This window comes from Musa acuminata, chromosome BXJ1-3 (assembly GCF_036884655.1).
Source record: "Musa acuminata AAA Group cultivar baxijiao chromosome BXJ1-3, Cavendish_Baxijiao_AAA, whole genome shotgun sequence".
NCBI classification, from domain to species: Eukaryota; Viridiplantae; Streptophyta; class Magnoliopsida; order Zingiberales; family Musaceae; genus Musa; species Musa acuminata.
In genome coordinates, this window is record NC_088329.1 from 42,032,184 (window position 1) to 42,093,131 (window position 60,948).

Genomic DNA, 60,948 nt, shown 5'->3' on the forward strand with positions numbered 1-60,948 from the left:
AGCCACCGTCGGACGAGATGTAGGACTTGGAGATGACGAGGTCGAGGTCGGTGAGGAGCTGAACCATCTCCAGAAGGATCCCGTGCCTGTTGGCGCTATCCACCTGCGACGCAAAGCAGCCATCGTCATCGTCGTTGTCAGCCAGAGAAAGCAAGCAAACAAATTGTAGCCGCTCCTTTCCGTTTGGGGCCGGCTCACGCGGCCCCCAATCTTGCCCTGCGGCTTCGCACCGCCCACCGCAACAACGGCGGTTCTGGCGTCAAAATGGTTTTTGGTTGGATCACCACTACAATCTCATGTTATTGCACTCATTTTTCTCTCTTATCTACTCGACATCGATGGCAGGAAAGTGAGAGAAGGGCGATGCAGGGACCTTGACGAGCGTGCAATCCTCACATGTCTCGTTGTCGATGCAAACGCTGCGACGATCACAAATTTAGTCGAAAAACAGAAATTTTGCTGAAGAATTACAACCAGACAAGACGAGGAGGAGGAAGAGGAGAAGAAGAAGGGAACAATACCGGGGGTTGATCCTCTCGACGAGGGAATCGTAGTCCGGGTCGAAATACGGCTCGCTTCCTCTGCCTTCCATGGCTCGCGATGAAGTGGCTTCACAACCACCCCGCACTAACCAGATTACCTATCCATAAAAGAGACGAAGATTGAGGAAGGAAAAGACGGCGAGAAGTGAGTCGGCGAATCGTACCTTCCCTTCTTCGCCGGGCGGATCGAGGCGCCAGAGTTTGGGAAAACAGAGGAGGAAACAGAACAGGGACGAAAACCGACGAGGAGACCAACTCAGAACAAGCTCTTACTTCCCTCGAAGAATTCCACTCGAAAGCTTTTATGTATATTCTATCAACACATGTAGATCGATGGAAAGAGTAGGCGGTGGAGCGAAAGAGGAGGAGGAGGAGGAAAGGGAGATGAAGAGAGAGAGGGAGGAGGGAGACAGGAAGAGATGAGGAGGGAAAGCTAAGAAAGGAGCGGACTCTGGCGGCATCCGCCCACGTCTGCAGGCCTCAAGCGTCACGTGTCGAACCGGCGCGGCGAGTGGATCCCGCGGCTCGCGCGATCGCGGCTGCTCGCTGGCGACACCCTCGGACACGTGCTATTTGACGAGGCAAGTCCACCACGCCACCGTGCGAACAGCGCTCGGCGTCGATCGTGGCAAACCTTCAACCGCCTGGCTGTCGAATCAACACGATCAACGGACGGTACCAGTTGGGTACACTATTCGTGAGTGTACGAGAACAGGCGTTTCTGCTCGGGAATGAAAAGAACAACAAATGGCAATCCCCAAAACACTCTCTTTGGTGGGCCTCACGTTTCGGGCCAGCCATAAAATCCCACGTAGGATGACATGATAGTTGGTCGATAATGGAATTGACCGGAGTATAATTTTGGAAATATTAGATCGGATCGACGCGGAGACTTCGATTCGATTTTGACTCATACGCAAAACACTCTATTAATATTTCTATTGTGTTTTAAATATTACTAAACTATATTTTATATAGATGGGAAGAATTAATAATTAATATAAAAGAAAATTTGATTGACAAACATGAGAACTCCTGTGTTGTCCATATACTCTCCTCCTGTCCCAGAGAGAGAGAGAGAGAGAGAGAGAGAGAGATAGAGGCCCACCCAGCACAAGGTGGCTGTCGGCCCAGTATTAGTGTAAGGGTGGACACGGTTCGGGTCAAATTCAGACTGAATCATACCGTTCGATTTTGGTCTCTAAATTGAATCAAACTCTCGACCAATCTAAGGTAGTCTTAGGTCGGTTCAAGGTGAAATCTGACTTCTCGATAGGTTTTTGCACCGAGGCTTGTATCGGAAGGAGTTTCCCGATCTAACATATATGACGCTTGAGTTAGTTTGGAGATTATATGGAATATAAGAAGTTTTTGGAAAAAAGGTTTGACCCTGACGTCAAAGGTTAACTTTTATACTTGACTGACATAAATAATCTTTTGTAACAATCTCAATATCTCTCCCTCAACGTTTTGCCCACGAGGGTGACAAACGGGGGACATAAATTAGAACAATCTTCGTTAGATTGTTATCCATGGAGATCGACAAGATTAGCCAAAATGACCTCCCGTTGACTGTTGTTCACGGGAGCCGATAAACCATAACCACCCTCACGTTATTGCCTAGAAGAGAATGATTGGATCCTTTTCTTTCTTATTAGCGCCTCTGGGATGATTAGTTGACCGACGAAGGTTGATTGTTAAATATTTTTTTTATCAAAAGTCGATTTGGTTTCAGTGCTCCGTTGCAGCTCCACTGAAATTGATGCTCATGCATAATTCCCATGGAGATGTGGAAGATTTGTGCTGCCAAGGCATTTCAAAGAGTTGCAGAGAGACACGAGAATGGATGGATCATGGTGAGTCAGACTGAGATATCTGAATAACCTTCTCAACAAGCATGTTAGGTTACTGTAAAGTTGGTTCTTGGGTGGAGAAGGCAACACCAGCTTGTGCTTCCGCTGCAAAGACAACGACAGGCATGCCTTCTTCCAAAGCAAGCATAGACAAAATGGACCGCTGCCGTGCGTGCTCGACAAAGATTCGGCTGCAAGCATTGGCACGGCGACTTAGTTTGGTGGCCCAGCCATGGGTGGCATCAACTATTAGCTGCTGCTCCACTATCTCCTCTCCGTTCGCAGATGGACCGAACTATATGGATGCACAGCCATTACCATGCAAGTGGAGCCTTTTCGGCAGTGGGTGTGACTGATTGACCGACGGCTGGAGTCCACGGCTCTGCATCCTTCATCATGGGAGCAGAGGATAAAGATAGACGAAAGAGGAAAGGGAGGAAAAGAAGAGAGAAATCCTCCCATCTGCATGGCCATACTGCATTGTGGCTAGAAGGATCTGCACTTGGTGAAAAGCCAACCATTCTATAAAGTTGAGTTGACTATTATCACAATTATAAGCTGTAATGAAGTGAAATCAACCAATCAGTCAATGTTGGAGATGTGAACTGCCATGGCCATTGAGCTGGAATGGTATTTAATTCATCTTTTTTAGACCTAGTGGAGGTTAAGCACTCAGTTCTTTGTCCAACATTTCTCCTACATTTATCATCCTAGAGAACCTCCATCAGTCAATACATTTTTTTAAGCAACGAATCTTTGTTTGACTCGAAAATATAGATGTCATTTAATAGGCTCTTCTTGGTGGATGTTTCGTCAACCTGCAGCCCAAGGGGAACCTGCACAGTGATCCATGTCTCTGATTAAGACTTGGTTAGATTATTGCTTTTAGTAGCACGAAGTTTCATTGTTGACCTAAACCCATTGTGTTCTGAGCCATGTTTGAATTCCCTTGAGATCTGATGTAGCTCCAAATTAATGAGTTGACTCTTAGATCAGCGAGCCAAAGAGACGAAGAACATCATTTGAAGGTCATCCATCCCATCAAATATCATCGATTTGAAGAAGAAGAAGAAGATTGTGAACAGAGATCATGCAGGATAAATTCCACGCATTTTATTCCAAAACATTCATCAGTTCCTTCTCATATACATGTAACCAAACACCCAAGGAGTCCCAAGAGGACAAGACAAGGCCACAGAGGTAGGATTCAGCATAAGATCCTTGCAACAATGGTAGTGCAAGAGCTAACAAGTAATCCATGGATAGCAGGGCTGTTCCTGCTCTTATCAGTGCTTCTTCCCTTGGGTGTAGATGTAGTCTGTGTGAGCCGCAAGCGTCCTCCTCATCAGGCACTCCTCCTTGCCAACCCCTCCACACTCCTCATCCATTTTCTCGAAACTGTCCTCTTCTACACCCTGTCGTCAAACGCACTGTATCAGATACAAGAATGAACCAAAGAAGACATGATTTCTGCAGCATACCTCCGTTTGGGTACTTGTTGGATCTACTGGCGCATGCCGAGCTGCTTCGCCGAGGGAGACGAAGAGGAGAAGAGCTATCACAAAGAAGGTGGTTGACCTAGACATGGCAGCTATCCTGTGGAGCTTGGAGAGAGAGAGAGTAACAGAGGATGGTTTGGTGGCCAAAGATGTAATGAGGTGGGATGAAGGAAGGGGGAGTGGAGAGGCTTTAAGTAGAGGCTCAAAGATGAATATGATGCATACTTTCCATGTTTGGGACCTCCTTTTTTTTAATGTTGGATCAAAACAGGAGCAAAGTCTTCCTCGTGATTATAGTGTGGATAGTCGAAGGGGGTTTGCCGACTTCGAGTTGCGAATTCATTTACATCTCCTCTCTCTCTCTCTCTTGGTGTGAACGAGGTTGGTGAACGCCACGCTTTTCTCTCAGTTAGTGGTTCTTCTCTTTGGAAGATTGGAGATTCCAAAGCTAATGATTTGAACATACTCCCCTTTCCGACGGAAGAATGGAGACACTGACAATGATCTCACCCCACGCTTTTCATTCTGACATGGACCAGTTGCTGATCTCTGTTCATATGGACATCTTCCTATGGATATGTCACTCCCACGCAAGGCTGACTCACTCAGAATCTCCTTTTCCAATTCAGATTCAGACACAAGTGATTCAAGAATCAAGACTTTGTTGCCAATTTTGGTCTGTCGTTCTCTCTTTCTTCTCGGGTGATTGAATGGAGTTCGACGACCAGCCACGATTGATGAGCGTTGGGAAAAGGCTCCGTTGCAGTTCCGAGGCTTTGTTGCAGAGACGGCAAGGGAGCTCTCATTAATGGAAGGCCAAACTGCTTTTTTTGGGAGGGGCGGTTGTGGTGGTGGCGACGGAAACCTGCAACCAATCTCTGACAGCCGAGCTTTGTCCATGCAAGATGACGACGCCGACGCTGAGAAAGGGGTGGTGCTGATCCACTCGACGTGGACTTCATCGCAACACGAAGATACACGGCTGTTCCGTTGTCCGCGTCAGGTCCCACCATATTATTTGTATATCATATTAGTTAATTAAATCATTAAATCCCAAACATATGCTTTTAACATTAATATAATTTATTATAGGCTTATCATGATTTGATATATGAAATCCAATTGCTTATCGAACGGTCAATGTCAACTTTTGATAAAAAAAATCTCTAATCATATCACATCAAAAGAATATCTAAAGGTGTAATCGCTCGTTAAATCGATGATTATAAGAAATGATATTAATAAAAATAATATTCTTCTTAAGCATGTTTTCGTTCGATATTTATTAACATAGTTTAACATAACCTTTTATAATAAGTAAGATATAAGCATCTTTGGCTTTCAAATAGTATCAAGAGTCGAATTAATAATCAAATATTGATTACAACCATAAATACATTTTGTGCTAATTAGGATTGAGTAACAAAAAATTTAAAGTTTCCCAGTTTGATAAAAAAAAATATAATAAATACATATTTTTAATAAATAAAATTTTATAGAAAAGAAATCTGAAATTACGTTAGATAGTGATATAAATCAAATTTCCCTCTCATAAAGGAACATGTTGAAAAGGTGTCAAGATAAGATGTGAAGAAGATCTTTTTGCTTTATATGGAAGACTTGTCAAACATCAATTTACACGTTGAATACGTAAATATTATTTTATATAAAAATATAAAAGAAGGAAATGGAAAGAAATAGAGAACCTTATACATGAATTGGTCAACTTTGTGAACCATACATATCCAAACATGACTCTGATTTCTTTTAATCTCTCTAAGCTATTCCTAACATTCCATATTTCATCTCTTCTCAACTAAAATACTATATTTTATTATATAATTTATCTAAAAAAAATAGTGATGAAGTTTTATCAAATGACATCCTCATATTTGATTTTTATCGAGGGATACTCCTTTTTTAATACTATGATCAAAATATTTTTTTATAAAATAATAATAAAAATATATAACTAATACCCGTTGACCCTGATTGATTGTAGGTTATTTGGGTTAAATCAATTAATTTGATATAAATCTGATTAGACCAATTTAATAAAAGTCTAAATATTTAATTTATTCATGTTAAGTCTTGAATTATCTTTTTTTTTTCTTCAAATTATCTCGATACCTTCGTTTCGAAATTATCCTCACGTCCTCCACCTTGTCTCCTCCTCTTATATCATCACCTGTTGCTTTACTTATTCCACGTCCATTACACTCATATTACATTGGCTCTAGATTCAATAAAGTTTGACTCGATTTGTTACGATCCAATTTGACTCAATTCGAAGTAATTTGACCCGAATCATTTAGATAAGATCGAAACGAAATGAATATGTGACTTGAAATAATCAAGATATTATTAGAGTTTTATAAAAAAAATTCTTCGATAAAAATCAAATATAGAGACATCTAAATATCTAATACTATTTTTTTCTTGATAAATTATTATTATTATTAATATTATTATTCCTGGATAATGAAATGATCATTTGACTGAAATGATCAGCTCGATCAGCAGAAACACCGATGTATACTTTTCACTCTCCCTCGTCTCCACTAAGCTTCCAACAATCCAAAAGACTCGTTCGGTGGATTTCCACATGCCCGAACACATCCCTCCGACCTCCACCACCTTTTGACCACCCAAAAACTCAGCCTTGCTTGTCTTTTGAGGAGGCAGGAGAGATAGACTCAGGCTAAATCAGCTCAATCTTGTCCGCTGTCCAATCCTTCTGATCATCAACACATGCTTTTGTCCATTTACATTCCTAAACCTATGGGATTACATAATGTCAACAGTTGCTGCAGTCCAAATCCTCCAGCAGCATCTCTCTGAGACAAGAATACAGCATGATTGGGCTTTTATTGCAGTAATCCACCCAACTTTTGGCCAGCAGATCGAGTACACTGGCGATTCACCTGGTGATGTGATGTGACATGGTGGCTGCTGAAAAGCCAAAAGAGCATGAGATGTCTCCGGGCTCCCTCACCGAGAAACAAGCAACCCACAAACTGCCTCTGGATTCTCCTGCATCCCCCTCCATTGCGTGCTCCTGCTCCTCCTCCTACTCTTCCAATTAATTGCAGTGTTTCGACTGACTTCCAGGCGAGGGGAATCTGCACGAGGACATGTAGTTCTTCCACCTCCCTCCCTCCTCTCCGTTTTGAACTCCCTCCCTCCCTCCCTCCCACCTTTCTTCTCCGACCCATATGGCCTACCTGTCTCAGGTCCGCCGACGGCGCCTTTTCGAGCTGCTACAAGAGCAGCAGGAGCCGTTCCTGCTGGATGTCTATCTCCTAGAGCGAGGCTACTCGGACAGGCTTCTCGCGTCCCAGTTTACGTGCCCTGCTTGCTGGCCTGGCAATCCATGCAGGAGGAGGACACAGAAGCAGACCGGCCGGCGTTTCAGGACCAGGAGAGAAGGAACGGTGAAGAACATGCTCAGCAAGCTGTTCTCTAGGAGGGCCACGAAGAACGCCTTGCACTGGATCGATACTGCTGCTGTGCCTCATGTCCGCCGTGAGTCTCCCATCTCTTCCTCCTCTTCTGTTCCAGTTTCTCGTGTGCGGTACCAAATCATGTCGCTGCTGCTTCTCTTGGTTCAGACACGGAAAAGAACAAAGGTTTCGCTCTGACAACAAAAGTGTTAGACATCTTCAACGAGCTTCTGAAGGTAGCTTACACTCCTGCCTTCTATCAGCTGGTTGGATCGAAGAGGCAGTTCGATCGATCGGATGTGCATCTTTTGCACCGTGAGAAGGAAGCAGACGAAGAATCCCCTGAGACAACCGGAAAGTTCGTCATCCCTCGAAGGAAGAAGAATAAGACGAGGTTTACAAGATTAAGACAGTTGATAGGCTCAGAGATGTCGAGCTCGGGGAGGGAATGGGGTGTGTTCCAGCCTCAGGCTTCCGACATTGGAGCAGAGATAGAAGCTACCATTTTCGAAGACATCAAACAAGAAGTAATCCTGGAGATGATGGGCTCTCATTGCACCTCTGTGAGGAGATCTTAATCATTGTAGCAATCTGGTTTATTGAGTTCAGTAGTTCCAAAACCTTCTTCTTCTTCTTCTTCCTCGTCTGTGTTTTCACAGGAGTGCCCGCAACGAAAGCTCTGACACTGATTCAGAGGAAGGGATCACAATATTCTCTGAATACTTACCAGTTCAGATTTCTCCGGTCATGTGTGCAAGACTCGGTGTTCACAATACAAATTTCCAGTTAGCATGTTGCTGATTTTTTTTTTCATTTATATATTTTTATATATCATGTATGTGTATATATATATATATATATATACACATACATGATATATATATATATATATACACACATACATGATATATATATATATATATATATATATATATATATATATATATATATATATATATATATATATATATATATATATATATATATATATAAACTGGTGTTAATGTGTGTCAAATATAGGGTAAATTTTTGAAAGAAAAAATCTCACATTTTGAATATTTTATTTTCCTAATAGCATCCCCTTAGAATACCATTTGACTTAAAAGCCAACCATTATTGAATCGATCAAATTATAATATTTTTACACCGTCTTATAGTGTTTACAACAATATCAAAAAAATATTATACGCTGCAACAATATAAAAAATATTATGGTTTGCATTATGTTATAGTATTTTAAGCACTACTAGAAAGACACTATAACGTAAAATACTATGTTATCATATTTTTATACCATGTTATAGTTTTTTTTATATTATTAGAAATATTATAACGTAGTGTAAAAATACTAGAACCGGATTGATACACCATATGAATTGGTCCATATAAAAAGAAAAAAAAGATCATTAAGGCATTCGAGATATTAGATAAAAAAAAATCGACATCGATAGAAATATATATATATATATATATATATATATATATATATATAGTGGCAAATAAAAATACAGTTTAGATGTGATGGAAGCTTCGTACCTCTCTATATTTACCGTTGATAAAAATAAGTCTTTTCCAGTACTATTGCTCAAAAGAAACCACTCATCGTTGTACTTAAAACTTTATACACTATGTATTGGGTGGTGATGTGATGTGATTGATGTTCAAACAAAGTTGCATTAAGATATGAAATATACTTTTCGTATAGGTTGGCTGATGGCTGCTATTTCCCATAGATAGGTCGTCCATAGCAGTACTCTTTTGGTGCATTATTGCTGGAAAGAAAACAAGAAACATGTTGTTTCGATGCTTCAGCATCGTACGATGGACATTATACAGTACGAAAACAAGAAACATGTTGTTCATACGTTTATCTACATCACAAACCACATAAATTAGTTCTGTGATTATCTTATCACCTTTAAGACGAGAATGAAATAGGTTGACCAAGGTGAAGATATGATTCATCGCCATGGATGTTGTCGATTCTACTTCACTCGTTAGACAGCAAAGAAGGCTTCGTCCTTCGTCTTCTCTGTGGCTACTGCTGCTCGGAGAGCTACTTGCAGGGGGATTCGAACGTGCATGGGGGAATGGGCACGTGGAAGCCATGCATCGTACGAGTCTTCGGTCTCTCTCTCTCTCTCTCACTCTCTATCTGAGACGGGAGTGATTGTTGCATATCAAAAACCATATATATATATATATATATATATATATATATATATATATATATATATATATATATATATATAATTTACCTTAGTGAAAATATAAATCATATTGGTTTCCCACTAAATCATTTTGATAATTTTATAATTTTAGATTAAGTCATATGGTACTTTTAGAATTTAAAAAATTATGTTAGCATCCCACAAATACTGAAATGCTAATTCTACCATGAGATATTATTAACATTTGAGTGTTTTTAATATGACATCCGAGCGTGATTTGAAAAAAAAAATTTAAACATCAATTTATATTTGAAATATGCATTGTAAATTTTAAATGTATTCTCAAATATACCCTTATTTAGTTATAGATAACAAATGAGAAGAAGAGCTTTGATCTAATAATATGTTAAAGTAGATTTTGATTATTCGATCAAGAAGATGATTTAAATTTAATTATGATTTTTTTTAGAACGTCACTAATCAAGGTAGGTGGTGTCGCTTACTTAGTTTTATAATAATGCGATGCAAGCATTATCAACAATGCTCCTCTCATGTTTAAGTTAGCAAAAGATTCGTTTATTGAATATCAAATATTTAGAATGACTAATTAGTGAAAAAAATAATTTGGAATGATCTCTGTGTAATAGGTGAGGATTCTCCTTACGACACAACATATCTCGAATTTTATATAGTGTGATAAAATATCATAGGATATTAAATTATGGTCGAAAGACTCAAAGGCATAATTATAAATCTGCGACTTATTCAATTATCAAATGTACATGCTCGTTTCATATTCTATCTATTAAGGGTCAATATCCTTCTGTTGTGAGTTGAAATAGCTGAGTTAGCATCCTCATATTGCTGAAATATTAGTCATGCTATATCAACTACATGTCAGGTATCAATCTACCCATATTACAATCCAAGCGTCATCTCCCAATCGCGATTCTCCCTTGATGGGTTACTGTTGTTTTGTTGTCGGTTCCTGCATAAAGGTCAAGGTCAGGAGGAAGATTTTTCGACTCGATCCCTCCGAAGTTAAGTCAGTGTTGTGGAGTTAGGGGGAGTTGAGTCTCCTTTCATGATCAAGGAGGGTTAGTTTTTATATCTACGAGGATGAATTAGTCGTACATGGTCAATTAACTGCGGTCGACTTCTCGGACGACCGACTTAAGCTTTTGTACACACATCGACCGACTTGTACCGACCGACGTCGCCCCGAACTTTTCGGAATGACTATATCATGATAATATCGTTCATACGAAGAGGGTAACGAGCGGTTGCCAGTCACGTGCGTGTTACACGTCATATCATACTTAAAGTTCCATATTAACATCGTCACCTCTGCTTGCCTAGGTCACATGGGTGATGCCAAAACGTGCCATATCACTATCTGACACATTTGGAGGAAACATCTCTGCATTTCGCCACTGCTCGAATTCCTCCATGCGTTAAGTGTCTGTATACGCTGCTGCCATTAATTTCTCATTTTGCTTGTTTTTTCTATGCATCTTTCTGTACAGATTTCATGTTTATGTAATGAATCAAGTAAATCTGTGATGATTCAGGCATCGGTGGACTGCTAGATATGAATCTCCCATCTTTGGGACAACAGCTGCAGACGAGATGGTCAGGTCAAACAATGAAAGGAAGGCAAGGTCTGCATGGTAAATTGCTGTCACCCTCTTCCTGATAACAACCCGAGTCGATGTTAGGACGCCACGGTGATGAGGATAATAATAGCGACAAGACTCGGGCTGACGTCAGCTGCCCCAGATGACGCCTCACACCTCGATTGACCCGACAGCACCTGGTCAAATGGATTGGAATACCGATCGGGGCGCATTAACGACCTGCTCAGGCTCAGTCGTTCACGCCACGCCAACACCAGTGTCAGACGCTACCAGGAATACGAGCTTGCCCCCTGCAAGCGGGCACATCAGGAAACAATAAGCTTCCCTATAAATACCCTCATGAGAGAGGATGAAGGGAGGGGGAAAGGGAGACAACTTAGCTAAACAAACCCCCTACGACTACTCCACTGACTTGATCGTCGGAGGGGTCGGGTTAAGCTCCCGACCCGACCTTTGTGCAGGTATGAGGGCGGAGGCCACCCCTAAACACCCAGGCGAGGAGCCCCTTCCCGGAGGAAACGGCGACCTCGTCCCAATCGGACCATCGTAATCGGCCACCTCAATAGTCTTGGGAAACGTTCCAGGAAAATCCCCATCATCTAGATCCGAACCAAATCACGTCGACCCCGAGGCCACGGCTTAAAGTTGTTTACACCAACAGATGAGGAGTGGTTGCGGATGATGCATCCAGTGGACTGACTGTCGTCCTCGTATTGCAAAGCATTTTGATGTGGATATTTCGATGGTCATGCATCTGATTGGTCGCAGGAGTTGTGGCCATGCATGGCTGCCGCTTCAGAGAGATCATCTACAGAAGCACATCCGAGTCCTCTTTCTTCCACCGAAGACTGCGGCGCCATGGCCAAAACTGGGTCGTGTTCCAAGTGGCGGCGACGAGGGTGAGGGTGGTGGGGGACGCGAGAGGAGATCAGTGGGGGTGGGGAGATGCGCCGTCTGGGCGCCCTTCTCGGAGTGGGGCGCTGCTGTGTGCTGCGTCGGGTCTTTGGATGTCGACCCAATCTTGATGGTAGATCCACGGTCGGCGATCGAGAACAGGCCACGGTGAAGCGTAGCGAGATCATCTTCAGTCCTCCGCCATGGACCAGAATCCGGGTCTGGATCAGGTCAACGGAGATGATGATAACTTAAAACACGGAGCAGAGACGAGCGAGTAGGACCAAAGATCGCATTTTTATTCCCCCCCCAATCCGTCCAATGGGGCCGCCGCCGTCGCCGCTGTGGTGGGTGGAGCTCCTCCTTGCGCTACAGCTAGTCCTCCTCCTTCCGCCGCCGGCGGTGGCGGAATCCGGCGACGAGGCGTGCCTGTCGAACCTGCGGCGGGGCCTGACGGACCCCAACGGCAGCCTCCGGAACTGGACGAGATCCAACTTCGCCGCCCCCTGCAACGGCTTCACCTCCTACCTCCAGGGCGTCACCTGCAACAACGGGCGCGCGCGTCTACAAGCTGTCCCTCACAGGCCTCGCCCTCGGCGGCGCCATCTCCCCCTTCGTCGCCAACTGCACCAACCTCCAGTCCCTCGACCTCTCCTCCAACCAGCTAGAAGGCCCCATCCCGCCGGAGCTCTCCGCCCTCCTCAACCTCGCCGTCCTCAACCTCTCCTCCAACCACCTCACCGGGTCCATCCCCCCGCAGCTCGCGCTCTGCGCCTACCTCAACGTCATCGACCTCCACGCCAACCTCCTTTCCGGCCCCATCCCCGACCAGCTCGGCCTCTTCGCCCGACTCTCCACCTTCGACGTCTCCTACAACCGCCTCTCCGGCCCCATCCCCGTGCTGCTTGGCAACCGGTCGGGGCCAGCGGTGGGTCTGCCGCGGTTCAACGCAAGCTCCTTCGTCGGCAACCGGGATCTGTACGGCTACCCCCTGCCGCCAATAAGGCCAAGGGGACTATCAGTGCTCGCCATTATCGGGATTGGGCTCGGGAGCGGCCTTCTCAGCCTGGTCCTCAGCTTCACCGCCGTCTGCATCTGGCTTCGCGTCACGGAGCAGGCAGCCATGACGCCCGGCGAGGAGGGAAAGATCTCCCACCTCATGCCCGACTACTGATCCGTTCCACCATGAACGCGACATCAAAATCCCGTCTTTGGCGCACCCTCTGATTCTTCCAAGAGTAAAGTTTGCTCCTTTTTGTTCTTTTATTGTTCATGTCTTCTCATTCTTCCCTTCATCGTCTTCTTCTTTTTCTTTTGCTTTCTCCACGAAAAGAAATGATCTTTTTTAAATCTGTTGTATACCGAAGTTGGCGACGAAACTAATCAATCAGTAAATTGTGTTCTAATCCAAGAAATCATTCCATTTCCTTGAGGTAAGAGTAATCTATTCGAGTCTAAAGAGCTAAAACAATGTGATGGATGGGGAGGAGTACATTCGTACAAGGAGTCCGTCGAAATGTCGGAAGCTGCAGCGAACGTTCGCTGTGCTGATCCATGATTTCTTTTGATTTGTTTGAACAAAGCTCCATGTTTTGTAGAGTAAAGATACAATTGTTATAGATAGACTTGACCACGACTTCAAAATCGATGGTTGGAGCTCAAGAGGACATGCAGACGCAGAGGCAGAGGCAGAGGCAGAGGCAGTGGCCAGTTTATCCTTTTCCTGTGTAGAGGCTGCAGGATCACGGAGATCACCACCTCAAGTAGGCACTGCCATGAGATCAGAGGCAGGAGAGACAGAGAGAGAGATGAGTGGGGTACAGAATCAGGTCTTGTCCTGTGGCCTACTATCCTCTGTTCCAAGGGAACCAATGCCACCTTGGATTTGCCACAGTTGTACATAGGGATGAGGTAAAATATTAATGATGAAACAATATTCATAAAGGCAATTGAAATAGCTGAAATATTATTTCTTTGTGACTTAGTTTGTATAATTGTTTTTATTTTATTATTATTATTATTTTGGGTTTTTAAGGAATCCAAGCATCTGTAATGCAGCTTCCATACCCACACTCTGATGTACATATAGTCACAGTTGGATTTGCCACAGTTGTACATATAGTTTGTATATATATATATATATATATATATATATATATATATATATATATATACCCACCTTGGATTTGCCACAGTTGTACATATAGTTTGTATATATATATATATTCTCCTTTACCAAGTCAGATTTATTGGTGCAAGTACGACCATGCTGTTGGGCATTCCCTCTTATCAGTAATTTTCCCTTAGCTATTCGAATAAAAAATCAAATCAAAATTAAATTGATCAAAATTAAAATCTCATTTAATTTTGATTTTAAATCAGCTGAAAATATAAAATTAAATGGATCTTTTGCCAGTGGATCGAAGGCTGAGCCCACCTTTGACTTGGTAGATTCATTGGCAAGCCACTCAGCCGTCCATTCCACACTCACTTTTCATCTCAGCCGTCCGCCTGTCTGTACTAAAGCTTATGGGCCTTTCCCATGCAAATTAATGCTTTCACTCGATCTGCTTTCGTGTCACGATCAACCCACGTCGCGGCCCATACCGACACGTGTGTGGTATTTGTCCGTCCACGCGAACGATACAATTGAACGGTTGGGATTCGAAAGCGGGTGGAACGCACGATCGATTTGGGAGAATAAAATGATTGAACCGGTACGAATTGGAGGGGATCCTCTCCCTCTTATGTGGGGCGCCCTAAGCGTACACGTTATTCTCCATAGGAGAAGCCACGTGGACAATTCTCTCGGTCTACCGCCTTTTGCTCTTGTGATATTTTGCAAGGTGTGGCGATCCGCTCCAAATTCCATAACACCACTCAAACACGATCATGATAATGATTTGATTTGGTGGGAATCTGCAGCACCGACCGCCACAAGTGTGAAGCCCTACCCCGGGCACAGATCTTGAAGCACTCCAACGTGGAGATTCGTGCGGCGTGTTGTAACGTGCAAGTAATCAGATAGTCTTGTTCGTTGCCCGACACGCCCCCTTTATGGTCACGGCTCCACCAGGAAACAGCTGGTTCCATTGGACTGGCAGATTTGGCTTCGGATTGAAGCCAAGTTGGACCATAAGTTGAACTTTGACCATTCTTCCACGTTAATTGCTTGTAAAATGCAACATTTTCTACATATATACACAGTCCCGCTGTTTCTATTTATTGATGACAGCGAGGTATGGTCGGAGAACAGGATAGAACGAGAGGGTAAAAGAGGGAGACGAGAGAAGGTTTCCTCTTGGGGAGAAGACAATGGCGGATCAATACCTGTTGGGAGCCGTCGTCGCTTCGATCCTAGGGTTCCTCCTCCTGCACGTAGGGTTCCATGGCTGGAAGGGGAGGGCGCGTCGTACTGCTGGAAAGTGTGGTTCCGGCCCGGTGGTCCCCGGAGACGGGGGAACCGAAGTTATCATCGTGGGTGCCGGCGTTGCCGGCTCTGCCCTCGCTTACGCGCTGGGGAAGGTTAGATCTTCTGTTTCTTTTGTATTTTCCTCTTTTCCTAATTTTTCTCATCGGAGTTGTGGATTCCCATATTCCCATTTGTGCATGTGCGTTGCGGATGACGGATCAAGAAAGGAAAAGACTTGGTTTCTGCGACGTGTACCCCGTTTGTTGCGATTCTTGCGTCTGTGGAGCTTCTCTTTTACCCGCCTGCTAGTTTGTTCCTTCCCTGTTCTTCAATTTATTTCCCTTGGTGAAATGGTTAATGGAATCCATGGATCTAAATTTGAGTAAAGTAAATACTCAAAGAACATGAATCCTCAACTCGCCTTTAGACTGGGTACTTACATGGTTGGAATATGTGGAATATGTTCCACCGCTAGCAAGCATGCACTGATAGGGTGAATGGAGTTCTTGCAGCCACCAATACGGTGCAGGGTTAAAATAATATGAATGGCCTTTTAGCCTTTAATTCCGCAAAGCCTCTCCATTTTTGGATTTCTGCATTTCTGATGATTGATTCATTATATATATTGCTCATTCTATATGTTATCTATGCTTTATAGTACTCATTAAAATTAAAAAAAGAGTTAAAACAACTTAGGTTCATTAAAATGGATTCCTACTGACAATTAAGTTACTAGAAGTAGGACAATCACCTATTGATTGATAAGGAAAAGGTGTATTTTCTTTTGGAATTTCTAGTGGCAGAAGAATTTTAGTACGATCCTTTGGTGAATGTAATTTTCTAGTGAAAAAAAAACCCCCCATAATGAAAACACAAATTCCAAGGATTACCACAGCTTTCTCGAAAGTGTTATTTTAGCTAAGGAGCCAAATCTTCAGATGATTTTTTACTCAATACTAACAAGTAACAACAAAAGCCACACATATGCATCCATATTTTGATAAGAAAAATAGAGCTTAGAATAATGCATTATATGGAAGATGAAGGTGCAAAAGTGTACTATTGATGATTATGAAATTACTGTCATAGTCTGACAGCATTATAATGTTTTGAGATTCCAATCTTTTTTGCATGCATCTATTACCATTTGTTGCATTTGTTTGTTATTTGACGCATCTTAGATCAATCATTCTAATTTCTCTCTGAGGGTCTGAATTGTATGCATCTTAGTTCTATTAGTCAAGACTGTGCTACAGATAGATTGAAGTTTACAAAGTGGTTTCATATTTTCTGAACAAACTAATGTGTAGGATGGTAGACGTGTCCATGTCATCGAGAGGGATTTGTCTGAGCCTGACAGAATTGTTGGTGAACTTTTGCAACCAGGAGGCTACCTAAAATTGTTAGAGCTAGGCCTTGAGGGTAAGTCGTCAAACCGATCATTCTGGATATATTTGAATGATTTGCTGCATCCAAACTTTCATGATCTCTGTTTGATTGAAAACTTCCAAATCTTGTATTATAATGTTAGTTTCATTTTTGCCGTCAAGGAGAATTTGATTTGTCTCGCATCTAGATGTTTGTTCTGAGTGCAACATATTTTCTAATATTTGTGTTCCCTCCTGTGTCCTCTAGACTGTGTCGACGAAATTGATGCTCAGCGAGTCCTTGGTTATGCTCTTTTTAAAGATGATAAAAGTACCAAACTCTCATACCCTTTGGAGAAATTCCATTCAGACATTGCTGGGAGGAGCTTCCATAATGGGCGTTTCATCCAAAGGATGAGAGAGAAGGCAGCGTCCTTGCCTAAGTAATCGCTCATCCATTTTAAAACTTTTTACCATTTGTTTTAGTTATAAGTCCGTGTTCAAAACAATAACATATTGCATTCATATGAAATGTGGGTATAACTTTTTTGTTGATTGGTGTTATGCTTTGTATATGGAAGGTAAATTTTTAATTATAAGTTTATGGGCTAATTAGCCTATCAACTTTGTTTGACCTAAATCAGTGGTCAAGATAGTTAAATTGAAGTTGATAGTCTGACACTCTTCAGGCCCTTATAAGCCAATCATAGTTTTTGCCCACTTTTGACGTGGGATTAATCGGGATGTTACACTATTCAAAGCACCTAGGATAGGGTAGTAAATGAAGGTTAGGATTCACGGCTTTATTGTTGTTGTTGAATTCGTATTAACTTACAAAAGAATATTGAAAATGACTTCTATCTAATTTTTGAACTGGGAAACCTCAGCCATGCTTCTTATAGAAAAAGAGAATTGGGAAAGAAATGATAATTCAGTGTGATTCCTTATCCAGTAAAGATTTTCATTGCATGTTTAATATTGACAATTAAATATCCTTACTTATTCAGTTCTTCACAATGAGCTGATTTAATGGAGTAAAAAAATGTTCTTTCACGATATGGATGTAATAAAGTATCATCAGTATGCAATTCAACACGTTAAAATTTCAGTTTCATACATTAAACTTCTCATATGTTTTTGGATTCTTTACTGCCATGCTAAAGTTACATCAAACCTTTCTTCCAGTGTTCGGTTGGAACAGGGAACCGTGACATCCTTGATTGAAGAAAATGGAACAGTCAAGGGGGTAGTCTACAAGACCAAATCTGGTGAAGAATTCAAAGCTCTTTCACCTCTTACAATTGTATGTGATGGCTGCTTTTCGAATCTGAGGCGCACACTCTGCTCTCCTAAGGTAAAAAAGAACTATTTTTAATAACTGAATGTTTATTTTGACATTTTTGTTCAAAGTTTAGTAAAATGGTCATACTTATTTTCCGTTTCAAGCCCTGCTCTTGCTCTTCTCTCAAGCATCTTATTTGACATTTGTGACACTTAGAGAAGGCACATTTGTCCTCCATTGAGTGCTGCATGACATACATAATCCCTTTGATAAATTTCTTCCCTACAGGTGGATGTACCTTCTTGTTTTGTTGGTTTGGTTCTAGAGAACTGCCAACTTCCTTTTCCGGATCATGGGCATGTTATCTTAGCAAATCCTTCACCAATATTGTTTTACCCAATTAGTAGCACTGAGATTCGCTGTTTGGTTGATGTACCTGGACAGAAGGTACCTTCTATTGCTAATGGTGAAATGGCAAATTATCTGAAGACGATGGTGGCACCTCAGGTACATTTGAGTTAGTAATGCAAATTGCCATAATTTCTTGTTACATTATTGGAATTTCCTTTTGCGAAGTTATTCCTGTGACCATCAGATAATGTATAGCTCTCCCTCTTGCAGCATATAAGATATGTTTACATATTATGAGTCGTTTCAGGTTCCAACCGAACTGCATGATTCTTTTGTAGCGGCCATTGACAAGGGAAGCATTAGAACTATGCCAAACAGAAGCATGCCAGCTGCTCCTCATCCAACAGCTGGTGCCCTCTTGATGGGCGATGCATTTAATATGCGCCATCCTCTGACCGGAGGAGGAATGACAGTGGCCTTGTCTGATATAGTCGTGCTACGTAATCTTCTTAAGCCTCTACATGATCTTCATGATGCTGCCGCTCTCTGCAAATACCTGGAATCCTTCTACACTTTGCGGAAAGTAAAACCGTATTCTCCTTGCATACTCAAATTTTTATGCTATGTCATGGACTTCCATGTTTCATTCCGAATCTTTCGAATTTTCTGTTCACCGTGGGTGTAAATGCTTTTTCTTTTCTTTTCAGCCGGTTGCTTCTACAATAAACACTCTGGCAGGCGCCTTGTACAAGGTATTCAGTGCATCACCCGATCAAGCTAGGAATGAAATGCGACAAGCCTGTTTCGATTATCTGAGCCTTGGAGGTGTTTTCTCAAGTGGGCCAATTGCTTTACTCTCTGGTCTTAATCCCCGCCCCCTGAGTTTGGTTGCGCACTTCTTTGCCGTTGCTATCTATGGAGTTGGCCGTCTATTGTTGCCCTTTCCTTCGCTGGAGAGATTGTGGATTGGAGCTAGACTGATTTCTGTAAGTAATGATTCTGTGGCGCCTTTCACATCAGGAGTTTCCAGTTTGTCGTAGATTCTTTTTATAAGATGTGGATATCCATTTTTTTCTTGGCAGGGTGCAGCAGGTATCATTTTCCCGATTATTAAAGCAGAAGGCGTCCGGCAAATGTTCTTCCCTGCTACTGTCCCTGCATATTATAGAGCTCCTCCTGTTAATTGAAACAGTGGAAAATGTTTGTGCCCATATACGGAGTCAAATCTGTAGCATCTTTGCCCTTATCACATGTGCCATGTTAAATTTTCATTTATGGGAATGCAAGTGATGTTTGCTACTGGTCTAGTAAGCCGAGATTGCTGGGAATTGTACTGTAATTTTGACTAGCTTTTGTGGTTTATCTCAACCCAACATCAACTCAGTTGCACTTTGACTCCTCAAGTATCTGTTTGATTTATGGCAACAATATATCAACGATCAGAGTGAAGTCGAGTGAGAGGAAGAGCTAACTCGATTATGTCGACGGGATCCGTTTGATCGGATATCGATGTGGTAAGTTACCGTGAAATAATAGTCTTACATCTGTTGAGATCCTAATTTTCTTCCTTTTCTTTTTATTTATTTATTTATTAAAGATTGTGATATGTTGCAAAAAGAAATTAAGTGGTTGATTAGAGTGGATGCAATAAAAGAGATTGCTAAGCCTTTTTTACGGACACTTGGAATGTGCCGCTCTGCGGGCGTGGCGTGGGGGAACAAAGCAATGCAGAAGGTCTCCTCCTATTGCTGTTGGAGAAGATTGGTCGTCCTCCGATCCCTCTCCTCCGCCATCCCCGTAACTGGATCTCCCTTCAGCCATACTCCTTGCCGTACCGTCACCACCTCCGCCGCTGACGAGTTCTCCGCCGACGTCGAGAGGATCTACCGCATCCTCCGCAAGTTCCACTCGCGCCCCCCCAAGCTCGACCTCGCCCTTCGCGACTCCGGCGTCTCCCTCCGCCCTGGCCTCCTCGAGCGCGTCATCGGCCGCTGCGGCGACGCCGGCGCCCTCTCCTTCCGCTTCTTCTCCTGGGCCTCCCGCTGCCCCGACCATCCCCCGTCCCCTGCCGCCCGCCGCGCCATGGTCCGCGTCCTCTCCAAGATGCGTCATTTCGGCGCCGCCTGGGCTCTCGTCGATGAGATCCGCCGCGAGACCCCTGACCTCCTCACCCCCGACCTCTTCGTCGGCCTTATCCGGCGGTTCGCCGCCGCCCGTATGGTCGCCAAGGCCGTCGAGGTGCTCGATGAAATGCCCAACTATGGCTGTGAGGCCGACGAACATGTCTTTGGCTGCCTTTTGGACGCTCTCTGCAAGAATGGTAGTGTAAAGGAGGCAGCTTCTCTCTTCCAGGACTTGAAGGAGAAGTATCCCCCGAACCTGAAGCACTTCACCTCGCTTCTTTACGGCTGGTGCAAGCTGGGGAAGCTCATGGAGGCTAAATTTGTGTTGGTTCAGATGAAAAATGCTGGCTTTGAGCCTGATGTGGTTGTTTTTAACACTTTGCTGGGTGGCTTTGCTGCTGCCGGGAAGATGGAGGATGGGTATGAGCTCCTAAAAGAGATGGGGCGGAGGGGATGCAAGCCTAACGTGGTTTCATACACCACCCTGATCCAGGCACTTTGCTCGAGGGACAGAATGGATGAGGCTATGTGGCTGTTTGTGGAAATGAGGCGTAATAATTGTGCAGCGGATGCCGTGACGTATGCCACTCTCATTAGTGGGTTTTGTAGGTCAGGGAAGATTGACAGAGGATATGAGTTCCTTGACAAAATGGCGGAGCAAGGATTGAGGCCTGATTCGAGTGCTTACTTTCACATCTTTGCAGCTTATGAGAAGAAGGATCGATTGGAGGAGTGCTTGGAGCTCATGAGTAGAATGTCCAATGCTGGCTGTCTTCCTGATCTTGGCATCTATAACATAGTTATCAGATTGGTCTGCAAGCTCGGGGAGTTGAAACAAGCCGTTGCTATCTGGAATGAGATGGAAGCAAGTGGGATTAGTCCAGGCCTTGATACTTTTGTGATCATGGTGCATGGGTTTGTCGAGCATGGTTCATTGGTCGAGGCATGTACATACTTCAAAGATATGGTGGGACGAGGCCTCTTGACCGCCCCACAGTATGGCATTTTGAAGGACCTACTGAATGCGCTACTGAGAGCTGAGAAGCTTGAATTGGCAAAGGAGGTTTGGGGTTGCATCGTGAACAATGGTTGTGATCTAAATGTGTATGCTTGGACTATATGGATTCATGCTTTGTTCTCAAAGAAGCATGTCAAAGAGGCATGCTCTTATTGTTTGGATATGCTCGACTCTGGGCTAATGCCTCAGCCTGACACATTTGCGAAACTCATGAAGGGGTTGAAGAAGCTGTACAACCGGCAAATTGCAGTAGAAATAACTGAGAAGGTGAGGAAAATGGCAGAGGAGAGGCACATTACTTTCAAAAAGTACAAAAGGCGAGGGGTGAGAGACCTTGAAGAGAAGGCAAAGGCTAAGGCTAAGGCACAGAGGAAGAGGAAAGAGGAAAAGAGTCGCAGGCAGCGATTTAGTCACCGTCAGGGTCGGGGCCCTTCTGGTCAATTAGATCCCGACACTGAAGAGTCCTATACACCTTAATGTGAGAATCTCAATTATAGAGATTTCGTAAGGCTGCCTTAATTTAATTGCAGGCCTTCTCTCTTTTTTTGATTTCATGATACCAATGTCTTTTTCTAGCCCCATCCCCAGCTACCCTCCTGGTTCCAATTCCTATGTAGGCCTCTCCTGCTGCGATGATATTGGCATGCTCTGTGCATCGTCTCCTGCATCTCTGGAGGATGGATTTTTTCAGTTCCTCCTTGTGGCAAGTACTTTACCAAGTATTTAGTAATATTGCTATTCCAGATAGTGTTGTTATCTGCCAGCTGGCTGTTGTTGGTCATTGTATCATGTTTTGGATGAATAGAGCAACATTACAATATGAAGACCTGACCTATTTCTTGGTTTTCAAGTGGTGGTTTGGATTAACAACTGAAGAACATACCATTATGAATGTTTTTATGAAGGGTATTGGCTGCACAAGTGCCACAATCTCCTGCAAGAGAGCTTTTCACAGTAATTTGCATCTTTGCTTCATCAAATTGTCCAAATCCTGTGAACGAATGGAATGACTAGGCTGAGAGGTGCAAATGTTCAGGAACTGTTCTTCGGTGCATGAGCTTAGCAAGGCTTATGATGTTTACATCATCATCCTCTTCGTTCATTATGAATTCAGGATCCTCAAGTGAAAAATTCTACAATTAAAAAATTCAGAAGTTTTGAGAAGTAATAGGTACAATTTTCATGGGAGCTATTCATACTTTGCTTTTCATCTTAACTTTCGATATGGATTGATTGTGATTCTTGTTTCATGGGATCCCACGTCAAGGATGTAACAATTTACTTTTTTAGTGAATCATTTAATATTGCATTTTTTGCAAGGAATTGTTTAATAAATTTGTTTTCTTATGGATCTTAGAATCAAGTGTCTATGTGTGTTTTAAACATACATGCACTATCAGGTCAACCTGAAGGTCCTGAACCAACCAACCAGTTCTATTGATGTTGTAAATAGTAAGGTGTCAGCCCAGTAAACTCGCCTTGATAACATGACCTCACCAAACCCACATACTTTCAGGGTTGAATCCAGAATAAGGAACCTTACTTGGTATTAGTCTTAACACTGCACACTTTTGGTTGGTTTCAATAAATGTTTCATTGTACTTATCAAGTTGTCCGAATCATTTATCGACACTTTTAGAGCAAGTTAGTTAATGATAGAACATTTTAGTGGCAGAGTTGGAAGATAAGAAACTGACATCTTTGAGAAAATGTGGTGGCTTTATAGATCTTTCATGGCTTGTGTTATATCTTTAACCTGTTCAGTTTATTCTTGGCTGTGGTTTTCAGTTGGAGAGGAAAGGTTAGGAGATGGGATGCAGGATAATTTCATATTTGGTAAAGGAAATATTTACTGAAAGTTCCAGGAATATGATACCATTATTCGGCTTCTCCTGTACCTTGTAAAGGTATAAATTGTGCTGTATGTGTACAAGATGTATCAGTGTTTGGTCAAATTCTCCAAATTGGAAGAGTTTGGCCATTAAACATCATGTGGATTAAACTTTGTGGATGAGATGTGGAACTGGATCCCGAAGATCCAACTTGGAGCTAATAATGCAAGCTGGAACTTTATCAAACTCAAAATTTCTTAAGGTAACCTGAATGTAATGGAAGACTTAAACTACTGGTTTCAAGTGGTATGTCTGTCTTTTTAGTATAGTGACTATAGGCTAGCTGGAGATAAACCAAATTTGATTTGATTTCATCGGAAGCAAATCCATGGATAATATAGTTCATTGACTTCAATACTATAAGCAAACTTTTCATTGTTATATTATATTCCCAGGGTTAGCCTGTGATTCGAGCCCTTTCTTGTCTGGATGAAATTATGGCAGGTGAAATTGGAGCTTTGCCAGGAAAGTATTGGGGTCAATAACCTTAGATCCTTGGTTTTGACTTCATGGATTTTCGAGTTTGATTAAGGTTGAGAGACCGAAGTTAGATACAAACTGAAATGGCATTGGTGAATACAAGTGTCTGAGGGTTCAATGTGTATCAACAAGGTGAAGAAAACTTCTTCTTGGAGCTGTTTGCAGAATGTAATACTTCAATATGTATCAACAAGGTGAAGAAAGCTTCTTCTTGAAGTTGTTTGCAGCATGTAACAGCCTTTCCATGTCAACATAAAGTTATGAACAGGACCAAGGGTTTGAATAATCAAGGGACAACATCATATGCTCCTCATGTCAAACAAGTTGAAGCTCATATGGGCCTACATGAACAAAAATCACAAGACAAGGGACAATTCTGATTCATGGTTTTAGGTTGTAAATAGAAGTGCTTTAATTGTATTGCTGTACTCACTTGGACAAGAAGCCGATATGTAGTTGCTAAATGTATCCGTCATTGCTACACTGGACTGCTAAGTAGTTGTATGTCGTTGTTGTTGTCGTTGTAGTTGATGAAGGAAAGAAGTCTCCCCTACATGGATGATCACCTGGCAAGGAAAAAAATTGATGTGTGTCAAAGGAATTGGAAGAAGAGTAAGCAATGTCATGGCCTAAAAAAGGATGGTGAGAGCAACATGACAACCAGGGCCGCTATGATTTCAAGTGTGCAGATTCTGAGCCTTGCCGTGAGCCAGCAATGCTGTAGACATCCTTGGCCTTTGTTCATGCAGCAAAGAAAGCAAAACACTGTTGACTTGTTCTTCAGCAGCAAAATCCCACAGGTTAGTAGTTCCATTATGCATTCATTAAATCAAGCTCAACATGCCTTCCTAGTCTCTGCAGTAGTCTTCCTTGTTACATACTGAGTAGGTACTTGAATAATAGTAGTAGAAGCTCATGTCTTGCTGAGTTGGTAGAATAATAAGTGTTAAAGTCAACTTTCTCTTCAAAAGTATCCTTGTTTCAGTCCTCCTGGCTGTGAGCTAAAGTGTCCTCTTGGCTCTGAGTTAATGCAGAAAGGTACTCCAAACCTATAAAAAAGGCCGACTGGTGGAAGGTGACGAAGAAGACTTAAGACTAAGCTGAGAGGAAGCTGCATGGGAAGATCTCTCCATGGCTGACGCAGGTAGAAAAGTCAGCCTTCTTTATATTTATATCTGTTTTGCCAGGCCAAACACAACTCCTCCTTCTGCCTCCTCCTCTGTTTGACTCAGGGATGTGCAATGCAAGCGTGTGACACCGGTTTCCTTGATAACATCAGGTCAAAGCTTTGTCGATGAATTGAATAGTGGAAGAGATTACTCATGTCACCAGAAGTCATACACCACCAAACCAGGGAGGCGAAACATGCGGCGGTCGCCGGTTTCGTTGCTGCTCGGCGTGTGGTGCGCGAGAAACCTGAAAGGGAAATGGGTCGTGAGAATGTCTGATATAGCTGTTCATCGTATTGCTGCAGCAGATTGATTTGAAAGGAACCCGAGCGTGTCGGAGTGCACACCTTTCTGTCAAGATCATAAAACAGCTTCAGAATGCTTCCGTTATCACAGAGATGGATTGGAGTGACCAGAAATCTTACAGAGGATTGAGTGGCTCCAATTTCCTGATACGCTGCTGCAGCACCACCATACTTGTTCTTGAGGTGATCATCCCCGCTGTCACCAACTGTGTGTTGGTGACGACTGGAGCTTGCAGGAAACGCTATTTTAATGTAAATGAATCGATGAGAGGAACAGAGAGGTGGAAGAATGCACTACTAATGAACTCGTTCCTCGATCGCTTGTGGACATATCTCTACAGCTAGCGTTCTTCTCAGACTCCATTATTCAATTCATCGAGCATCACATCCTTTCACAGATTTCGAAATAGGAATGCTTGTTTATGAACATCTCTCTCTCTCTCTCTCTCCAACATCATAGTCCCAACAGATCTCCTACAGTGTAATCCACAATTCATCTCTCTGCCACAGCAAGTGGCCCTTTTTTTATCTGGCACAAAATCTCTATAAATAGCTTGGTTACCATCATTCATGCATCACCCCACTGCTCTCTCTCTCTATCTCTCTCTCTCTCTCTCTGTTCGAAATCCCTGTTGGGCAGAATCTCTGTCTTGTTCTGTACGTACATCTTCTCTTCATTGTATACCACAATGAATCAGAAGCTGCTCTCTAGAAAGGCAGCATGCAACGTTCATGGGCAGGACTCCTCGTACTTCCTAGGGTGGCAGGAGTACGAGAAGAACCCCTATGATCCAATCACGAACCCCGGAGGGATGATTCAGATGGGTCTTGCCGAGAACCAGGTTGGTTCTCTCTCGAACAAGTTCTGCGCTCATACACAAACTAATCCCATGCTTAACGATCTCGTCATGCATGCTTGCAGCTCTGCTTTGATCTTATCGAGTCGTGGCTGCACACCCACCCTGACGCCGCCGGATTCAAGAAAGACGGCGCATTAATATTCCGGGAGCTTGCTCTGTTCCAGGACTACCATGGCTTACCTGCTTTCAAGAGCGTAAGTCTATAAACCCAAGCAGATGAATCATGGATATCATATCAGAAGAAATGGTTTGATTTCTTATCGATCCCTGCATTGCGTACTTCCGCAGGCATTGGCAAAATTCATGGGAGAAGTACGAGGAAACAGAGTTACTTTCGAGCCCTGCAAGCTCGTCCTGACTGCTGGTGCCACTTCTGCCAACGAGACACTCATGTTCTGCCTTGCCGAGCCCGGAGAAGCTTTCCTTCTGCCCACTCCATACTATCCAGGGTATGCATCGACAGCAAAACCTCGACGACGACTACTACTACTACTCTTGGCATGCACGCATTGCTCAAACTTGTGTGTGACAGATTCGACAGGGACCTCAAATGGCGAACCGGAGCTGAGATCGTTCCCATCCACTGCTCCAGCTCCAATGGCTTCCGAGTCACCAAAGTGGCCCTCGAAGCAGCGCACCGACACGCGCAGAAGCGTGGCCTCAGGGTGAAGGGAGTCCTCGTGACCAACCCTTCCAACCCATTGGGCACAACCATGACCCGGCAAGAACTGGACACCCTCATCGACTTTGTCGTTGCCAAAGACATCCATCTCATCAGCGACGAGATCTACTCGGGCACCAGCTTCGACTCGCCGGAATTCGTCAGCATCGCCGAGGCCATCAAGGACAGGGACGACGTCGCCCACCGCGTCCACATCGTGTGTAGCCTCTCCAAGGGTCTCGGTCTCCCGGGATTCCGCGTCGGTGCAATCTACTCAGGCAACGACGCGGTGGTGTCTGCCGCTACGAAGATGTCCAGCTTCGGTCTGATATCTTCTCAGACTCAGTACCTCCTCGCAGCGTTGCTCTCCGACGATGAGTTCACCAAGAAGTACATTCTCGAGAACCGGAGGAGGATTAAAGAACGGCACGCCCTGCTCGTGCAAGGGCTTCGTAGGATCGGGATCAGATGCTTAGAGAGCAACGCGGGTCTGTTCTGCTGGGTGGACATGAGACACCTGCTCAAGTCCGACACCTTCAAAGGAGAGATGGAGCTGTGGAGGAAGATAGTGTATCAAGTGGGACTAAACATCTCGCCGGGCTCTTCGTGCCACTGCGACGAACCGGGGTGGTTCCGCGTCTGCTTCGCCAACATGTCGGAGGACACACTCAACCTCTCCATGCAACGGCTCAAGAACTTCGTGGACTCCGGCGAGCATCGCAGGACCCACGATTCTGGCCATCGGAGTCCGAGAAGGCAATTCTTGACGAATGGGTCCTCCGCCTGTCATCTTTGCCGGCTGCTGTGACTGCATGACTATTCCTACAATTCTTATAGTTTGTATATCCCAAGAAGAAGTAGATAACGAAGAAGTAGAAGAAGAAGAAGACATTATTTAATTTGTGAGGGTGTTTTTTCCTTGGATCACCACAATCTGCTTGGATTTTTGGTGGTCATGGTCTCATCATCTATAAGATGGTTTGTATGTTTAGCTCCTCACTTCCTCAAGTCTGTATTCGGAGGACAGAATGGACTAAAGCAACATCATTTGTGCAAGAAATCAGCCGCATGTCTCGGTGATGTTTGTCATGTACTACTGCAAAACAAGAAAACAGGGTGATTGGATTCTTTGAGCCAACTTTTGGTCGGCATAATCTACGAAAGAAGATCTCGGATTGATATCTATAAAAAGATTATGATCTCAGATATGCCAGTGGCAGCAAGTCTGCGATCAAAACTGATTTTGATGTGTTTCAACCAGACATTAACATCTGAATTAGAAAAAGTACAAGTTGTCCACATAAAAAAATCCCCAGCTGTGTCTTTCAGTTAAAAGGCTACATACTCTATTGAGCTTTTGGTGCAAGTGACAGGATTTAGTATGTTCAAGTGGAACAGCATTGCCACTGTGTTGAACATGATTTTTGTTTATGGTATCGTAATTGGTTTCTGAGTTAGCATGAGATGGAGGAGGAAGAAGAAGAAGAAGAAGGAAAGCTTTGATGCAGGTTGTAATAAACACATTGGCTAGCCTGCAGCATGCGAACAACTGTGTGATGTCTTCTGAGAGGATTATAATTGGAGGACATGAACGCGACACTCAGATTGCAGCAGCAGACGCAGCGTCACAGGACATGGAGCCTTGGAAATTGTTTGCAGCATCAGTATGTAAGGACGATCTCCTCTGAACCTAAGCATGTGATTTCTCAGCCACTCTGCAAAAGACCGCATGTTAAAGTTGCTTTGTCATTTTCATTTTTACTGAGGTGTATATATATATATATATATTGTTGTCTGTGGGATTATACGGTAAATCGTGCACGGAGGTGTTTGTATCGCGGAAACGTACACGTGTACGTGAACTCGTGTGGATGTTCGGCCACACGAATCATGCTAACTAACATGACTTGACTCGATCATGTGACTCATCATATCTCCTGAGACGACCGTGCTCCTCCATTGCGATGGTGAAAGTGACCGTCCATTCCCAATCAGACGGCTAATGCTACCCGAATACGTGGATGCACGCATATAGAACGTAGATATATCGCGGGGAGAAGGCGCTGAGGCCAATCGCGTCGGAGTCGTTAAAATAGACGGAAAGAAATCTTCTCCTTCTTGATCGGCGCCGACGAAACGAGGAGGGTAGTCGCTTCTTTGCGGTAATCTTTGGATCCTTTTATCTTGCATTCGCTGTTTCTTCCTTCTTTACGATCTGGAATGCCTTTTCTTCAGTTCGTCTGGGGTGGGGTTAGCGTTGATACCAGCATCTTAGGGTTTTTTTGCTATCTTGGATCTTTCGAAACCCTACGATGGAGTGGCTTTGATAACGGTGATAGAAAGAAGTTGGTTGAGGTTGGTGATTTGTTATCGTGGAATCGAATTGAAAGGATCTTGATGGAAGAAAATCCAAGAAAGCAATCAAGAAGGGAAAGCTTGAAATGGTTTGGCTATTTAGAAGAAGAGCCATTTTGATTTTCTTCATCTTCTTAGAATTTCCACCACCAGAGAGGATGATGTACTACTGATGACAGTTTTCGAGGTGATTTTCTGGGTTAGGGCTGGTACCGGAATCTAAGGGTTTGCTGTCTTGTTTCTTTCGAAACCTTACGATGGAGATTGCTTCGATAACGTGTGAGAAGTTGGTTGAGGTTGGTGATTTCTCATCGTGGAATCGAATTGAGTGGATCGTGACGGAAGAAACTTAAAGAAAGCAATGAAGAAGGGAAATCCTGACACAGTTCGGTTATAAAGAAGAAGACCCATTTTAATTGTCTTCATCTTCTTGAAGATGATTTCCTATTGATGACTGTTTTCAAGGTGATCTTCTTGAGATAATTGTTGGTGATATTCTAAGTTAAATCAGTAATATACTAGCAAGGAAAAGTCCAGAAAGGAAGAACTTCTTGGTGGTCTGCGATCACGCAGAGAGACCTTTTAGTAGTCTTTAGCTTGAGTAGTTCTAATGATGCCACAGCCACCTCCTTTTGTATGTACTGCTTATTCGTACCGAAAGATGTCATATGCAAGAGGTGCAGATATTCTAAGTGAACCATAAATGTAAGGAGACTTTAATGTCTTGCTAGCGGTTGGTTTGTGATTATTGCTAATAGTCACTATGACCGAGATCTCAATATTGTTTAAACCAAGGATCAGCACTGGAACATGTACGTTGTACAGATCAGTATACCACCTGGTACGTAGTATCATATGTATTATTTGTGGATATAAATTCTAAAATTCAGTATCTTGGCATTTTGTGCTGACATTTTTATGGATGAAAGAGGGACTTGGTCTGAGACCATATAGTAAAAAAAATTATTTAAGTTCATTTCTTGCAAATTTATTTAAGTTCTGCCAAATATTATTTTTCCAGACATGGATTTGCCTAAGGAGTTTATAGAACTCTCTTGAATTGTTTCCTAGAGAAGCAGGTGGAATTGTTAAACTCATGTTCCATATTTGTTGTAGTTCTGTGCGATCAGAATGTTATAAACTAAATCTAGTCATTCTTTTGCGCTTACAATCTAATCTGAAATTTAATTCTTCATCTCTCTTGTGTGTGAGATGAACCTCAATGTCTGTTCCAATTGTATATCACCCTAAAAGTAGGGGAAATATCGCCTTCTCCCTTGTAGTTTGGTTGTTTTCCTGGCAGGCCCCGTGGTTTTTCTTGTTCATTTTTTGGCAAATACCTCCATGAAACAGTTTTTTCTTTATCAAATTCACATAGGCATCATATGTCGTCCATGTAGAGGTTACATATTATATGAAGGCATCTAATTCCATCTCTGATAGACATCAAAATCTTACATGTATTAGCACTGGTTCGGTATCTATGTGATGCTTATGTTGCATTCATGTGTTTTATAGATGCCACATGTTATATAAAGGCAACAAATGCAACACGACATGGGTCCTTAGGATCTGTGTGTGCTGCCTAGTGCCATGTGGTTGATACATTAGCATGCTGCATTGATGTTTGTCACTTGGGTCCATGCGAGTGACATGTTGGTTAGCTTCATTCTGTCCACGTGAATATTAAGCTGATGGCATTAGATCCTGAACCAAGCATTGTATATGAACAAAGCACAGTCTGAGATCTGCCAAACTAGTGGGGCTGAAGTGCAAAGCGGTCAAACCATGAGGTAGAGAAAAATCTTCAACAATTTATGAAGTTCTTTAGGCTTTTAAACTGTCTTCATCATAGTGCATCATTTAGTATAATCTGAATCATAGGTGTAGGGTGGATTTGTTCTCATTCTTTTGCTTGATCATCATTTTTATGCTACTATTGAATGTTGGCCTGGCCTCTTGTTTTTAGTGATATTCAGCATATATTGATGTTATAGCTGGAAGTTGCAGCTTCTACCTGTCATATGCTAAAGTGGTCATGTTATGAACATCTTTCATTTGTTTTCACAAGGTTGTCAGATAGTATTGATGAAGTTACAAGAAAATTTGATTATGTTGCAAATGTTCCAACCACATGTCATGATGGCATCAGATAGACTGAATCCATTTTAAATGTTCCAATTTTAGTGGGTGCTGTTATCCGAATATTTATTATTATAATGATTTACTTGGTTTTCTTGAATAACATTTGCATTAAGAGATGCTTATATGATTAGATGCTTATTGAGACGAAGGCCTAATTTAGCAGTAGTTAGTGGGATGTTTATCATTTATCTTTTCCCTGTGTTTCTTCTGATCTTTATGGTTAATTTTTGCTGCCTGCCTTCGTTTTCTTTCCATATTCTCCTTTGTTGCTTGGCATCCACATCTCTGTTCAGCAGTCTATTTTGCTTCATTTTTCCAGTACATTTTTCTAAAAAAAGGTTACCTTGGATAAATTGGAAATCTATATGTAAATACCAAACCAAGCAATTTTTTTGGTGTATAATAGCAACAATCCAGTGGAAATTTTTATTTTAACAATTGAACAGTCATGAACTTTTCGATCTGATCTATAGAGTTAATATGATAATAGATTCTTTCACCCTCACTACAGTGCCAAAATAAGTTGTATAGGCAGTTATTAGATCGAGTTGATATAGTGAGATAAAAGCTGTTGATATTTCTACTTATCCATTTAGTACTTTGCAATGTTGAAAATTTATTTTCCAGCATACTGATGGTGGATCCGATTTCGAGATATTTGTGTTGTTAGTAATGTGTTGGTTTCGTGAAAGCTGCAGTCAGAAAACAACTTGGTGACCTGTGGTTTTAGAAGAGAGCAATTAAAATAAGTTCTATAAATACATGTTTGAGAAAGTGGTGGTGTTATTGAAAGAGAGAGTAGAAGTATTCAAATCGTTTGTGATTATATGTATATCAAGAACAGGATTACTTGAACTAACAGGAACATGCACTTTTCTCTCTTTTAGCTTGTGACGTTCCCATAATGTCAACATTCTGTAATAGATCAGTGTAGGTATGGATTTAAAACCAACAGTTGCTCCGAGCAGGGATAATAGCTGTTTTTGCCAAGGAGGGGGTGCCACGGTGAAGGCCGCAGGTGGTGTAAAAAGTAGGGATAATAGCTGTATCAGCTGTCGTCGCAGCAACAGCAGCGATCCGAGGAACCAAACGGAGAAGAAGAGGAAACCAAACTGAAGTTCTCTATTTAATTAATGCTTGTTGCTTCAGAAAAAGGAGGGGAGGGGTAAATGATTGCCAGAAGCAATTTGTTTTGCATGAGATGTCAGAGAAGTCCTAGTGATTGCTTTTGGCATTTTGGAGTTTTTTTTCCTCTATTTTTCGGGTTGATTTGTTTCTTGCCTGAAGCAAGAACACAGTGCTGCAGTTCTCCGTAATTTCCGCCTCTTCTGGCAGTGGAGACGTTTGGCACAATTCCGATTAGGAAGATAAAAGTCACTTATTATTATAATTCTCTCTTAATTTTTTTAAATTTATAAAATTATTTTTTAAACATAAAAACTGTAATTTTATAAAATTATTTTTTAAACATAAAAACAGTAATTTTATAAAATTATTTTTAAACATAAAAACAGTAATTAAAATTCCTTCGATACAAGTAGGATCGAACTGACTAAACCAACTGATGATAATTAAAATACCAAGAGAAAAAATATAAACCAACTTATAAACAGTAATTACAAGATTTTTCTGAATCGAGAAAAAAAAAGGGTAAGAAATACCAAGAGAAAAAATAAAAATGGACGCTAGGTCTCTCTTACACAAGCTGGTACACTACACTGATGATAATGGATACATTCATGAGCTTACACTACATAGTCAAGCGAGCATCTCAATAAAGCTCAGTTCAAAATAAAACCAAAAAACCTAAAACAGCAAAGCCAACGTGAAAAAAACATACCGTAGTTGTCCATTGCATGTTCATTGTTGCCTTGGTGGGCTCGAATACTCTTCTATTTCGCTCTCAGGTGATGCCAAATTAGAGGTTGCTGATGACGATGAGTTGCTGATTACACCACGCCTGAAGCTTTTTGAGTGGTTCCTGTCGAGTGCCGGAGCTGCAGGTTGTTTGCCCTCATCAGCCAATCTCCGAAGGATGTTTATCACAGTCGGAAGAAACTTTGTAGACAAGGAAAGGAGCCCAGGAAGCTGACAAACAAGCAAATTAGGTGAAGTCAGAGTTCAAACTTGACAGAGGAAACACTCCTAAACTCAAAAAATCAAAACTCACAGCTCCATTTCTGAATTCGCCTGATATGTCTAGCTGGACCCAGAGGGCTTTGCCCACTAAAGAAACAACAAAAATAACAGCCAAGTAGAGAGGATTTCTGCAAAAACCAAATGGAGTAATTTTTATATATAAGTAAGACAGGAGATCCAACAAGAAAAAAAAAAGTTCTTTAAATCAAATAAATTACCTAAGAAGTGTCATAAATTCGTTGAATCCCAAAACAAGAATAGCAAGAATTGCCCATGGAGGAGGTAACATGCTACTGTTACGCTTATGGGCTTCCTGAAACCAACAAATGAAGTGACGAGTATTAGAGGTAAAAATGTTTAGCAGCATAAGCAATTTCATCATTGTTAGCCATAATTGCCATCAAGACTAGCCTTCAAACGATAACTATGTCCGAAGCAAATTGCTGGAAATTAGTATGCTCCATGTCATGATAGCCATATGGTTAAAGACTAACACATTCATCAGTGGTTCAAGTGTAAAATTGAGAGTCAAAAAACTTTGTCAGGTATCTCTGGATCAAATTGTGCTTTTTTCCTTCTTTTGTAGTCACATTGCTCTTTTACTTCTTAACCTTTTTTTTTTCTCTTGTTTGGCTTTCCCAAACATGTCATAGACCAAAGACAGAAGCTTTTCAGGTCTACACCACAAGCTAAGTCAGTGGGCCAAGTATGGTCCAGATTTTAAACAGCAATCAATTAAGGCCATGATAGGACCAGAAATGCTCGAGTTTGCTTGAATATGGAGACCTTGAACCTTAGAACATCTTGACAACATATTCTCAATCTTTTGGCCCTGATATGGAACATAGATTTCTACAGTTTTTAAGAACCTTTTTAGGCACCTAAAAATTAAATATAAATGACAAACATACCATATTCTGCAAAACCGCTGGAAAGCTGCATGTGTGTGTGTGAAATTGCTCTTACCTCTGAGTTTGTTCCCTATTCTAGAAAGTATTTAATTAATATGATAGTCACAAACCAAATATAAAACTTAGCCTCCAGTTCAATTGTTTCTTGAACCTCTGAAGACCATCAACTTAGTTGGTTTGTACAGTGATCTTATTCTACATACATGGGTATGATAGCATATTTTCCAATTTAGCTTGTACCAGTTGCTATTACACCAAAACCCTGATCTTAAATCACTTACTTCAGAAGTGAATTTTTAATTTTTATTATTAAAAAAATCCTATTTAGCTCTTACGATCAGCAAATTCAGACACAAAGAAATATGAAAAACTGTTTTTCTAGAGACAGAATTAATTTGAAATTAATCATTTGTAACTCATCTCCAAAGTTCTGCTGTATGAAATTAATCATCATTTGACACTTGGCCCATAATCAAAACTAAGCACTTACCCTAAATTGGCAGTCAAGCATGTGTGTGTGTGTGTATATATATACATATAACAAAGGCTAGTGGTACAGTTAGAAATTGTTAACAAAGTCCAACAAAACCTTGTTTCGGTATTTCCAAATCTTTTGCCAGGGAATACCAAGCTCTCTTTATCATCAATAATCATATAATGTTGAACAATGTAGATAGATCTAGAGATGCTAATGAAATAGATTGTATTATTTTGTGTTCTATCATTACTTGTACCACAAAGTCCAACAAACACGCAATTAGGTTTCCTATTTCTATGCAATTGCAGCTTATGATCCAAGTTAGAGCTATGAATTCTAGCACAACAGCAGTGTGCATCAAACTTAGAAGCCCTACACTTTAAGAGATCTTAAGTTATATGGACTATCCACGAGCCAGAAAATTCTTCTACCTTACATAGCAAATGAATGAAATTAAGCAATATGCGGTACTTCTTACACTAGAAAAAAACTATCTGCTTTTCGAATATAATATTAGAAGGCCAGTTTAAAAAATATATATAAAACTAGAGATTGAGAACATGCCTGAGCTGAAATAGCCTGAGTGACAGTATAATCTGTCTCAGCCTTGAACTGCCTCCACAATGATTTGCACTGGACTGGAGTAATCAAAGTTTTTGTTGGTGGAACCTGGTAAAATAATATGGTAGACCAATTTAACCAACCAAGACCGTCATATGAAGTGGTCATGTGAAAAACATGTAGAACCTGATACTCTTCTTATTGCCTTAAGAGAAATGAAACTAAAACAGCAACATCTTAGGAAATTGAAACTAAAACAGTAACATTCAGCATATTCATAAAGAGTACATAAGTTGTATTCTCAGTGTATGCTTATGCAATTTAGACTTGTAGACAACACTTTTAAGAGCTAGCAGAACAGGATATCTCGGATAACAGAACTGTTGGAAGTGCCTGCAAGTTGGGGCAAGATATGTTTAAGTTTGAAGATCCTAGAGTTGCAATAGCAATGCAACCATGAACATACACTTATAAAACTTCTTAATGGAATTGAACGAACAGTTTCTTATAAAGAAAAAAAGAACTTGTAAAATTCAGCTGATTTTGGTAAGTTAAAATGCATGCAGCTAGTGATTTAAAATAGTGACAACTAACAAGATATATCCAACATTCACCATAACAAAGTCTTCTGCACATCAATGAACCAAGGTGATTTCCCACAAGGGTTTTAAGGGGTCATTAATATTTTCTCCTTTTTTATTTTTTTATTATTTTTTAGACATTTTTGTATATTTCAGCAAAGAAAGGTGAAGGTGATCTCAACCACATTGGGCATCTTGACTACAAACACTATCTTGGGCAGGGAGAAAAGGAGGGTTGTGGAAGTTGCCAGCCCATCCAAAATGATGAGCTCCAAGCTTCTACCACCAACCAGTGACATGCCACAGAAACACTAACAGCCGCTGTTCTGAAGTCACAACCCCTGCTTGCCCTTCCCAACCCAAAAAAAGCTGATCCTATCAAAACTTATCCTGGCAGTCTTACTGTGAAAGTTCCTAAAGATGGGAACCAACATAACCCTAAGACCAATATAACCTCAGCCTAGATCCGCATGCAATACGAAAGTCACAAACTAATCAATTGGTTATCATATATCTATAATTGAGGTTTCAAATCTCAACCGTTATGATCGGTATGGATCAGTACCCCGCTGGTATCAACCAATCGGTACCGATATTGAAACACATAGCTTGACACCAGTACAATACCAATTGATTCTCTTTTTCTTATTTCATTCAATGATAATAGATGGTACAAGTTAATATAAAGACTCATATACCAATACTATACTGGTCTGGTAGGTTACCAAAAATGATAATGGATGAAAAAAAAATAAATTAATGCTGAATGTTATTTACTTATTTACTTCTAACACATCCATGCTAGCATGAGATTATAAAGGCATGCGACAATGATCTATTCTGACTGTTGGCCAGATGCCATAAACTTTCAAAACCTCATTGGAACCTTAATTTGGAAAAAAAATCTTACAAAAATTTTGAGAACTTCAAAATCTATTTCTGAAAGGAAACAATTGAAAAGAAGAGATATGGAACAAAAATGTAACCAGATGTGCGCCAAGAAAACTAAAATCCAAACTATAATGATACTGGCTGAAATAATAAGCTTCATAAACCTCAATGATAGCTAGCAATGGCATGAAAGAGAGACTTAAACCAAGCAAACTTAGCCTGGTTTGTTAGTTCAACCCACTACCGGTAACTTATTGGATTAGGTCAAAGGTGAACCAAGATTCTCAAAACCCGAAAAACCCTCAAGTATGTATCTTAACCAGTATACACTGGCAGACATACATTAAATTGTGACAATTCCATCATGCATCAACACTTCTTCATTCTCAAGTCTCAACTCACTCTTTCCCTCCCCTCCCGATACCTTTAATTGTGCAAATTTTCAAGTCTGTTCATCATAGTAGTTAAACCATGGTTGAATCCCAGTAAATTAACCAACCTTCAAACCGATAAAAACTCTATCTTGAAGTCCAGACTGGGGTTTCTAGAACGAAAAATATAAATCTGTCCAAAAACAGTTTTGGCAACCAGTTGGATCAGTATGTTAGCAGTGTACTAGAATATGTACTGTCAGGTATTGGCAACCAGTTGGATCAGTATGGTAGCAGTATACTAGAATATGTACTGTCAATGTCAGGTATCATAAAAAAATAACAAAATATTAAAACACCGAGAAGTATCAATCCAGTATAAGTCCTTTGATCAGACCAGTAAATATCAATGGGTATGTACTAGCCAACCAATATTTCATTCCTTATTCAAAACAACTGAGATGAAGTTCTCTGTTAAACTAAGCCCCAGAGACAATTCAAAATTACAAGGTGCTTGCATATTCAAAATGATAAAGCTGGGACACAATCATTAACAGAAATAAATTTTCAAAAAATTCATCACCTCTTCCCATGAACTTGAAGCAAGCGGATCAAGTGATTGGATGCTTCTGTTTGTACCACCACCATCAGAAGCATCCATCAAAGCAAGTGAGAGCGTTTTCTCAACTTTATCAGTCTCATCATCCAGTCGAATGGCAGTCATTACAGACAGCAACTTCAGAGACTGCAAAGGAGGGTGGTATTAATTTCCAAAAAGACGGATCGGATAGGTCATGATATTAAAAGTGAGAGTTCTATATTATCAGGGAGATATTTCCCGTGACATACTGCAGAGCGAGCAGTTTTTGTGATTGCTTTAATGTCTTCACTTCCTGTCCAAACTCTTGGCATGGAATCAGCATCATGGCTGAACAATGTTGAGAATCTGCATAGAGAAAAAACTGTCAACCTGCTTCTTTACAAAATGATCTTTATCCAAAAAACCAATGACAAAAGAAGTATTACCTGTCCTTCATACGGATCAATACTCTTCCCGCCTCTTCTCTTGCCTTGGATTCAACAACACTTCTAGCGTACTCCTCTAGTTTTATGAGCATTTTATCAACATCTGCCTCGTCAAGATTAAATGATGAAAGTGCAGAAGAAAATCCAGAAATAGCAGATTTTGTCTCCCGTCGAAGAAGTTCTCTTATTGCTGGCCAGGTATCATCACTGGCTGCATCAAGAAGAGCCTCTACAGGTTCTGAAAGAGCTTTAGCGAGTTGCCCCTGCAAGTATATGATATTCCAACTTTCACATTCTAGAATCCAATAGAATTACTGGATGGCTTACTATTTTTATATTTGCATTTCTTTGTGTTTGTAGAAAAGTAGACACTCTTATAAGATTTTCCACACAATAAGAAAAGGATAAAAGAGACCTCATATAAGGTGGTAAGCTCAGAAAGTTTCGCTGCACGAACTGAAGCTACATGTGCATCAATATCTCGCCGAAGCTTATCCCGAACTTTTGAAGGATTCCAACTTGCTTGTTCAATAGTTGCATCTGTAATCCTAGAGAATTGCGTTACAACCACAAAGCAGAATCCACACAAAACAATGATAATAGAATTGAAATGCAAAATTATATACCTTCACAGCCTTTGTCAAATTTTGACATGAACACTTGAGTACAATCATGTGCAGCAATAGCAAACCCTTCTCCTCTTTCAAGAGCCTTGTCAAGTGCTTCCTTAAAATCATCCAAAGTTTTTGCTCGAATATGCCCCAACATGGACTCATAAGCAGGATTTACCAACTAAAAAGGCAAATTAGGTCAATCACAAATACTTAACCACCAGACATTATTACTTATTTGACAATTCTTATTAGACTAAGTAAATTCCTAAACAGTGTAGAAAGATAAATGTCATGTGCATTTCCGTTATTTCATCTCCATGGAACATCATTTTTGTTTTTAATCTGTAAATTATACCCCGAATATCCACATGCACACCAACAATGTGTAAAAGATTCTTCTAGAATTTTCAGGCTTTTAGACATTACAAATACATTGACACTCGAACCAACTCCAAGGTCCATTTCACACCTTGTGCAACTAGGCTCATACAATAAAGCCTTGGATCTAGAGAAAAATATGTCCAGCAATTTCAAAATAGATAGTCGACCATCAACAAGCTCAAAAGCAAATTTGTAGTCTGGACTCTGATGTCCTTGTCAATCTGAGTTCTATAGCATATCAAACTTGTTATCCACAACAATTCAGGAGCTATTTGGTTTAATGTTTGGCATTGGACTTATTCTATTGCTTTAGAGAATTTTGCAAATGTAATGAACAACATCTTATGGATCTCTATATTAACTAATAAAATTCTCTAAGAAAAAGAAGGAAGTTGTTTGGGAAGATATACTAGATCAATAATACTCCTCAAGAAAGTATCATAAACCCAATCAAGTATCTTGCTAGCAAGGAATATTAATATTAAAGCAAAAAAATCAAGGTGGAGATTTCCCAAAAATGATAGTTGAGATAATTGATTCCTTAACACAGAAATAAGACTTTCTTTATTTGTATTTACTTTCTCTTCTTGTATGTCAGGATCTATAAAAAAGGATTGTAATCTACAAAATAGTTGTATGGATGAAAATTTGTTTTTCTTTTCCCAATCATCTCTGATTGATGAGTGGCCATATTATTCTAAGTTAATAACATGATTCCATCATTTGTGAATGAGACACATCTGGTGTGAAACCAAATCCCCTAATATGATGCATTGAAACAAAAACGAGTTCGGATAGTATCTTTCCTCTATTTTTTTCCTCTCCCATCATTATTATACTATAAAACAAGATGCTCTCTTTACTCTATGTTCTCTTACTACACCGATGTAAAAAGGAAATAAAACCTCCAAGGTTTCAGTTTCTCTGATGTAAAAAGTGGTATTGCCAAACAATTGATAGAAAAAAACAGTATAAAAATAGCCGTAAAAAATCCAAGATGCAAAAATTGTTTTGTGTTGCCACTACAAATGATACCTCAGACTACAAAAATAAACGAGTGCATTATAGACAACCTTGTTACTAAAATAAAGAACTACCAATTACAAAACATGAATCTCCCTAATGATAAAACTAAATTCAATGCCACCTAAAAATTCAAAGGAGATGAGCCACAAATAGAGGTCTCTTGGAATATCATCATATCCCACTTAACTAAAGGATGTAATATGCTCATTTTTGTACCAATTGAAAAATAAAAGAAGCAAGGTTCCTTGTAGGTTGGCAATAATTTCAAATGCAAAAACCGAAGCATATTTCAATAAGCATTTAAATAGCATATATGGATGAAACACCTCTTGTAAAGAAACTATGGCACAAACAGGCCTAACCTAAATTCAAGCAACTACCAGTATCATTTCGAATGATAAAGACCACTATTGGATAGCACAGTACATCTCTTCAACAATGTCAGTTCAGCAAAAGAGTATACACACTATATGCTATGAAGAACATTACACAGAATAGAAGGAAAAAAAAACTTAAAACCAGCAGGAACCAGTTGAATTTGGAAAATAACCTATTTCTGATTACTCATCTCAGCACCTACACTTAGCAAAGCAGCAAACAGCACTATTGTCAACCTAATTTCCATCTAAAGCTGAACATTTTTTGCATTGTAATCAGGCCTACCATATTGTACCAATTACAGTGATGTTTATGGCAATAGCACAAGAATGTGAGTTAAATGCTGCCGGCATTCAGAAGCAACAGTACCTGGAGAAGTTTTGATTCAAGTTGTTGCCTCTTCGAAATTCTAACAGATTCATCAAAATATACAGCTTCCATATCATATCTGCAAAACAAAAATAACTTTAAGTACAATTAGAAACCCAACCAGTGAATGCACGGTATATGTTTCAATCAGAAATCAAGGGTGCATAAACAATATTCAATATTTATAGCATATAAAGGTTGCTGCTTTGCACCTTGCTGACCAAGTAATCCCACTACTAGTAAGAGTAAGGATGTGTACATTTGACACTCCCTAAACCCTGCATTGGCAGCAACCTCATGCAGTGGATTCATCCTTTCTATTTATAGTATAAGAAGACTAAATTGATAATATCTTTACTAATTATTACTTGAAAATTTCAGGTGCTGAAGTATTCAGAAGAAACCTAAGAAAGACTAAAGCAAACCTAATGTTGCAACATTTGCATTTAGAATTTTCATGTAGTGGTGACACAGTGCAAAAAATAATAGGCATGCAGGTATATTAGTTGCTTAAGTGAAATAATATTACACCTAACAATTAACTCGACCACATGAGATCACAAGAATTATCAATAAGTATTGTTGACCTTTTCAATGTACGATAAGAGCATTCTTTCGGCACTTTGGTATCTTATGAATCCTTGACTACTTTTCCAGAAAGTCTATACAACTTAAGTTACAAATGTAGGAATATTAATTTTTGACCCTCCCCAGACCCCGCATTGGCAGGAGCCTCATGCACTAGATACACCCTCTTCTCACTTGTATAAATAATGGATATGTAAATTGCAGCCTCACCAGGTCTTTGGGGTAATCACACTTGTACAACTTAACTTACCATTTACTCCTTTATCTCAGTTTTATTCTACATAATTGGTTTGAACCTTTCATGCAAGTGTCAGTCGAAAATAAAAATAGAGCACACATGTCTAGAGTTCATCCTAAAAGACCAATATAAAGGAACAGTAAGAGAACTAATTATGTCTAAAATTTACAGCATTCTAGATGAGGAACTAGAGGTTTCAATTACCCTAAAATCTAAAATCAAAGATTTTCTTACAGTACCAGCCAGCTGGCACAGCATGTCATTCACATGGCCCAAGATGAGACACTGTCCACAAAGGCATGCTTGCAAGTGGGAAAGAAAAAACATAGAGCAGATGGTAATCCTCTTAATCGATCATCCGTTGCCTTCAGCTATCCATCAGAAAATCTTGTCCATGACATATCTGAAAACCAACTATTTTTAATTTCTCATCTTGATCACAATGGGAGAGAAAGGTGTAACATCCCGATTAGTCCCACATCGGAAGTGAGCAAGACTAAGATTGGCTTATAAAGATCTAATGAGTATATTACTATCAGCCTTAGCTTAAGCATTATACCTAGTGATTTAGGTAAAACGAAGTCAATGGGTCAGTTAGCCTATTAGGCCCGGGTCATAACAAAAGGAGCCTTACAGGTCAGTTCAACCGTACAAAGCCTCCATTTGTCATTAGACATTCAAAGACCCAAAACAAAATCCACTTCATAAAAAAAAAAAAGATTCAACTAACAAATCATGCTAATTGTAAGAAAAGAAGATAAAAGGAGCCAGAACTATGCGTCTTTCACAACTATTCTAAGGCATGAACCAGTATGTAGCACAAGGACAGAAGAACTATGCGACTTAGTCACTACCATGTTCCAACTGGCTAGATCCTACCTGCTAGCATTCAAGAAAATATGAACCGAACCAATTGAACCAGTAAACAAGCCCAAATTGGTCTTTTTAATTATGGTTTAAATCTTTTTTTATTTATCTAGTTCTGGTCTAGCATTGTATAAACAAACCAAATTATACATGTCACACACATTTAGTTTAGCCACTAGTACTTGACTCCTCTCCCCATAAGCCATTGCCAATCCATCCTCAGACCTTCGTAATCAGATGTAGCCTCGGCAGAGTCGATCCAATCCATTTTGCAGCTAGCCCCCACCAGACACCCTTATGATGGCGCTATGTCGTGGGCCACTTTTTTGTTTCCATCTTCTCTTTTACACAACCAACCTATTTGCAATACATTATCACTGTTTAAAAACCTAAACACTAAAATACTTTGTGAAAGTGAGAACCTCAAATGGTGAAAAATACATTGAAAGCAACTCAAATTCAGTGTTTTATATACCAAAAGTGAAAATTGAATATGTCACTCTCACTTCCCTGAGCAAAACCAGTTTAGCTAAATCAACTTTAAGTCCACCTTGATGACTGACAAGAAGTAACAAAAACCAAGAAGTAGATTTTCAGACAAATAAACACTTAAGACAATGTTCTCATGAAAGAGTTTTAAGAATTTGAGCTCGAGGAACTCAATTTGGGTTCCACTTTCATCAGACCAAACTATCATATTTAACAATTTTTATCCCCCATCCAGACCACTCTCTTTTTATATGGCATCTTTCCTGATACCACCAAATAAATATATGGCATCAGAGCTAACCCTCCACAAAATCCCTTCACTGCAGCCAATAAAGCTTGACAACCACCAAAGTCCCAAGATCAATAGTGTTTGGTGCTGGTGAAGTATTGATAATTGAATGGCAAAAGTTGGGGTTTTGCACATGCATGCCTGCCCTATTAACCACCTGGTTCTTCCAATTCTCCAGCAAGCTTACCCACCACATTGACAACTTGACCGTCAAGAGTGGCTCCTTCATAGTCTTCATGATTTTGCTCAGTCTTACAGAAACATACAAGATCACCTCTATGAATAGTTATATGTTGAATCTTATCCGCGCTTAATAGATACCAACATTGTAGTGGGAAGCAAACTCAAGATAAGGGTCTGAAATAATAACCACTTATAGGAGTATACACCATATCCATTAAGGCTACCTAGAAAGTTGAGGTATACAACAACAACAACAACAACAACAAGTCACCATAGAAAGTTCAGGTATAATGCAATTAAATTCAAACAAGGAGGCTTAACAATCAAGTAGAATGTACCGGCCAAATTCTACATCAATAAATCTGGAAAATGTGAAGAACATCAATATATATAATATTAGCCAGATATATGCTCACCCAGAAAAGCACTTGTCCAAAATTACACTAAGCTTCTTCCCAAAACCTGGAACTAGATCATGTTGAACAGCTTCTTCAAGTTGCAGCCACTCCTGAAATGCATAAAGAATTTTTGTATCCTCAAAAAATGAATATACCAAAGCAAATACAAGTGGAAGATCATCACCTCCATAGCAGCCATATAAGTAAACTTTTCGTTAGCAATTTCTTCACAACGTACAGTGGCTACCATGACCTACAGGAATACATCATGCCAACATGAAAATCTCACAAGAGTGTTAATACAACAATTATTCAAGTAACCTGATCAGTACCTTGTGTGCAGGCAGGTCAAGGTCTTTGTTATCTTTGATAACCTTCCAGATCTGCTGTGCACTAAATGAAAAACCTGAAGCAGGAATGACCCCTCGCCGATCTCCAGCAAGACCACCAGGAGCAATGGAATGATAAAATCTTTGCCTCAAACTTGCAACCTTTTGTTCATTATTATGACATGATAAACCGAATAAGAATATGTCAGAAATTGGCAAATACAGATGCTTGATCTGGAAAGGCATTTTACATCATATACGTTGATAGGATTATAATTCAATTTCTTAGAAAGATGTCTTCAATGATTGCGGCATGCCAAAAACAGAGGGGCAAGAAAAAAAAACAAATACAAAAGGCTTGTCAGGTTTGTGCTTTATTTAATCAGTCTAACTACACAGTTCAACAACATAATCATGATGACTGAGATTCAGCTGCCAGAACAGACATGCTCAGAGTAATTAGCAATAATGACTCAAAACTAAAAATAAGTACTATAAAAAAAATTTATACATGAATTTTCAGGCAACACATAGCAACCATATGTACCTTAGTTGCAATTAACTATGAAGCATGGATACCAACACTGAACACCGGTGTGGCAAAAGACGGATATATACATAGTTTCATAGTGTAATACCCTAATCCAATAAGACAAACATAAACTATGGGCTAGGCTGTGATTAGTATATTTGTCATAACCAGGCCCAAAACCACATCGGCTACGCTTTCAAAAAGTTCAATCGACTAGCATTGACTTCAGTAACATCTTCAAGAACATGGAGAAGATAACAAGATCTTATACATGAAGATTATTATTTTAACTTAATTAATCAAAATTGGATGTCTAATAAAAATAGCAACAATGAGATAATAATAGGAAAAAGGCAGTACGTGGAGGTGGCCCTACTCCGATTATCTCCTTGGTGCCTTAGCATTAGGATTCTTAGAATCTTAAACTTTCTTCAATTAGTCTTGATTGACCATATTTAGTGTTTAGATTCACAGTCAATATGCTTCTGATTGTTCTAGATCAAAGACTCAATGTTGCATCTATATTAGTATTTTGTAGTGCAAACTCCCTAACTTCTATTAAATAATAAGCTAATGAACCTTGTATAGGATACATTGCGGTGACATGGATTCAAATAAATTATATATAGAGGATTTAGTCCAGTTATATCAGAGACCATGTAATTAAGTTAAAGCTAACCTGTTCTTTGAATTGTTCTTCTTTCTCTTCATAACTCGAAAGAGCCACAACTTGCACCTGGAGATATATGGCATCAGAGTGACTGAGTGAGACAACAAATGTAGTTTCATCAGCAAAGAATACAGAGCAAAGAAAATAGCAATGTTTACATTAAAAAATTCACTAAGAGGAGTTTCTTTATGAGCTTGTGGTTTTGGAACACTATCCCATATCTGCAAGGAATATATAGGTGTGAGATACTGATGATGAAAAATTGTTGCAAACATACAAAGTAAGAGAAATTGGCATCGGGCACCTTTTGAATATCTTCCCTGAGAATAGGTTCAAGATTTTCCAGAGGTGTCTGAAACAAAAAGGATGTCAATTACAAATATGTACTAGTTAAGAGGATACAAAGATACTGAAAAGCGTGAACAAAAAAAAATTCACCTTGGTTTTATCACGTATGACAAATAGTAATGTTGTCTTACGTGGGCTAAACAATCTCATCATGACCTATTATGAGAAACAAGAGCAGTCAAGGCAAAAGAATTCAAAGCTTATACAAACAAGAACGAAAATATTGAAGTTGCATATTACCTGGAATACTGTCTTTAAAAGAGGCTTGTTTGCAGCTTGTTCTCGACCAATATCATGGCACCACCTATCTTATAGAGACAAACTAAGCAAATCTAAGACAGAAAGGAGAGGATGTTTTGCATGATGGACAGTAGACTTACATGTTTATAAGGACAATATCTGAAACTGCTAAAGCAAAAAGTGCACTCTGCTTCTCAAATGTGGTGTCATCCTGAAAAAAATAAGATGATAAACCATAGATTAAGTTTCCAAAGATAAGGAACCAATAAAGTAAAAGAAAAAATTAAAACCAGAATATGTAGTGAATCATGACGGATGTATAAATTTTTTTTCTTTTATATGAAAATGGTTCATTAAAGAATGAGGATGTTGAAAAACATAAAGGGAAACAGCTCCAACTTTTTTTTTCCAAAGCATAAAAATAGGCTCCAATTAGGTGTGAGTTTCACTCATTAGTCTGTGAAGTCCTTGCTTAACCTTCAGTTTGTGGCGCATAACTACATAAGCAAGCATACAATAGACACCTTGAAGACCAACATATATATTTGTAATTAATGGGACAGAAACTTAAGGAAATTAGCAAGATAAAGACCACCTAGCCAAGGAATATAATTTTGGATACCGGACTCCTACTTGTTGATGGCCAGACTGATATGGGTACGGCACATGCCAGCATTCACATGGTATGCTGGCATGTATCATGGTACCATTCTACAAGGGCAAAGGAAGGAAGAGTAAGAAAGAAGTGGAACAAGAAGAGAGGAGGAAGAAGAAAGGTGGAGAAGAGGACTATCAGGTGTTTTGCAGTCAAGAATCAAGGTTGCAAAGAGCACCCAAAAAAAAAAGGATGCGACAACCTAATCTAAAATAATAATTCTCTTTTATTGTAAATTAAGTAATATAAGAGGATTTTAGAAGATTCCGACAACCCAAGTTTTGGTTGATAAGCTGAACGTGATGCAAGAATCCTAAATTTTAGTTAAATAATCTACACTCATTAAGCAGCAATATAGACACCAGTTTCCTCTTTTGTTTTTCCTAAGAATCCTATTTTGGCTCCTGATTGGAGTTACCAGTAGATAACTAGTATTTTTTCCTAGTTTTCATTGGCCACATTGCATTGGTAAATCTCTCTGTCTTAATTGGGGTATGATTAGGGGGAATAACAGCAGGAACTGGAAGGATTTAAAAGAAGCTCGTCTAAGAACTCCTGGGACAAGTAAACATGATAGTATTTGCAATAAGAAAAGGCCTAATGCTTTTTTCCTATTATTATCTCATTATAATTCTTTATATTTCCCTCATCATTTTCCACTTTTTTCCGTAAACATTACTGCCTATAGCCACTTTGTATGGCATGACCATTGAGATAATTTCAGTCCTGAAGTCTTCTCCATGTAGGAAAACATAAAGTAAAAAATTGTGGCCACTGAGAAGTGGTTGGCAAGCAATAAGATTGTAATATCAAAGCTGAAGTGTAGATGAAATTTAAATCACGTCAATCAGATCTAATTGAAAACAAAATTCTTAAAATAACTTTATAGTTCCTTGAACAAACAGGGTACTATCTGATCATGGAATGAAACCATCTGATCCATGTTGTCTACGTTGTCCAGAGCCTCCAGAGTCCAGACCACGCAAACATAAAATATGTTAGAATGATAATTGGCCCTAATTCTTCACAATTCAAATTCAAAAAGACAAAGAACCAGTCTGATCCAAACATTAAGGCTTCTTTGCAAAAAAAAGCATACTTTGCAATAGTGTCTGTCGTACCGAATCGTACCGCCTAGTACGGGCGGTACGTACCGGTCCGACAGGCTAACGGTACGCGGACCGTCCGGTACCGGTCCGCACTGTAGCAGTACAGTGCACTGTAGAAGTCTGCAACTGCAACTACAAGCCTGCAAGTCTGCAGGTGTACCGAACACTGTAGCAATGCACTGTAGCAGTACGGCACCTGAGTGTACCACCCGGTACACCATACCGTACCGGTACCGAGCCCAGATCGAAATATCGGTACGGTACGGTATTGCGAACCTTGCTTTGCATAACCAACTTCATCTAGCATCTGTGATTTTTAACGCTTTGTGATATCATGCTCACTTATTTCTTCAAGATTGATATTGAATCTTAGAATCCAACAGAAGGTTGCCGCATAATGCTGAAGTTTATGCCAATCCATGAAATGTGGTTGTTGACTATGTCAAAATTTTCAGCCAATCATGTCATTCTTTGTTAAGCCTTGCAAGTGCTGAAGGTGCATAATATCATCTCACATGCCCTAACTATTGATGTTTTCTTCAACTTGCCAAAATGTTTCTTCTTTAAGAAAAGGCTTGATCGCTTGGGTATAATTTAAAATCTCCCAAGATAAAATGCGCAATTCTGTGTATAAAAGATCTCTACCATGAATACAATATCATATACTGAATAGATACCTCTCCGCGCTCTCTTCCATCAGTACCCTCCAAATCCATAACGATTGTGCATGGTTCAATTCCAGCACACTTAGCCAACCAAATGCCCTTTGTGGTTTGCGACCTAATATAAAAAGACATTATTAAGCCAAAATCAAATGAAAAAGTAGAAGCAATAGCGACACCAATGAAGTTTATGGGTGGCAATCCAATAACTTGCCTTCCCATGAAAGCATCCATCTCCCTGAAGTTGGTGCAAAATAAATGGTTCAAAAGTGTACTCTTCCCTATCGCAGAAATAGAGGTTTATGAAGAATTTTTATCAGCAAGTACTATACATAAAAGTTATATATATATATATATATATATAGGATTGCGGAAACTAACCAAAAGTTGTAAATGAAAGACTATACTATGATATTATGATGGCACATGCACCTTATTTACTTGAAACAATACATAAATTTCTTGAGTTTGGAAAGAAGTGTTCTTCTGGCAGCAAGCAATGTAGAGAAGCAAATGAATTGATTTAACTAGTGCAACCATGAAGCATTATGGTACAAGGAGTAAAAATGTGAAATAAGCGACACAAGTGATAGTAGGACACATGAACATAGAAAAAAAAACACGCTTCTAATTACGGTAAAGTGTCTCATCATATAAATGTCTACCAAAAAAGAAGATTGGTTGCAAAAGTTTAAGTAGTGTGTACCATAAGAAAATGTTAAACCTAAAAAATTTTACTCTCACACTATGAAATCATCTTTTATGAAATCAACTGAACCCAATCAAAAGCATGTCTGGGCATAACCAGATTTGAATTCCACAATCTCAAAGGTTTGTGCAACCAAGGTCCTGAAGTTAAACAAGATTGGACTAGATATGCCACGATCTGGCAGTGTGTGATCGAAAACATTAAATTGACAAAGAACATGGGGATAGTCAGAATTGATGGTCCCCACAGTCAATCTTCAAATGCTCCCAGCTAATCTAAATCCACTCATGCTTCATAATTTAGAATAAATCCAAATCTTTCAGATAGAAATCCATTCCTCGGTCCAAAAACACCACAATAAGTAATATAAAACAAAATAATGATAGATATTGTATATGTTATCATTATGTACCATGTGATATCAGCTATGCTTGCCTTCAATTTTTAGGCTTTATGTGAAGACATGAAAATAAAATAAAATATTACTTGTTAACCTAAAGACACTTTTAATGATAATATTTGACTTCACTGAATGGTTACAGAATCAAAAAAGAATGTGATCTGAGTTAACAACTACACTCATGTCCTAAATCCCAAGTTCAGATTGAGGGCCTCTCTTTTTTACTAATCTGGAAAACATATATGTGGCCATGCCAATATTTAACTGATATCAGGCTCTCTTCAAATATAATAACTTGAACATGCCTTTGAATTTCAATCATCAAGTGTTCTATTGCACAACATATATCTTTAAACAAATGTCACCTACTAGATCTCCGAAAATCAAGCCTGGTCGCTATCAATATATCTGGTCTGCAAGAAACATTGGCCACCAAGAATACTATCTATGATATAATCAGCTCTATCCAGACCAAAAAAGATGAAAGGAGGCCAACAGCATCATGAAAGCTAAAAAGACTACCCCAAGCAGCAAAAAAACAGTATAAAAGTAATCATGGGGCAGCAAATAAAAAAGCAATAGTAATAGTTCAAGTAACTCATACACATACCACTGCTTTGTGGACCCATTATAGACACCACAGCATAGGATAAGCCACACTCAGCCAGCTTCACTGTTTTCATAAAATGTTCAAGCCCAGCAGCATTGAACACTCCGTCTCCGTCAATAAGTTGGGTAGAACAACAATCATCATCCATTTCTGTTAAAGGAGAAAATAGTAACTGATCTGCATTAGAGATTACCCTGTAAAAAGTATTATGGTTCCATTTCCACTTTGCTTGATTTGGAAACTATAGCCAACAATAGGTTCTATAAATGAATTTATGAAGAGCTTGCTCCCACAAATACCATAGACAACAGTACAATTCAGTTTAAGCAAGAAAAAGTGACGTTGGTAACCATAAGATAGATGGCTTTTAAAATTAAAAAATATATATATAGGAATTAGGACGTCACCAAAATATGTAAAGTGAGAGTAAAGGAAGTAGTGAATAAAGCTTCTATAACTTTATCAAAATCACAATAATTTCTTGATTCTTGATTACATGAAATAGTGTTCAACACCAAGGAGTTGTCTTGTATTTTTTTATGAAATTTCAATAACTTGTTCAGCCAGAGTACTCTCATGTACAAGGCTCTTAGGCTGGCAGCTAAGAACGAACTACTACAAAATGAATATCTGTTAACTGCAAATGAAATTTCAAAAGCAAATATAAGCATGGTTTTCTAGTTTAGGGGTTACACAACCGGAAAACAAAAGACATGCACCAAGGACCACAATAAGAATGGATACAAATATCCATGATTGGTTCATCTGGCATCTTCTTGACCATCACACCCAGTAGAAAAGACACCTTGACCCAACAGATCAAGACTCGCTTAAGTTTGTAGCTCACAGATCAGAAAATTGCTAAGAACTTTACGTTCAAGTGGTCCATTGTTTCTCTCCTGTTACATATAGAATTGCAGGTATCAAGTGGATCAATATTTATATTTTTGACCCGAACAATTTCCAAGATCATCTTTCAAGATGAAGTCTAATAACCGTCAACGGAACACCGAAGTTACTAGAATCACTGTGAAGAACACAAGCTATATCTATATTTGATGTGGATCCCAAAAAACAACACGAAGTAGATATACTAGACAAACGCCATGGGAACACAAAGCTAGTGGATTCAACAGAAACGGATTTGATTAAGATCAAAAGACGAAACATCACTAACAAAAGACCTCTCCCAGGTTTGGTTATTCAGGCACGAAGGACCATTAAGCAAAAGCTGAAATCACCTACGTGTACCTGAGATGTCGATTTAAATCGACCGAGCAAGAAATAACATCTGTGTATAAGCAAGACGAATCCACTTGTAGAGACAAACCGACGATTAATGCATAAGACAACAAGAGAGTACCAATCAAACGCCACCCAAACGAGATCCCAAGCAGGTGTTGGAAAGAAATCCGACCCTAATCTTGAACAAACATCGGCATCATCGGAAAGAAAGGGAGTCGAAAATAAATCTCTAAGCAAACAAGCAGTAAATAAAAAAGAATGCACAAACTACATGACAGTTGGATCGGGCCTCACCGGGTTGATGCACGCATCAAATACGGAGGAAACGAAATGGGAAAGAACCAAGAACGTCGAATTGGGAGGGGGGAAGGGAAGAAAGGAAGACGATACCGACGAGGGATTGGCTGCGATTGGGAGGAGACAAGATCGTCGAGGGAGGCTTCCTCGCGAGACGGGTGCGAGAGAGGAGTCGAAGGCGGCCACGGCGAAGAAGAGAGGGGGATGTCGACGGACCGATCAAGAATATAAAGTAAATGAGGAAAAGTAGAGTTCCGCTTGCATTGGGTAAAAAGGTCAAGAAGACAAAAAGTGAGCTGCTTATGGCAAAGGATGTTTGTGTGGGCGGCAATATGGAAATTAAGGGGTTTCTATAAATCTTTGGAATTCTTAAATTAATTACTAAAACCTTAAATTATATTTATTTATTTATCAGAAGTTAAATGTTCGAAATAGTTCTGATATTTTTTTGAATATTTCAAATAACTAATAAAAATCTTGACTATTGATGATAAGATTTTTGATTTTTTTTGCAACATCATACGTACTTACACATGATTAAAGTAATAATGAAACTATTTTTGACAAAAAATTAAAATTGTTATACATCATCCATAAATTCTTTTGATTTTATCCATAAATCCTCCCATTTTTGTTATTTACGTTAGAAATTTCTAAATCTTTTAATTTGAGATATATTCTCCTATTATGATAGCTATTTAAATGAGAAAATATTTAGAGTTTTTTTAAGTAAGTCTTTATTTCTTAAACTCCTATCCACGAAGAGTGTTGGGTTGTTTGAGCCTTTTTTTTCTCCCATGGATCTTACGTGATATTGATGTGGCGAGTGATGATTAACTGATTGTATATTCCTAGTAACTAATTGCTTATACTAATTATCTATTTCAATAGTTTCATTATCATCTTTTCAAACTTTTTTTCACTACTAAAAAGAAATCATAACTCAATAAAGATACATAATTAATTAGAGGACAACAAGTACTTAATGAAATTACAAGAATGAGGTAGGCAGAGCAGTGGTGGCAAGTGGAGCCCACCATAAGAAACAAAGATAGACTCGAGTTAGGTTTGAGCCCATGCGACCACCGACCACCAACGATTTAGTTTCCTTACCTCCTCCAATTCCACATGTGACTTGTCTTATTAGTTTTGACTTTTATTTTACTAATGAACTCACCCCAAAGTTCTCTCTTCTTACGTGTTCTTATCAGTGACTATATTTTTGGTAAGGGCCCCACAGTCGGTGCGACATTACCACTTGCATGTCTTGGTAAATCGAAGTGACACCAAAAGAAGGCCTCCCATGATTGGCACCTCGGTCCCACTTGTGGACCCAATATCTATCGATCAATGGGACAACATTGTCCTATGTTGTGTGATGTTATCATTATGGGCGATGATGATACAGATATTAACGAAGAAGGGAAGTGAAAGGCTTAAAAATTTAGGGCTTATCATTAACCAGATTCGACCCATGTCAATTATCTTTAGACCATATTAATATAAATATAATATTAACATATAACATATTAACGATCAATCATCATTTGATATATAGTCACCAAATATAGGCTGGTATAAAAAAAATGTCTCAATCACCCTTTGCCTATTTGCTTTTGTGGACAACAGTCCAAGGGAGGTGGTTCAGGCCTACCTCACTCTTATCATCCACGTGGATAATTGGGGCGATTACCAGTTGTCCCCTTCGTGGACCATATATAAAAGCTAACCCCTAACATTATGTCAAGGGGCTCTCTTTCCAAAAAGACTCGTACTCATTAAGTCCTCGATAACTAACTTGAGCATCAGCGGGATTGGGTCTAGAAACCACTCCCGACATCAATCTTAATATAGGTGGTGCCTCGAGAGCTCAATGCTTTCACCTTGGAGCCACCTCGAAGCTACTTTGGATACTCCTATGCCTTCGAGTTTGGGCCATGTTGAGTTGACTTAGATGTGGATGATGATTTCCCCTTACATTTTGGTGTTGGGAAGGCCTAATGTTATAAGAACGTCCAACCATCAATCCTCTCAGGATGCATCCACTTTGGCACAAAACGTCTATACGATACTAGCATTTGTTCAATAACCTAAGCTTCTCAACCCTAGAGATGAACTTGAGCCACCTGCTCGTCCTTGCTAAGGTGTTTCTGAACCTCGACTACTATGTGCAGATGCTCATAGACATGATATAGGCTATCGCTCCACTCATGCCTCAGCTAACCCAAAAAGGGACACCACTATCTCAACTATGGTCGACACCTCAACTGTTACTAGCACCAGCATCTATTGGAATCCTCCCAACTAATGTGAGCTATCATCTTAATATCACCCAAGGCATATTGAACTACTAGTTAAAGGAGTGCCCAGCTCCTTAACCATGGAGTTCAGTGCACCATCGCACCATCTTGCTGCTCTACTCGAATTCAAGACATGATCAACATATTCGATGGATGACTCCCTAAGGGTCCAACTATGGCAAGTAGATCAATGTTTAGATGAGATACGGTGAGAGTTCCAACAATCCAGATAGGAGAGCTTTTATCGATCCCACATTGAGTCGGTCCTCATTCACTCATAACATCCAAGAGGAATCGATATCAATAAACTTTTGCCCCCTATCCCTAGAGGCCTTTGATGATAGTACCGACCCGATAGAGCACATTATTACCTTCCTCGCCTAAATGTCTTTGTATGTCATCTCAGACGTTCTGATGTGTTGCACATTTCCAACAATGCTGAGAGGCTTGGTAGGAGAATGATACACTCGCTTGAAGCCACTCTTAATCAGCTCCTTTGCTTAGCTCATAGAATAGTTTGAGCTCTACTTCCTTGGGAATATACGCCTAAGGCCATCGACAACGATGTTACTCGGACTCAGGCAAAAGGAGGAAAAGATACTCTCCGACTTCATTGTTCGATTCACTAACAAAATTTGAGGTATGCAAGAAGCTTATTCGTCACTAGTGATTCAAGCCTTCATGATAAAGCCTTAGTTTTCTTTCCTTTTCTAGTCATTGGTGGAGATGCCACTAGCGATGATACCCAAGGTCTTCTAGAGAGTCAATGATGCATAACCGTAGAGGCAATAGTCTCAACTAAATACTAGGAGACGTGCAAAAGGCCACGACAGGAGTAACCATCGTTAGCTTCGACCTCGAGGCCACCACGATAAAGAAAACATGACCAACTCGAGCTGCCTTACCTAAGGTCCAAGTGGATTATCCTGAACATGACGAAAATCAATATCTTCTTATAAATAAAAAAAAAATATTCTTGAAGGACCCTCAATAGATGAAGACACCATTGGAGAGGAGGGACAAATCTAATTACTATTGCTTCCACTACGATTATGGCCATGGCAAGGAGGACTATTGTGATTTGAAGGAACAAATCGATGAACTCATTATTGAGGGCAACTCGGGAGGCTTGTTTGGAGGCCCGAGTTTGGTGAAAGGACATATCGATATTACCATCAGTGGACTTGCCTCGAGAGGAGATAGCTTATCGAGTCGTAAAGCCTATGCCTAAGCCACTATTGAGAAGTACCTAAGGTTAGAAGATGATTCAAAAATAATCTTTAAGGAAGAAGAGATGGAGTACCTTGACCAAAACTATGACGATGCCTTGGTAGTCTCTGCAACGATGATTAATGCTCGAGTAAAAAGAGTCATGATCAACATAGGTAGCTCTATCGATATCCTCTACTTTGACGCTTTTTAAAAACTTAGGCTCTTGACAAACAATCTCACCCCTATGACTTCTTCACTGATGAGATTCACTAATAACTCCATCTCTCCTCTCGGGACTATGAACCTACACATCACATTCGACGATGACCCATGCTCCAAAATGACAATGAACCCTACTACAATGCAATCATAGGATGAATTATACTAAATAGGCTAAAGGTTATAGTGTCGACCTACCACATAGTGATGAAATTCCTAAGAAGGACCGGTGTTAGGGAGTTGAGAAGCAATCCGAAGGAGTCTTGCTAGTGGTATCTGATGATATTCTCCTTACTGAAAAATGCTCGGTCCGAGGCACCATTATTAGACCCTTAGAATTTTAATAAATTCCTCTCACATCTGGAGCCAATGGAGCCATTAGTTAAGACACCTTTGGACAAGGCTCATCCTGATTGGGTTGTTAAGGTTGGGGTGACACTTCATGAGAAGAAGTGAGTGTAGATCATCAACTTTCTCAAGGAGAATATCAAGGTGTTTGCATGGTCACCGAGAGACATGCTAGGAATAAACTCTTACGTGGCCCAACACCACTTGAACATCTCCCCCGAGGCTCAACTTGTGAAGCAAAAGCCTCATAAGTTTGCTTTTGAATACTAGCAAGCAATTAGCAATAAAGTAGATAAGCTGTCAGGAGCAGGATTTATTATCGAGGTACAGTACCCCTAATGGCTTGCTAATATTGTATTGGTTAAAAAGTTTAATAGAAATTAGAGAATGTGTGTTAACTATACTGATCTCAATAAAGCATGTTTGAAGGATAGCTACCCTCACCCCCGAATCGATCAACTAGTTGATGCTATCTCGAGCCACAAGTTCTTCACCTTCATAGATGTATTCTCGGAATATAACCAAATAAAAATGACACCATAGGATTCAGAATATAGTTGTTTTATCATATATCGAAGTATATATTATTACAAAGTTATATCATTTCAATCGAAAAATGTGAGGATCACATACTAAAGGATGGGAAATAAGATATTGAATTACCAGACCGGGAGATACATGAGAGTGTATAAAGACAACATGATAGTCAAAAGCAGAACAACTGACTCACATCTAGTAGACTTGATCGAGATATTTTAGGTTTTGAATAGATTCAATATGCATCTCAACCCGACCAAGTGTGCTCATTATTCACTAGATAAGAATAGATACAAACCTCGAGAAGGTCCACACTATATTGGAGATGCATCCACCTTGATCAGTAAATGAAGTACAACAGCTAACAGGGCAAATAACAATACTTAGCAGGTTCCTATCCCAGTTTAACAACAAGTGTCTACCCTTCTTTTGGACGTTAAATAACCCAAAAGGTTTCCTGTGGACTAAGAAGTGTCATGCATTTGAGGAGTTGAAGTACCACCTCGCCCGGTTGCCATCGCTCTTCTCCTTCATTTTGAGTGAAGCTCTAAGCCTTTATCTTGTTACCATCGAGTAGACTGTCAGCTCAATGTTGGTGCAGGATGACTCGAGAATCCAAAGACCTATTTATTATGTTAGTCATATACTAAGCGAACCCGAGGAGCAATACCCCTCCATTGAGAGGCTGACATTTACGCTAGTATTAGCAGCAAGGAAGGTCCATCTATATTTCCAAGTGCATCTCAAACAAGCGATCATTGACCAACCATTCAAGCAAGTCCTTTCTCGATTTGACGTTTCAGAGTGGTTACTGAGGTGGTCGATAGAGCTATGCGAGTTTGACATATGATACGTATCATGGGTTGCCATAAAGGCTTAGATGTTGGCGAATTTCATATCGAAGCTAACCCTACCGCCCAAGGGCAAGGTCAATGGTCACACTCTCTCGGCATGAACTTGTTCGTAGATGGTTTCGCTACCTTGGAAAGGGACGATAGTTGACTTGTTATAAAAAGTCCAAACAAGCAAGTGTATGAATAAGTTCTCTAGTTCGAGTTTAAGATCTCTAATAATGATACCAAATATGAAACACTTCTCTCAGGGCTCTAACTTGCCCGAGAGCTCCAGGTGTAGGATTTAACGATATTTAGTGATTCACAACTGATCATGAACTAAGTAAAAGGGAGCTACGAAGCTTGAGACATGACCATGGTGAAGTACCTTGCTGAGGTGTGACGGTTAGCTCATAATTTCTCTTGACTCAATATGTTGCGGGTCCCTCACATAGAAAATGCCCAGGTTAATGCACTTGTCATGTTATCCTCTACCCGAGCTTTGGAAGAGGGTTGCCAATTGGTCAAGTCATTACCGACCTGAACTATCAAAAGACACAATATGGCCATGATCAAGGAGGAACCAAGCTGAATGAACGAGATCTTATGCTATAAAAAAGACGAGACACTCCCTACTAACCCCATAATGGCTCGAAGATTCAGGTATTATTAAGCATAATATTTCATAATTAACGACCATATATACTGTAGGTCCGTCGGCTAACCCTTCCTTAGATGTATGACATCGTAAGAAGTTGAAAGGGTGCTTATTGACATGCATGAATGTATTTATTGGGAGCACATAGGTGGACAGACTGTTACGTTCAAGGTTCTTTGGCAAGGGTTTTACTGATTGATGTTGTGTAAAGATGCAATCGCCTACATTAGGAGGTGCCACTTTACTTAGATTCAACACCAACTGACGGTCCCCTTGAGCCCAATTGATATTGCATAATCTGATAAGACCCTAAAGTCTTATCGTAGGCTCTGATACCAAATGATAAGACCCTAAAGTCTTATCGTCGAAGAAAGGGGAGAAATGGGGATAATAATGATCACTTCAAGGGGATCGGCCTCCTTGATCGCTTCGAGGGGATCGGCCCTCCTTGATCACTTCGAGGGGATCGGCCCTCCTTGATCTCTTCGAGGGGATCGGCCCTCCTTGATCTCTTCGAGGGGATCGACCCTCCTTGATCACTTCGAGGGGATCGGCCTCCTAGGGTTTGTCCAAAGACAGAATAGTATTTTTCATAGATTACCGAAAAGAAGCAGTTACATCCCTATTTATAGAGTTCCACCCAGAGTCCATCAGGACTTGAACTCTAATAATAAATAAATATTAAATAAACCTCTACTTGACTCTAATTGAACCAAATCGACTCGATAAACAACTGGACTAAACAGACTCAATAAACATTATTCAAAAGCTCAGAAAAAGGGTCCTAACAGTTCCTCCCTCTTCAAATTAGCCTTGTCCTTAAGGCTAAGCAGCATCAATCTCAGGGAGCTTCTCTTTCAGCACTTTAGCCATAGACTATCTGCAACGCATCACAACCTGTTGATCAAGTAAGTATGGTCTCCACTTTTCAAGAGTGTAAGCAACAGGTCGATCTTTCAGTGTAGTAATTGTTGCATGAAACTTCTGGCCCTGTATAATCAATTTTATCTTTGAACCTTTGCTATCACAAGTAAAAATCCGTCCATTAATGATCTTTACTTCGAATCTCTCATAGTCTTCAATGTGATGGGCCAATCGGTCAACAATCTCACTGTCTATAAAATTGTTAGTGCTACCAGTATCAATCAAAACTATAACAGGTTGATGTTCTAGAGTTTCGCCAACTTCCATAGTTTGCGAGCTAGAGTAGTCGGCTAATATATGCATTGTATGTACGGTAGGTTCAACATCTTCATTAGAATTTATACCTTCATGATCAGAGTCCAACTCTTCTGCTTTTGGTTCCTCTCCAATTGGCTCAATCAACATATGCTGCTCTTGTTTATGTTGGTGCTCCATACTCCACTTTTCATCATAGTACAAACCCTTTGCTGAATTTTTCTTGAGTTCTTCTTGGGTTAGTCCTCGGGTGTCAAGGCTTTGGTTGGGAATAGATATGGTGGGTGGCATATTGATCATCTGGTGATTGTCACTTCTGTTTCCATGATTTTCTCTGTTGATTTTTTTCTCATGTAGATGTGCGAATGAGATCGCAGCTATCATAGTGCGTGGTTGACGAGCCTTAACTTCACACCGGATCTCTGGAATAAGACCTTCAATAAATGTATCCAGAAGTTGTCGTTCCGACCAATCTCTAGCTTGATTTGATAATCTTTCAAACCTACTCTGATATTCCAACACTGTAGAAGTCTGACAAATTTTTGAGAGCTGTCCATCCACCTTCATGTATGAGTAGATTGTGTCACAATCTTGGGGCCCTTTTCTAGTATTTCCAGATCTGTGCAATGTAGAACTTGAGCTCCCACCTTGTTGAAATTTACTAAGGCTCCCTAGTAAATCCTTTTTGAAATCATCAAGTACTTCTTGTAACCGGTTCTCAATTCTAATTTCCAATGCTTCCATTTGTGCTTTCACTGAGTTATCGGTGGCCATTTCGTAAGACTGCAAATCTGTAATCTCAACTCCTATTTTTGGTGTTGGACAAGGGCATCAATCACTGCCCTATTCGATGTTGTTGTTGTGATGCAATCGGTGGTAGCACTATTGGAATGAAGGGTTGCTGCGAGGATGTGGAGATGTAGCTGCGTTCGCTGCGTGGGAGGCAACGATGCTTGCTGTGGTCGTTGCGTGGAGGGATCGCTACTGCTGAGGGCTGGGAGGCAGCGATGGTTGTGTGGCTGGAGTAGCACCGCCAAGGGCTCGCTGCTGCGATAGCTGCGACGGCGCAGATGGAAGGCAGCGTTGCTCTGTCTCTGTCACACTGCGGAAGGAGGCACTGGTGAGAGGCAACGATGCTTGTTACAATCGCTACGTGGAGGGATCGAGGACTGAGAGGTAGCGATGATGGTGCGGTTGGGGGCAGCGTCGGCAAGGGCTCGCCGATGTGGTGGCTGCGACGGAGGAAGAGTTGATGCCCTGTGTTTCAGTTGCTGCGTGAGATGAGAGCGTCGGGGGCTGGAAGGCGACGACTGCAACTGTTGTGACTCACGGAAGCGATCGCTAAATAGTCAGGTTGAGACTGCGATGATGGCATCCGGTGGCTGCAGCAGTGGAGGCAGAGCAAGGGAGAGGCAGCGTTGAAGTGGTCGGGGTTGAGGTTGCAGTGGAGAATAGGAATCGACGGTGGCTCTGCGGGAACAAAGGCAATTGGTGATTTACCTTGTTTCTGTTACCAGAGTAAGGGAGAGGCTGCGAGGATCACGGCTGGGAGGCGAGCAGCGTTGTCACTGGCTGGGCAGTAGCAGCGACAGTGACGGCAGCCGGCGTTCGCAGCAACA

The 60,948-nt window shown here is 40.3% G+C and overlaps 5 protein-coding genes, 1 long non-coding RNA gene, 1 other non-coding gene and 1 pseudogene across 14 annotated transcripts in view; 5 read left to right on the top strand and 3 right to left on the bottom strand.

The window, feature by feature from the left end:
• LOC135631925 (ACT domain-containing protein ACR3-like) overlaps positions 1 to 958 on the bottom strand; it is a 2,738-nt gene extending 1,780 nt beyond the window's left edge. Inside the window, exons 1-4 of one of the 2 annotated variants that reach the window (XM_065140055.1) lie at positions 707 to 958; positions 522 to 640; positions 374 to 419; positions 1 to 103 (exon numbers count right to left, since the gene is read on the bottom strand). The exon at positions 1 to 103 is cut by the window's left edge and continues 12 nt beyond it. In XM_065140055.1, the coding sequence (XP_064996127.1) occupies positions 1 to 103; positions 374 to 419; positions 522 to 592 (220 nt within the window). In that variant the 5' untranslated portion in view covers positions 593 to 640; positions 707 to 958. The other variant, XM_065140065.1, reaches the window with a different exon arrangement.
• A 2,528-nt stretch (positions 959 to 3,486) lies between these two features.
• On the bottom strand, positions 3,487 to 4,252 carry LOC103978794 (uncharacterized). Its single transcript, XR_010494555.1, has 2 exons — positions 3,877 to 4,252; positions 3,487 to 3,810 (listed from the first exon to the last, which is right to left on the bottom strand). It is a non-coding gene; the product is annotated as an uncharacterized LOC103978794 (transcript).
• Positions 4,253 to 11,990: 7,738 nt separating this feature from the next.
• On the top strand, positions 11,991 to 13,471 carry LOC135631948 (receptor-like protein 44; annotated as a pseudogene).
• A 1,789-nt stretch (positions 13,472 to 15,260) lies between these two features.
• LOC135631930 (squalene monooxygenase SE1-like) lies at positions 15,261 to 19,854 on the top strand. 3 transcript variants are annotated; one of them, XM_065140103.1, is made up of 9 exons: positions 15,261 to 15,564; positions 15,675 to 15,759; positions 16,762 to 16,873; positions 17,087 to 17,261; positions 18,004 to 18,172; positions 18,545 to 18,607; positions 18,759 to 19,034; positions 19,159 to 19,437; positions 19,534 to 19,854. In XM_065140103.1, exons 1-9 carry the CDS (start codon positions 15,428 to 15,430, stop codon positions 19,636 to 19,638), a joined length of 1,401 nt encoding a protein of 466 aa, XP_064996175.1. In that variant the 5' UTR covers positions 15,261 to 15,427; the 3' UTR covers positions 19,639 to 19,854. The 3 variants fall into 3 exon arrangements, with proteins under 3 accessions (XP_064996175.1, XP_064996169.1, XP_064996162.1); XM_065140090.1 differs by having other exon boundaries at positions 15,263 to 15,564; positions 18,389 to 18,607; XM_065140097.1 differs by lacking the exon at positions 15,675 to 15,759 and having other exon boundaries at positions 18,389 to 18,607.
• Positions 19,855 to 19,930: 76 nt separating this feature from the next.
• LOC135631927 (pentatricopeptide repeat-containing protein At3g49730-like) lies at positions 19,931 to 22,412 on the top strand. The gene has a single exon (XM_065140078.1). It carries the CDS (start codon positions 20,057 to 20,059, stop codon positions 22,067 to 22,069), a length of 2,013 nt encoding a protein of 670 aa, XP_064996150.1. The 5' UTR covers positions 19,931 to 20,056; the 3' UTR covers positions 22,070 to 22,412.
• A 3,624-nt stretch (positions 22,413 to 26,036) lies between these two features.
• Positions 26,037 to 28,052, top strand: LOC135631942 (1-aminocyclopropane-1-carboxylate synthase 3-like). The gene is made up of 4 exons (XM_065140113.1): positions 26,037 to 26,280; positions 26,361 to 26,492; positions 26,587 to 26,747; positions 26,831 to 28,052. Exons 1-4 carry the CDS (start codon positions 26,128 to 26,130, stop codon positions 27,765 to 27,767), a joined length of 1,383 nt encoding a protein of 460 aa, XP_064996185.1. The 5' UTR covers positions 26,037 to 26,127; the 3' UTR covers positions 27,768 to 28,052.
• Positions 28,053 to 28,959: 907 nt separating this feature from the next.
• On the top strand, positions 28,960 to 32,693 carry LOC135631966 (uncharacterized). Its single transcript, XR_010494561.1, has 2 exons — positions 28,960 to 29,121; positions 29,195 to 32,693. It is a non-coding gene; the product is annotated as an uncharacterized LOC135631966 (long non-coding RNA).
• A 343-nt stretch (positions 32,694 to 33,036) lies between these two features.
• On the bottom strand, positions 33,037 to 52,290 carry LOC103978789 (protein ROOT HAIR DEFECTIVE 3). 5 transcript variants are annotated; one of them, XM_018823981.2, is made up of 23 exons: positions 52,141 to 52,290; positions 50,502 to 50,651; positions 48,997 to 49,063; positions 48,798 to 48,900; positions 46,497 to 46,567; positions 46,357 to 46,420; positions 46,207 to 46,272; positions 46,073 to 46,120; positions 45,927 to 45,989; positions 45,778 to 45,834; positions 44,570 to 44,728; positions 44,422 to 44,490; positions 44,256 to 44,347; positions 41,186 to 41,264; positions 39,044 to 39,209; positions 38,833 to 38,957; positions 38,418 to 38,680; positions 38,241 to 38,337; positions 37,975 to 38,136; positions 35,552 to 35,656; positions 33,817 to 33,911; positions 33,630 to 33,726; positions 33,037 to 33,547 (listed from the first exon to the last, which is right to left on the bottom strand). In XM_018823981.2, the coding sequence occupies exons 2-23, from the start codon at positions 50,647 to 50,649 to the stop codon at positions 33,320 to 33,322; spliced, it is 2,424 nt and encodes an 807-aa protein (XP_018679526.2). In that variant the 5' UTR covers positions 50,650 to 50,651; positions 52,141 to 52,290; the 3' UTR covers positions 33,037 to 33,319. The 5 variants fall into 5 exon arrangements, with proteins under 5 accessions (XP_018679526.2, XP_018679525.2, XP_064996221.1 ...); XM_018823980.2 differs by having other exon boundaries at positions 52,137 to 52,289; XM_065140149.1 differs by having other exon boundaries at positions 33,817 to 33,907; positions 35,548 to 35,656; positions 52,137 to 52,289.
• Between the last annotated feature and the right edge of the window lie 8,658 nt (positions 52,291 to 60,948).

Bases quoted from the DNA above. Each gene is read 5' to 3' on its own strand.
- LOC135631942 (XM_065140113.1), top strand. From the start codon at position 26,128: ATGAATCAGAAGCTGCTCTCTAGAAAGGCAGCATGCAACGTTCATGGG. The intron at 26,281-26,360 runs GTTGGTTCTCTC...GCATGCTTGCAG, and splicing joins TGGGTCTTGCCGAGAACCAG to CTCTGCTTTGATCTTATCGA. The intron at 26,748-26,830 runs GTATGCATCGAC...TGTGTGTGACAG, and splicing joins CCCACTCCATACTATCCAGG to ATTCGACAGGGACCTCAAAT.
- LOC103978789 (XM_018823981.2), bottom strand. From the start codon at position 50,649: ATGGATGATGATTGTTGTTCTACCCAACTTATTGACGGAGACGGAGTG. The intron at 45,835-45,926 runs GTAAACATTGCT...ATATATCTCCAG, and splicing joins CTCTTAGTGAATTTTTTAAT to GTGCAAGTTGTGGCTCTTTC. The intron at 44,491-44,569 runs GTACTGATCAGG...GTATTCCTGTAG, and splicing joins TTGACCTGCCTGCACACAAG to GTCATGGTAGCCACTGTACG.
- LOC135631927 (XM_065140078.1), top strand. From the start codon at position 20,057: ATGTTGCAAAAAGAAATTAAGTGGTTGATTAGAGTGGATGCAATAAAA.
- LOC135631930 (XM_065140090.1), top strand. From the start codon at position 15,428: ATGGCTGGAAGGGGAGGGCGCGTCGTACTGCTGGAAAGTGTGGTTCCG. The intron at 15,565-15,674 runs GTTAGATCTTCT...TGACGGATCAAG, and splicing joins TCGCTTACGCGCTGGGGAAG to AAAGGAAAAGACTTGGTTTC. The intron at 15,760-16,761 runs GTTTGTTCCTTC...ACTAATGTGTAG, and splicing joins TCTCTTTTACCCGCCTGCTA to GATGGTAGACGTGTCCATGT.